Source organism: Juglans microcarpa x Juglans regia, chromosome 2D (genome assembly GCF_004785595.1).
Source record: "Juglans microcarpa x Juglans regia isolate MS1-56 chromosome 2D, Jm3101_v1.0, whole genome shotgun sequence".
Classification (NCBI taxonomy): Eukaryota; Viridiplantae; Streptophyta; class Magnoliopsida; order Fagales; family Juglandaceae; genus Juglans; species Juglans microcarpa x Juglans regia.
In genome coordinates, this window is record NC_054596.1 from 1829651 (window position 1) to 1901739 (window position 72089).

At 34.2% G+C, this 72089-nt stretch overlaps 4 long non-coding RNA genes across 5 annotated transcripts; all 4 read right to left on the bottom strand.

The window, feature by feature from the left end:
• Positions 1-8422: 8422 nt before the first annotated feature.
• LOC121249739 lies at positions 8423-9460 on the bottom strand. 2 transcript variants are annotated; one of them, XR_005937639.1, is made up of 2 exons: positions 9341-9458; positions 8423-8790 (listed from the first exon to the last, which is right to left on the bottom strand). It is a non-coding gene; the product is annotated as an uncharacterized LOC121249739 (long non-coding RNA). The 2 variants fall into 2 exon arrangements; XR_005937640.1 differs by having other exon boundaries at positions 8449-8781; positions 9341-9460.
• Positions 9461-12426: 2966 nt separating this feature from the next.
• LOC121249734 lies at positions 12427-13512 on the bottom strand. Its single transcript, XR_005937634.1, has 2 exons — positions 13291-13512; positions 12427-12784 (listed from the first exon to the last, which is right to left on the bottom strand). It is a non-coding gene; the product is annotated as an uncharacterized LOC121249734 (long non-coding RNA).
• Positions 13513-30841: 17329 nt separating this feature from the next.
• On the bottom strand, positions 30842-39347 carry LOC121249735. The gene is made up of 2 exons (XR_005937635.1): positions 39098-39347; positions 30842-31271 (listed from the first exon to the last, which is right to left on the bottom strand). It is a non-coding gene; the product is annotated as an uncharacterized LOC121249735 (long non-coding RNA).
• An 11718-nt stretch (positions 39348-51065) lies between these two features.
• On the bottom strand, positions 51066-52079 carry LOC121249738. The gene is made up of 2 exons (XR_005937638.1): positions 51931-52079; positions 51066-51407 (listed from the first exon to the last, which is right to left on the bottom strand). It is a non-coding gene; the product is annotated as an uncharacterized LOC121249738 (long non-coding RNA).
• Between the last annotated feature and the right edge of the window lie 20010 nt (positions 52080-72089).

Below are 72089 nucleotides of genomic sequence, written 5' to 3' on the forward strand. Positions count from 1 at the left end.
ATATTTCTCACGAAGACCATGCCAAAAGCATTCTTGGGTAAAACCAGTAAATATTTTAGTAGATCCTCCATTGAAATTTGTACATATAACAACGTATAGCACTATTGAAACCAAAATTTTGCTCGATCTCGCTGAAACCAAAATTTTTAAGTTTATTACTCTTTTAATTTTAAATTAAAGGGGACATTTATAGTGCTACTGATCAGTGATCTTTTAGGTATTACATCTTTTAATTTTCTGAAATCTATATATTAAAAAGTAATCCAAATCAATTGCAAGTTGTATAAACTAATAAATAAAAGTTAATGCTCGACAAAGTAGTTAGAATAGAGTGTGAAAGCGTGAAGCCAATCTCATTCTGTGTCATACACTTTGTCCTTAAATAATATCTTAATGATCAAAAGGAAAACTCATGGCTATTGTTCATATATCGCAAGGGATCACTCATCACACCCCTTTATTCGGATTCCTTCGTCCCTATTGTTACATTGTACGTGTAATAGTACCGGACCCCATGATGGGAGCTTCTTCGTGTCTAATCACGTCTTTGGTTTTATTTTTTATTTTTATTATATATTTTATAGACATCGAGAATTTTTGAGTCCTTGCACCAGTTTTCATGAGAGTAGTCAGTAAATTATTTTATCAAGTTATATTTCATTTCGCACTAATCCATGATCTTGGCCGTCTGGTTCAGGAATTTCATTTCGCTCTTTCTTGGAGACCACTTTGATGATATAAGATATCATTATGGTGCGATTTAGATAGTAAAATGAGATGAAATAATTTTAGATGAAAGTACAAAATATTATTAAAATATTATATTTTGAATTTATTATTATTTTGAGCTTTGAAAAAGTTGAATTGTTTATTATATTTTGTGTGAAAATTTGAAAAAGTTTTAATGATAAAATGAGATAAAGATGAAATACTTTCACCATCCAAATGGAGTCTATAGGCTCTATTTATTATATGTATGTAAATCGACTAATTTTTAGCTATATCAGACACTTGTAGCGTAAGATGTTTGTTCTATCATAGTAATTCACTGTTTTTTCATGGGTAATCATATTTTTATATTCATTCTGTAATAGTTTTCAAAATGAGAAAGTTGGAGAGAGCAGAGGGAAACAACTTAATGGAGAGAGAGAAGCGACGGAAGGGGAAGCAGCCGGGGGAGAGAGAAGAGTCGGAGTTCTTACACCGAACTGTGACGTGGTCACATGACCTGGTTTGCCATGTACAAGGGTGTGTCGTGTGTTGCGGTGAACCGACAACTTTCCAAAAGATTTTTTATTTATTGGATTTTGAAAAATAGAAGAAAAAAAAGTTTTAAAAAAATCTAATATTACTTTTATTTTGAAATTTGAAAATGTAGTATTATTTTTTGTGTTTTGTTTGTGAGTTTGAAAAAATTGTAATGATTAGATAATGTTTAGATGAAAATTTGAAATTAAAAAATATTTTGTATATGAGTGATGTTTGAATATTTTGTGATTTAGTAGTGTTTGAAAGACTAGTATTTTGCAAAAGCCAATATATAAATAGAGAAATTGTCTGGCTAAAAGCTCACACATGATTGCCTCTCATCTTCATGGCAGAAGAAACTTTGAAATATATATTTATACTCGGAAGAATAGAAGAATTTTATAATATTTAAATTAAAGAGGAGTTTGCGTAAATAAAATCATTTGTTTTTTATTTCTCAACAAGAATTATATTAATAAAGCGTTACAAGATATATTATTAATAAAATCATCTGTTATTTAATTCGTTTTCAGTATATAAAGGTTATTTATATTTTTCATGCATGGTAGTATATGATCATATTTCAAAGAGATCGGTAGAGTAAATTAATGGATTTCCATAAGATTAATAAAGATGGAAAACAAGCCGACCAAACCTAGCTAGCTAGCTAAGTCAGTCGGTTTTTCCTTTTATATATATTATATTAATTTTATTGGCACACCTTATACATGATCATATATATCAAAATACATATTTTACATAGATATATTTCCATACTGCAAAGCGATCCAAATAAGCTCCTATTATTAATCCATGATATGAAACCAAACCTGTTTATTCTCAAGCAGGTGTGTCGCTTACACTTGTGCTTGGGCTCCATTCCTCATATGCGTTGGCTATGGTCCTGCATTCAAGTGATCTGGATTTGTGGTTGGCCCTGACGTGTGTGAATAGCATGCAAGTGGGTGCGTGGAATTTTCTTCATTTAATTATATACGCACATGAATCAGAACGGGCCAACATGATTATTGATTGAGTGCATGGTACGTATAATCAAAAAGCAAAAAAGTTACCTTTAATTGGCAGATAAGATGAAACTTTCCATGAGGAAAAAGGGAAAGCAATTAGAAGACCTAGCAATTGACTAGAAATCCCATGTTCAAAAGAAAAATGAAAAGAAAAGACCATAGATCATATGCCATGATGATCAGGTCGTTTAAGTACTATATATGATTCCTCGCTAGCTGTTTAACCCATCAATTACTATTTTTGGTATAGGAAAATTGTAATAATATTAGTTTTTTTCACAGCTTCCACATGATCAGATATATGTCAATCGAATTTAAATAGTAAGGTCTTTAATTTGCTGGCCGGTTTAGTACTCATCAATTACAAATCTCTATTTTTTCTGCTTATAATTAAGTTATATATATTAGTTAGTGATTATGTAGAATGATCAATATTAAAAGTTATTGATGATGGGGTGTTCTTTGTGATTTCGCTCTCCACTTTCCAGCTTTGATAATACGATGGATGAGATCGGCTATTTTTCATCGCAAGGGACGTCACCCGGCCCTTTATTCGGCTTCCGTCGTCCCCATTGCATGACCCCATGGTAGGAGCTTCTTCGTGTCTAATCACGTGTTTGCTTTTTATTTTTTATTTTTATTATATATTTTATAGAGACAGAGAATTATTGGGTCGCTGTACCAAGTTTTGAGAGTAGTAATCAGTAAATTATTTACATCATGTTCTTTTATTGATATATTAAACACATCAATACATGAACGTGTCAACGATGTTGGAGAGTGTTTAAACAAACTTCCTAACCCGTATCAGTAATAAAAGTAATTTTACACTATATAAAATCACATCAATTTATATATTTATTTTTATATAATTATTTGTGATTAAAATATTTTTCTTTTTATTAATATTACGAGCTTCATCTGACACTTACTCTCAGAGCCCAACAGCAAATAATGTAGGCTAGCTGTCAACAAGGTTCATACATGATGATTATTTCCTAGGTACACTACAAGAAAATAGGTCTTTTCCAGCGATTTAAAAATCTTCACAAGAAAAATCGTCGCAAAAGGTTATTATTTGCAGCGATTTCTTAGTCGCCACTCAATTCCATCGCAAAAAGTGGGAAATACTGATGGAGATTTATTGTTTATTTTTTGCGGCGATTTTTTATACCTATTGCGGCGATTTTTTTGGTCATAAAAAAGTATTGTAACTGTAGCGGTATTTTATTTTCGTCGAATTTTAGAATCGCCGCAATATATGCTTTTTGCAGTGAATATTATCGCCGTAAAGGTCTTTATTGCCAATCAATACTATTAGCGGCGAATCAAAATCAATGGAAAATCTATTAAAAATTAAAACCCCCGCGTTTTCCCTTCGTTCCTTTAAATCCCTCCAGCGTCTACTCCTCCTCCCCTCCCGTCTCTCCCCAATCCCCCTTCTCCTCTGATCCCCACTCTTCATGCCAACACGCAGTAGCCATTGCACGCCGCCGTCGACCCACCGTCATCGTCCACCTCCATCGTCGCCGGCAAACCCAGCCAAGTCCCTCCCTCGTGGCTTCTCTCTCTCCCGCAGATCTCCCTCTCTTCTCCCTCAAATTCCTTTCTCCCTCAGAATCCCAGTGCCAACGCGTCCGCAGTCGCCGTACCACCTCCAGCTACCGGCGTAGCTACCCCCCCAACGATCCCCAGCCCCTCCACCGAAGCTCTCTGTCTCTCTCACCGTCGATCTGCTCTCTCCCTCACGGATCTCGCTCAAGCTCCTATACCCACTATGCGCCGCCTTCCTCCAGGGCTTGCGGTGCCCAAAGCTTCTCTCTTTTCCGAAGGTATTGTCCTTTTATTTTTTGATTTTTACCGATAAAAAAAAGTTAAAAATGTATTGTCTTTGTTTGGTTTCTGAAAAATTAAATTTAAAAAATTGGAACTCTAGCAAGATTTTACTTTTGATTTCTCAAGTGGTGTTTGGTAACGAAAATAAAACGATGAAAGACTTGGATTTGGTTTGGATTAAGTGTTGCAGATAACTAAGTTGGGGTTTAAGTAAGTAAATTTAGTTTTGTTGCTGTTGCTGCGAATTAGAGAATTTTGACATATGGAAATAGAAGGTTTTGTTCATATATGCCTTTGGTTTCAGAGAAACTAACAAAGAACTAATTGAACATATCAATTTCGATGAGTTTTTTGCATTTGGGTTTGGACAGGGACATACATTGACTGAAGAGGAAGTTGTCAATGTGCTGGCAGAGGTTTTTCTGCATCCAAACTATACAATTGCTAGTGGAATTTATTACCAATTCTTTTAATCATTGGCTTTTTTTTTCCCTCCTTATTTGTGAATGCTTAACCGTTGGACTGAGATAATTTTTTCCTTCCCCTTTATGGCCATCTTGATGGCTCCTTGAATTTTTTTTTTAGGAATTTTATATTCTATAGGTTGTAATTGTGTACATGATAATGTGGGGTCATGTATTATTTATGCATTTCTGAACTTTATGCATTGTTGGAGGCTGCAGTAGTTGAAAGTTAAATTAGAATCTGATTTCTCTGGTGCTCTAGCTGGGAATAATGACGTAAATGTTTTTTTTCCAAAACATGGTGAGATATATTCCTTGAATATTTTGATGGTCAATCACATGTTGGTTCATAAGTTTGGTTCGACATGTCAATCCAACAGAATTTGATTTTTACCTTAACAGCCATGCTGGAATTCAAGTAAAGCTAGGGTCATCTGGTTGCATTAACTTAAAACACAGCCGATGTTTTGAATTTGTTTTGATGCATATACATAGACTTTTGTTTATCGGAAATGAATTGTTGAGTTTTCATTCTTATTGCATTTGCAGGGAACTAGTAGGCCCACTCATTCCATGTTTTTCCTTTCATATCCTCATCAAGACTCCACACCTTTTTCCACAGCTTAGCAAGTTAATTGCTCAAAACAGGGTTCTTCCAAGATAGGTATCTGTGAGAACTTTCTCAAATTAGATTGTAATCTTTTGTTTTATTCTTTGGCAGTCTATGCATAGAATTATGAATTCAAGACTAATTGATTTCTTGATACTCTTCTTTGGCTTTAATTCATTTCTCTGCAAATGTATCATGCATGCTTGGATATAGATTTTCTATTTGCTGCTGGACTTGACATGATAAATGCTTTGCCATTATCATTTAACAATCCGGGATAAAGATGACACCCATTAATTTATACCAATTATTTTTGGAAGGCATAAAGCATTTGTTTAAAATATATCACTGATTCTTACTTTGAGAATATTTCCCCCTTTTAGCTAGTTTAGTGGGATTATACTGCCACATACAAATGTGTTGACATTGGAGTATGTTCAAGGTTTATATCTAAAAAAATGTGTTTATTTTGCTTCACATTTCTAAGTGTTCTACATTATTAAGCCACCTCATTTATTTTATTTTGGTAGTAAAATAACATTCATTCCTAGATCTATTGGTTTATCTGTGTTTACATGATTAAATACACATTCATTCCTAGATCTATTGGCATTCACAATGCCATTAATCTATAGCAGTATCATTTTTTTATGTGTGCTGTACAAATATTCCGTTTCTTGCATAATCTCTTTGGTGCACATGTCCATCAATTTGCCATGTATGTGTTTAAGGAACATGCATATAATGCATGCATGCAGTTTCATAATTAGGTTTCATGACTTATAAAGTGTTAAACCTTGTTAAAACTTGCAGAAACCTTGTTAAAACTAACCATGCACATGATGATCTCATGACTTATAAAGTGTTAAACTCACCATCATATATGGTTTATTCTTTTCTCAAGCATGACCAAGTGTCATCCTCATGACCATTGTATAAGCTTTTCTAGCACATCGGTCATGGAAGTCATTCATGTACTCATTATATATAGGCTTGGATTTTCTACTTCCTGATTCCTTCTTGTGTTAATTAGCAGATTTTTTATATCATCAAACTGAAACATTTAATTGATTTCAGGCAATACATATAACTAAAGTCCCCGAGATTGTGTTGGGTGCAGGGCCAGGGGCTGTCAATTTTATTTTATATCATGCAGAGGTTGATTTTGTTTTCATCCAAGATAAGAAAGTGACAGAAGTGAGAACTAAAAAAAAAAAAATTGACATTGCTTTGAGCTTTGTGATGAAATTATTTACTAAACCGCATTACCTCATAGTTTAAAAGCAATAGATGGTTCTGATTAGACAAATGAACTTGCTTTTTGTAGCTACTAAATCCTAATATGTGCAATTTTGACCCAGGAAAAAACAAAGAGGATGAGGTAAAAAATATATATATATCTAAAGGAAAAGAAAACTAATTGTTTTCATGATTGTTTGTCATTTTACATATATATATATATATGGGTGTGTCTGTCTAAATTAATGGTTTCTTATGATTTGAAGGATCTTAAAGCAATCGGGGATGATTTGATGGAGCTGAAGCCAACATGTTTTGTTGGAGTGCCTCGAGTTTTTGAAAGAGTGCATGAAGACACTGAATCTAGTCATCTTTCAACGAAAACTTAGTAAATTCATTATTTCGGCTAACCGACCTTGTTGATCGTTCATGCTCATCAATATATATTTTAGGTATTCTACAAGCATTACAAGAACGCAAACCAATTCGGAGAAATATTTTTCTTCTACTCTACAGATAGTATGTTGGTCATCTATATATTCCAGTATGTTCACTTTATGGTGATTGTTTTTCTATCGATTTGTCAATAAATGAGAATCGGGATGGTATTCCTGTGATGCAGCAAGCTTACTTGGACGAATTTAGGATTTAAACAGAAGAATGATGCACCGTTAGCAGATCTATTGGCATTGAGGAAGGTTGTATATTTCTTCTTTTCTCCTACTTGGTGACATTTGTTATTAGTTTCTAGATAATTTGTAAGTTTGGTTTTGTACTTCCCATTTGTGCAATTGCTTTCTTGAGGAAGAACATACAATTTAGATGTGTATAATATTTTTTGCGGATTCTCGAGCATTTTTTTTTATTTTCTGAGAAAACTTTTCTGACGAGTAAAAATCGCCGCAAATAATAATTTTGTCGATTAACCTTCTTTGCGGCGAATTTTCCTCGCCGGGAAAAGTCATTTCCGGCGAGAATTAACTGCTAGAAATGTATAATGGTGACAATAATTCAAAATGGCTGGAAATATATTGAGTCATTTGCAGCGATTTCTGAACCTTTTGCGACGATATGTATCGCTGCAATTGAGTTTTCTCAACAATTAAATGGTAAACGGAAAGGCCATTTCCGTCAATTTTTGAGACAGTTGCAACGGAAAAAAATCATCGCAAATAGTACATTTTTGTGACGATTTTTATCTATCGCTGAAATTGATCAAAAAAGGCACTTTAATTTCGTTGAACATGCAGTGAATTAGAAATCGCTGAAAATGATCAATTGCATCGATTATTATGGGTATTTGCGACGATTTTGAGCGCTGAAAAAGGTCTAATTTCTTGTAGTGCGTACAACCAAAAAATTCATCCGTTTTCTGCAAAATTAAAACGCGAGTATATCATACATATATATATATATATACGTATTAATTGCATTGCCATAGAGAATGAAATAATCCAAAATATCAATAAATTATTAAGAGAAATGATATTTGTAGTAGTAGACTGTACAAACGTCGCCCCATTTAAAAAAAAATGAGTAAATATGGAACTCACATAAAAAAAAATTAATTTTTTAATTAATAGTAGACATCACTCATTTTCAAAATATTTACACGATGTAGTGTACTCTACGACTATATATAACACTACCTAATTGATAAGTTTTTTATTTAATATAATATTGGTGAAGTATGTTTTTTTCGAGAGTACTAATGAGATGGGCCCGTGCACAATTATAATTTTCATCTGAATTCTCAATAGCAGACATTCAGCTTCTTCTTCTTCTTCTTCTTCTTCTTCTTTTTTTTAGCTATTGATAATGTTTATGATCATTTCGTTTTATATCTTAGACTCCTTGCGTTGTTCGACTGAATTCAATGACTCTACTTCACATCATTTCGTTTTATATCTTAGATTCCCTTCACCATATATTTGTATAAATATTTTTTTTTTTACCACTCTCTCTAGGTTCGTATATAATTCCAATTTCCAAGAGAGTAAATTAATTATTGGAATTCCATTAATTAGATAGTAAGAAAACAAGCTGACCCAAGTAATCAAGTCAGCTCTTTTATTATTGGCACACGTACATCATATCAAAATACAAACATGATTTTACACATCTCCACACTGCAGAGTTGGAGTGAGCTCAAAAAGCTTTATTCTTATGATATCAAACCAAACTCTAATATTCAAGTGCCTTTATGGCTCGCACCCGCGGACATTGTATTTAGAACACTTGGGCTTCGGTTTCACTTTCCCTATGCATTTGCTATACGGCGCCGGATTGTTAGGATCATTTCCGCATATTATAGGCTTGTTGGGAATCTTGGGATGCACGGCTTGGCCACCAGAACCTGCATTAACTGATAAATGAATATAACTACATATATAATTAGGCCGGTCTTTATGTTTAATAGCCAATGTAAAATTATTAGTTATCCCTAATAATTGCATCAACACATAAAATTATGATATATTTTCTTGATTTTTGGTGCTAGCTTCTGAATACCGGACCAGGGTACGATCAAAACCCTCTCTTCTAGTTCATGTATGTGTTATAATATATATATATATATATATATGTATGTGTTATAATATATATATATATATATATATAATCTCAACAATGTATTTAACATGATCATGTCATGTAGAGCATGCATATATAAAACACGTGACTTGATGTTCAAACAGTTGGTACACATATAATTGTAAAATTATTTAAAACAACTAGTCACAAATTAGGGATTGTAAGAATCCAAATGAAAACTGTTATTATATAAAAGCAAGATGATAATATTTAAAATTGGGGTCATGAACAACTTCTGATGTAGAATAATATCTTTGCATCTTGCAATAAGTAGACATGACTAAACAATATAGAAGATGATTAAATTGTGTACGTGCTCTTACCACTCTCAGCCAGTTCGCGAGTTGCAATTGCAGGGGACAAGATAAGCAAGGAAGTAAAGAGAATGCAAATAAGAATAATAGCCTTCATTTTGTTGATTGCTGAATAATGGTTTGTGTTGAGAGGCCATTTTCCTCCTACACTCCTATTTATAGAATACATGCAAGTGCATGCATGTGTAATTAGTGTCATGTGAATGTGGCTTTAAATTTCTTCAGTTGATAACACGCGCGTACAGTCAGATCGAGTAGCCCAACATCGAGTAGTGGTATATATCAAAAAGCAAAAAGCAAAAAGGAGTTTGGTAGATAAGATGGAAAATTTATTTTCTATGAATAAAAAGTGAAAGCAAGAAGACCTAGCAATTGACTAGATCAGATGCCAGCCATGTTCGGGATTTAAAAAATAAAAAACGTAAAGAAAAACAAAAGGAAATTAAAAAGATGCCATGATTGTGAGGTGGTATATATAACTATCCATGCTGCTCATTAATTTCTTCACCGATTTTTATGGGTTTTGTTTTAAATCTAATGACATTCTTTTATTTCTTTTAACTAACTATCGACCCAACCCTGCCAAGAAATAACTGGATTATTGACAAGTCATGACGATATTTAAAAAAAAAAAAAAAAAGGTTTTCTGCAGCTTTCAGCTTGCTTTATAGAAAGAATCCACACTTACCTAATTATGGGAGCTTGACCGATCGAGTCCAATCACGGCCAATCAGATTAATTATTAAGGACATGCAGATCAAGGGATGCATGTCGATCGTTGGCTAGCTATCTATCTCTTAGAAAACATTTTAATTAATAACTCTCGACCCAACAGATCGAAAAAATAAATGGATTATTGACAATTCATTACAAAATTAAAAAAAAAAAAATGTTCTCTACAGTTTTCTTGCTTTATAGAAGGAATCCACATGACTTACCTAATTATATAGGATACATCATGAAAAGGAAGAAGAACGTATATGATATTTAGACATTTTCACTAAAACTATAAGTTTAGTTGACCCCAAGTCTTAAAGTAAAGCCGACATGATGACCATGCATTCATGGACATATATATATATATATATGTGTGTGTATGTATATGCTAATTTTCAGATTATGCAAAATTTGAGCTAAAGTTAATCAATGCTGGATGGTGGAGCAGTACGTACATTAAAATTAAAGCAAATTATAAATTAGATCACTATATAGTAGCGAGTTGCGTAGATGAGAATGGTTCCAATGATCATCCATTGAGCCAATTTTAAACAACTATAAAAAAACTGTTTATTTAATTTATTGTCAGTTATTTTCTATTTTTGTCAAAATAAGTTTATTGGTATTGTAAATAACTTGTCATAAATACTCATTATTATTTTTGTAATGAATATACGATCGATACAAATTTATTTGAAAAATTTGGCATGCATTGGAACTACTTCATGATCGAAATCTAAGTTATGATAATATGCACATATATGCTACGTACAGAAGTAGCTAGAAGTGGAAGAGAATCTTAATAAAGAAAACGAAAGTTCATCACAATTCGCAAAAGGTAGAAAACCCGTTATTTGGCAGCTTCTTCGTGTCTAATCATGCTTTGCTTTCCTATTTTTTTAAAATGAAATGCTATGTGTCCTACTGGATTCTCTCGATAGTTAGTTTTGATGGTTTTTTTTTATTTTATTTAATAATTAAAAAAGTATTTTTTTAATGATGCTATAAATTTTTATTTTAAAAAATAATATTTAAAAATATTAAAAAATATATGAGAAAAAAAAAATAGATGAAAAATTAATACACTAGCTAGAGAACCCAGAGCCTACACCCAGCGGTGGCTGTAGAAGGATTCTTTTTAAAGGAATCTCCTACATGATCCGATTACTCTTATTAATTAAATATTTGAGCCAAGCTTGAGATCAGTAGTCTATGGGACTTATTTAACGTAAAAATTTATTTGCAAGCTCATTTATTGGTACATCAAATAAATTACTGATGTAAAAATTTATCGGATTGAGCATACAAACTATTTGTGTTTTAATTTTTTTTTTTATAACATTAATAAATTTCACGATATAAATATTGTGTATTTTTAAGCACCAAATTATAAATGGCAAAACACTTCTAATTTAACGGACAGCATTTGATGAAGCTTTTGACATGTACTAATTATTATATGCAAGATACTTGAATTGCCACACACACACACACATATAGGTAATTAAAATGTACGCGCTGTACGTAAACAATCCCTTTATAAGTATGCGTACGTTTCAAGCATTAACTACGAAATTACCCATACGCATTTACATAACAAATAGCATCATTTTCCAACCAATTGACATGATATTAAATTTTAAAATCTTTTTAATATGACATATTGTTAGCGTAACATATATGCTTGGAGAGTGAAATTTTTAAAAATGGTTCGATTCAGGTCGATTCAAATTGAGTCAGTAAGAAATCGAATCGATTTTTGTAAACTGTTTAAATCGTTCACTGAACCATTTAAATCGAGCGATTTAGATTGATTTTAGCCGATTTCAACTAATCCAAAATTGTCTTTATTTTTAAACTGTCCTGTACAAAAATATGATAGAACTAAATATATATTAATTTTTTATCACTGTATTCAATAATAATTTTAGAGAAATTGAAATATAAGATAGTTCTTTATTTTTCTTTAGTTGAATAAAAATATTAGGAGATGAATGAGTGTTTTGCATTTAATTTGTGGTTGTACATAAAATACCACATATAACATGTGCTTATAACTAATTAATGACCTTTATCTTCTTCTTATATGAGGCAAAAAGTATCGATAATTGACGTTAAATACATAACTGGGCTTCAATCATGATGGTATCCTCTGAACCAAGTATCGATCATGATGGTATCCTCCGAGTCCAGTTATAGCTTTTAATTGCCATACTACACTTGCTCTTCATAATTGATAAATGATTAATATATATATATATATATATATATATATGTATAGCAATATTTCCAAGTAGAAAGAAAGATATATATAGATCTATAACATTAAAAAAAATTATTAAATACTTAATGTATTAGCTCATCTCGATCTTTTTATATATTGGCACAGGACAGGATATCAAGATGCAGCATATTTTACATATATGTTTCCATACTGTAAAGGAAGCTAGCTCGATCGATCCAGCTCCATTACAATATTAATATTTATTCTCAAAGCGTTACATGAGTACTACTTCATGTAACTTTAGTAGTACTATTTATTCATACTTTCACCACACCACATGAATGATTAAGTAGGACTGATCATTCAAGGTCCTTGAGGTGGCTTGCAACGGCGAAAAATGTTTTTTGGTTCACACTTGATGGGCTTTTGTTTTCCTATGCATTTGCTATACGCGGGATTGCCAGGCTTTCCGCATGATGTTATTGCTGGCTTGTCGGTTCTGCCAGTATTTCCTGCATCGATCGAAGATAGCTAGATAAGCTCTTTATATATATTCACTCACTCATTTGCCAGTACGATAATTGCATCATAGGATAAATATCGTACCATGATTATTTTCTAGTACCAAAGTTATTTCTCATGAATAGATAATAATATAATATATGATACCTAACTTATAATTAGTTAATTAAGAGTCTTGAAGACCAATTTTAATTAGCAGAGCAGCGAAGAGATTGTTCTATATATATCCTTTCGTTTTATCTCTGTGATAAAATCTTAACATGAATACTAACGTTAATATATATTATGTACAGAGCAAGTTTACAATATTAATGTAAAATAATTTAAAAATATTCTTATTTTGTATAAGCAGGGGCAGGTGCGTGGATATAATATTATATCTAGCTAAAAACTAGAATCATCTTGATCATGAACCAGATGATTCTAGTATTTATTAATGACTAATTAATGAATGAATGCAAATTAAACCAGATTAGAAATTTGAGGTAGATCTCACCTTCCCGCGGATCAGCCAGCTCGCGAGCCACAATAATTGAAGGGGACGAGAAAAGAAGGGAAGCCAGCAGAATGCAAATGATAACGATATCCTTCATTTTAGGATATATTGTTGGTTGGATTGATGATCTGCATCTGCAAAGACCCTTTCCCTACACTCCTATTTATAGGCCATTCCAAGTGCATCTTGACCTTGACGCGTGCGCATATATAGTAAGCTAAGGCCTAATACACGTTTTCGCCATTTGATAATACACGTAATCAGAACAGGCCAAGTTTGAAGGGTATGGTCAAAGAGAAGTGTATATGATCAATAAAGAGTAATTTTATAAAATTAAATTCATAATTTGACATATCAGGTTACATTTATTTTATAATTTAACATATTATGTCAATTCATGTTAATTTAAAAATTTATTTTTATAAAAATACGTAAATTCATTTGTGACAAAAAACAAAACTCGTAATTATTTCGTGCCTTAGAGATTAATGAATTCCCACTTACCTACCGGGTATGGTGAAAAGAATGAAGATTGTACGTACAGATCTATATATTAATTAAGATTACTAGAAATTGGCCCCAACCGATCTCTTTTTGGAGACCATAATGGTCATGCTTATCTTCTTATATATGTAACATATAAATTAAATAAACAAAGGTTAATGCTGGTGGGCTAGCACATGATCATGAAAATTAAATAAATAAATCACATTTATTTATAGAGAGCCAAATGAACCATGCATCGAGCCTGCCGTCTTTAGTTGGCTTTCGTACGTCATCCTTATCGAATAATTCTATTTTCAAGATTGTATCTCGTATCATCTATATGGTATAATTTTATTTAAAAGAAAAATTATTAAATTTAAATTTTACAAATCAAATTATGTCATGTGATATGTGAATGATATGTGATCACTACAACACAATTGAATTTTTGTGACAATTTTGAATTTGTGATAGTCTTGAAACAGTCACCAAAACTCATTTTCTATGACGGTTGCAAGAAATTGTCACTAAAGGTAGACGAGAAATGGTTATATGTTTGAACTATAATAATGTTTCGTTCGAACGTAACTCAGATGATGTCATTTTGGAATGAGTAGATGTGAATTATATATAAAATGTTGCGTTCGAACAATACACATACGTTTGAACATTAAACCCACTTATGTGCGAACATGTAAATTATTCATTCAAACAATTTAGTTTATGTTCGAATGATAGTCATTAACGTTCGAACGCGAACTGTTTTAAAATTAAAAGTGGAATTTCAAATTAAAAAAAATTGAGAATTGAAACACAAAAACACTAGATATATTAAATGTATTGTTCATTACATAAAGTACAGAAAAATAAATATATTAAAATATAAATACAAAATACGATAAAAGTGCCGCAAAGCTTAGAATGAGTTGCTTGCAAATATATGAAATTCCTCATTCAATGTATTGTCTTTTTCGTTTAGGATATCTAAACGATGGCCAACCTTGGTAACACTCTGTTGTACTAATACGATCTATCGGTCGATGTGCGCAGTAATATCTGAGACCATCGCATCAAGCCAAGCAGGGTGCGCATCTCCTACAGTTGTACCCATCGGCTACTGACTAATACTCCCATTATGGGGAGTAACACCGACACCAAACTGGGTTGGAGGAACAAGATCTGGTGTAGGCCCATGCTTATGCCGAGCACACCCATTTCTTGTACAATGCTTCGACGATATGAGGTCATGTCTAGGGGGTTCATCTGCTCAGTCAACCACTCATTTACTTGGGGTGGCACTCTCCGGTCTAGTAATAGTCAAGTAATGATCATCCCATATGGTAAGTTATCAGTGGAGATGATGTTCGCCTCGACTTGTCAGTGGCAAGCCGATGGGCTCTCCACGTGCTACTCGTATGAGGAACTGTGCACGAGTCCGACTGAAGGTGACTTTATGTGCCACAGAATCCACGTTTATTGTAACTATGAGATACAACATGTGAAAAAAGGGCAGTAGCAACTTCTAGGACAATGTGTTCTTTTTATTCAACGGTGTGCAGTATCTCCAGTAAGGATGGAGAAATCCTCATCGCTGTCATCATCCTAAGGCTGATCAGTACCCTCGCCCTCCGATTGATCTATATCTCTGGCCATAAACTCGACTGGGCCAATAGATGATGATAATGTGCCTACATCTACTGCGTCCTTAGCCTGAGCTTCTACTATAGTCGATATCTCAGATAAGCGACGGTTCTTGAGTAGCTTGACGATGACATCGCGTACAAGCACGGTGTGAGAGTATCTCATCGAGAAGCTCTGCTGAAACCTTGAACTCAACACCGCGTACAGTTACGGTGTAAGAGGATGCATCCTGAGGCATGAAGCACTTCTTCATGTAAAACTCTCGATAAAACTCTCGAACCATGGAGGTGTATATCCTTCCCCTCACTGTGTAGATGTTGGTCCAGCCTCTAGTAACAAAGACATTTCTAAGGCTCGTTTGCTCCCATGTAAGCTCATCGAACTCATTGATAAATACTTTACATTTGGCCATAACAGTTCGACAGCTTATCAAAGAAGTGTTCTGGTCGGTTCTTTCCCTCTCCCATTTCCTAGTTGTCAAAAGATGAGCCATATCCCAAAAATAAAAAATATTAGTATACATGCATATATGAGAAATTAAAATTGTTTCAAAAAAATGTTCGAATATACAATTTAATATTCGAACGTAAAAAGATAACATTCGAATGTATAGATTTTAACGTGTGAATGTTACATTTCAAAAGACCCACTCAACCTTATATTCAAACGAATCATTACCACATGTTTGAACGTGAGAATGCATTTGAATGTAATTGACGAGGCGTTCAAATAAAACTAAGTCTACGTTCGAACGTTATGAGTAAAATATGCCGAAAGGTCTTACATTCGAACATATAATGTAAATACATTCGAATGTGAGGGTGAACTTGAACGTATTTATTAAGACATTTGAACATATTTAAGTCTACGTTCAAACGTTTTGACTAACATAAGCCAAACGGTCTTATATTCAAATGTTGGTTCAAACAATTCGAATGTAAAACAAATGTTCAAACTAAATAATGGATATGTTTGAACGAAGAATTCGAACGGCCATGAAAACATTACATTTGAGCGTTTTATATTACAACGTTCGAACGTCAAAAGTACATTCGAACGTATTATAACATACACTTGAGTACAAAACAACGTTCAAACCTTACATGTGGAACATTCGAATGTTACGATCCAAAAGTGGCTGAGTCGACTCAGCCATTGTTGATTTCCTCAATTACAATATTAATCTTGTAATGGTCATTGTAAAAATGAAGTATACACTGAATGTAAACTAATTACGGTGCCTATTTGGTCATTGGCCACTTGTGGTGACTAGAAAATCAAGAAAAAGTTTTGGCTACCAAATGGATTTTGGTATGAACTGAAACCCCTATACTCAATAAAAAAAACTACAAGAGGGAGAGAGAGGGACGCTAACCTTTTCTGTGACGGTTGTGGTAGTGATTGACGGTTGCGACGACAGTTTCTAGGGCGAATTGCAACAATTCAAGAATTTTGAGGTGGGTTGAAATGGCGCTTCGCGTTCGGATGCTAATCTTATATGCACGTAACGTTCGAAGGTTTTAATATGTACGTTTGAACATTATTTAATTCCCACTACATTCGAATGTTGGTTGTTTGTACATTCAAACGTATACGGAGTGAATTTTTTGTATATATTATATTTATATGTAAATATTATATATTGTATATTTTCTAAAATATAGTAATATAGTAATGTAGTAAATTAATATATATACTATATATATTATTTTAATAATCTATAATATATAATATATTATTTTATAATGACAAAAAAAGATACGTTCAAACGAACAGATTAACCTTCCGAGTGTTAAGTCTTTGACGTTCGAACAATTTCTCATTAACATGCGAATGTGACATTCAAACTTCGCAACACAAACATTCGAACGTGTTTGCATTCAAACTTAAAAATCAAACATGCGAATGAAAAATACCAAATGTTAGATATTTATCGTTCGAATGCTAATCAGTTGGGAAAACTTTAAAATGTTATTCAGTACGTGCGAATATTACTTTTTGTGACAGAATTTGACTGTCACAAAAACGCTTTACATTCTAACTTTATATCTCACATAAGACTTCCAACGGTCACAAAAAAAATTTTTAGTGACCGTTGTACAGTAAACCGTCACAAAATACTTTCTGAGATGTATTTTTTGTGACAGTTGTGATGACGGTCTCAAACCGTTATAAAAAAGTTTTGTAACAGTTTGCTTATTCTTTATGACGGTGTCGTCCATCACAATAGATCAAATCTATTGTAGTGAGTGGTTTATAGAGGATTAATTCACTTTCTATATATGGTGCTGCATCACTCATCGATGGGAGCCACTGAACGTCTAATTTTTTTTTTTTGTAAACATTTTGTAAACTCTTTAAACATTTAAAAAAAATTAAAAACTCAATAAAAAAAAATTCTTAATCATTAAGTAAAAAAAAAAATAGAATCGGTAGATTTTATTGGTAGAAATATCATTTCCCTTCTATATATAAAAGTTATTAATTAAGTAAAATAAATGTGGCTATTTCAAAGACTGTGAGAAAGAAATGGATTGACAACATAAAATATATCATAAAATATATAATATTTGAGTACTTATAAGTCTATGAATTAATAAAGTAATTTAGGTTAATGTCATGATAATTTTTTCTCTCGTTTTGATTAATTAATATAGTTGCTTCTTCTTCTTCTTATTTCTCTTTTCTTTTTTTCCCGAGTAATGTGGTGGGAGTCCGGCCGGATGCCAGCAAGCAAGCAACCCACTTATATATCCTGATCTACACGTTGATTTTCATTTTTCATTTCAAAATTCATTTTTCTAATTTTACTATGCTATATATGTACGTAGTACCATCATATTTCAAGGGGATCACGCCACCGTTGAGTGGTATCAAAAAGCAAAAGCTACCTTTAATATTTGGCAGATATGATGAAGTTTCCTATGAAGAAAAAGGGGAAAGCAATTAGCTAGAAGGATAGCCTTCATGTTGGCCGTGATTGTAGATTAATCGATTGTGCTGATGAGGATATTTTACTCTTACAATCCTATTTATAGTCCATTCATGAGGTCTGGATTTGTGGCGTTGGCCCTGAGGTGTGTGAATGGTAAGTAGTACTACTGGGTGGAATTTTCTTTATTTAATTATACGCACAATCAGAACAGGCCAACATTGAGTGGTATCAAAAAGCAAAAGCTACCTTTAATATTTGGCAGATAAGATGAGGTTTCCTATGAAGAAAACGGGAAAGCAATTAGTTAGAAGATCTAGCAATTGACTAGAGATCATTATTCCCTCTTCAAAAGGAAAATGAAAAGAAAAGAACAGAGATTCCATGATTATCAGGTACCTGTTTAATTAACTCTTCCTAGCTGTTTAATTAACCCATCAATTGACGCTATAACAGACGTAGCGCTTTTACCACAGTGGCAAATAATACTATCGATCTTAGAAAATATCAACAAAAATCTTTATTCTTGAATAAATTGGAGGATCAGGAAAATACACCAATCACAAAATAAGTTTAAGGTAGGTACTTACCACCGATCACAATTCAAGGTAGTAAAGACCTGGCCACCTTGAACTTAACTTCATCTTAATTTATATATATATAACGCATGATTGTTGAGAAAAAAATTAATCCATCAATTACTATTTTTATTATACGAAAATAATAATATTAGTTTTATTTTTAACTAAAGGGGACATTTAATTTTAAATTAAAATTAAAGGGGACATTTATAGCGCTACTCATCAGTGATCTTTTAGGTATTACCTTTTTGACTTTTTTGAAATCTCGATGATATATTAAAAGTAACCCAAATCAAGTTATATAAACTAATAAATAAAAGTTAATGCTCGACAAAGTAGTTAGGATAGAGTGTGAAAGCGTGGAGCCAATCTCATTCTGCGTTCATACACTTTGTCCTAAAATAATATCTTAATGATCAAAAGGAAAACTCATGGCTATTGTTCATATATCGCAAAGGATCACACCCCTTTATTCGGCTTCCCTCATCCCTAATGCGTAATAGTAATACCGGACCCCAAGATGGGAGCTTCTTCGTGTCTAATCACGTGTTTGCTTTTATTTTTTCTTTTTATTATATATTTTATAGACATCGAGAATTATTGAGTCCTTGCACCAGCTTTGAGAGTGGTCAGTAAATTATTTTATCAAGTATTTCATTTCGCACCAATCCATGATGTTGGTCTAGTTCAGGTATTTCATTTCGCTCTTTCTTGGAGGCCATTTCGATGATATAAGATACCATTATGGTGCGATTCGGATAGTAAGATAAAATGAGATAATTTTAGATAAAAATTGAAAGTTGAATAAAATATTGTTTGAATATTATATCTTAATATTATTATTATTCTGAGATTTGAAAAAGTTGAATTGTTTATTATATTTTGTGTAAAATTGAAAATTTTTTAATTATGAGATGAGATGAAGTACTTTCACATCCAAATGAAGCCATATAGTCCCTGTTTATTATATGTATGTAAATTGACTCATTTTATGCTATCAGACACCTATAGCATTAGACGTTCGTTCTATCACAGTACTTCACCATCTTTTTGTGGGCGATCGTATTTTTATGTTCATTCTGTAATAGTTTTCAAAACGGAAAAGTTGGAGAGAGCAGAGGGAAGCAATTGAAAAGATATACAAAAGTGATGGAGGGTGAAGCAACTGTGGGAGAGAGAAGAGGGGGAGTTCTTACACCGAACCGTGACGTGGCCACAAGACCCGGTTTGCCATGTACACGAGTGTGTCGTGTACGTACTGCGGTGAATCAACTTTTAAATAGATTTTTTTTCTTTATTAGATTTTAGAAAATAGAAGAGAAAAAGTTAAAAAAATTAATATTATTTTTATTTTAAAATTTAAAAAAATAGTATTATTTTTTGTGTTTTGTTTATGTGAAAAAATTGTAATGATTAGATAATAATTAGATAAAAATTTAAAATTAAAAAATATTTTATATTGAGTCATATTCCAATATTTTGTGATTTAGTAGTACTTGAAAGACTAGTATTTTGCAAAAAACCCATATATAAATAGAGAAATTGTCTAGCTAAAAGCTCACACATGATTGTTTCTCATCTTCATGGCAGAAGAAACTTTGAAATATATATCTATACACGTAAGAATAGAAGAATTTTATAATATGCAAACTCAAAAGGAGTTTGCGTATATAAAATCATTTGTTATTTATTTCTCAAGCAAGAATTATATTAATAAAGTGTCACAAGATCATATATTAATAAAACATTTGGTATTTAATTCGTTTTCAGTATATAAAGGTTATTCATAGTTTGGAACCGGTCATGCTTATCTTTCCCCAAAAGCAGCCCTCCAATAACCTAATGCCACGTAGGTATTCCATTAAAAGTACAATGAGACCGCACCTAGGAAAAAAATTCCAAAAGTCACACCGATCTGATCTAGACCTAAGATCTCTTCTTCGACCAAAAAGCAGCCCCTTGGTCCCCCCCCGTGTGTCGCAGCCCCGCAATCCATCCTAGCCTGACGGCCACCTCTCGCCCACTACCTTCGTCGGCGAGCTCCTTCTCAACCCTCAGATCTCCCCCTCTCAGCTATAGTCTCACCCGCTTTCCAACATGGGTGGTGACAAGGGCATCAGTTTTGAGGAGATTAAAATGAGTCCATTGATCTGGCACTCTCTCTCTCTCTCTCTCTCTCTATGAATATGTTTAGTTCCCAATAAAACTTCTTTCAGTGGATCCAAAAAATTTTACCTTTTGTTTTCGTTATGATACGTTAAAGGACTAAAACCAACTCGAGCAATCCATGCATGCAGATTATTATTCATTTCACTCTATATTTGTATCTTTTTGGAACTCAAAATATTTTCGAGCAATCCCGATTGTGTGTGTATATTATATATATATATATATATATCTTTTTTTATTTTTTGTTCGATATGTTTTGCTTATTTTTTGGATGACGTAGATCCGAAGAACATGCCCGCACTTTTTTCCTTTCCTTTTTCATGCCCAAAATCATCGGCGTTAGACTGGTGGCGGTGGAACTTTGGATTTCTATCGTGCAGCGGTGCTAAGAAACTGGAAGCATACAGAATTGGTGTATCTCCTTTTGCTTCCCATGTGAATGAGTGTTTTGTAAGTTTGGTGTAATTTATGAGGTGGTAGCATATGTGTAGAAGGCTGTTAAACAAAGAAAATCAGCCCGACCGCTTTGAAGCGGAACTTTTATAGTTTTCCATGGTAATATATGATCATATTTCAAAGAGATCAGTAGAGTAAACTAACGGAATCCCATAAGATTAAAGATGGAAAACAAGCCGACCAAACCTAGCTAAGTCAGTCGGTTTTTCCTTTTATATTATATTAACTTTATTGGCACACCTTATACATCATCATATATTTCCACACTGCAAAGTGATCCAAATAAGCTCCCATTATCAATCCATGATATTAAACCAAACCTGTTTATTCTCAAGCGTACTGCATTCTCCTCATGATCATGCGGGAGAAGCAATATGCCAGCATACAACTTTTGGTTTTCTATTTTAATTTGGCCTGCAACGCTCATAAGGGTTGTGTGGTTTACACGGCTTGTGCTTGGGTAGCTTTCCTATGCATTGGCTATACCCGGGCTCTCCAGACCTTCCGCATGATATTGTCCCTTTATTGGGATCCTTGGATGAATGACCAGAACCTGCGTACGTTAACCGGTTATTTATAACTTATAAATATAATTAACTAGATCTTTATAACTTATAAATATAATTAACTTACAAGCTAGTTCATGCATGCGTTTTAATATTCTTTTATGTTTGTAATTTGTGTTAAATTCATTATAATGATAACAATGTTAATATGATCATGTGTGGGGCATTTACACACACACACACACAGAGATCGGATGCTTAACAAGATTTAAACGTACAATTAAGGATATATATGATATTTAAAACTGGCATGTTTATAACAACTTCTTATGCAGAATGTTAGCTTTGAATTTTGGAGATGTATACTAAAAGTTTTGTACACTCACTAATTATCAGTACTATAATATATACATGGAATGTATTTTGCAGTATATATACTGACATGATTGACAAAAAATATAGAAGCAAAATAGAAATTTGTGCTCTCACCAGTACTACTGTGATCAGCCAATTCGCGAGCTACAATTGAAGGGGGTGAGAAAAGAAAGGAAATCAGGAGAATGCAAATAAGAAGGATAGCCTTCATGTTGGCGATTGCAGATTGAATTGTGCTGATGAGGCCATTTTCCTCCTACACTCCTATATATTTATAGTCCATTAATTCAAGTGATCTGGATTTGTGGTTGGCCCTGACGTACTGTGTGAACAGCATGCAAGTGGGTGCATGGAATTTTCTTCATTTAATTATATACGCACATGAATCACAACGGGCCAACATTATTGAGTACTGGTACGTATCAAAAAGCAAAAAAGTTACCTTTAATTGGCAGATAATTAAGATGAAATAACTTTCCGCGAGGAAAAAGGGAAAGAAATTAGAAGACCTAGCAATTGACTAGAGATGCCATGTTCAAAAGAAAAATGAAAAGAAAAAGACCAGAGATATGCCATGATGATCAGGTCGTTTAAGTACTATATATGATTCCTCGCTGTTTAACCCATCAATTACTATTTTATTATAGTAATTGTTATTATACACAAATTAAAGATTGAGAAATCCAAATAAAAATTGTTATTATATAAAAGCTACAAGAGGATAATATTTAAAATTGTGGTCATCATGAGCAACTTCTGACGTGGAGTACATAATATCTTTTGAATTTTGCAATAAACTGATAACATGTCTAATGAATATATAAGATGTAGTACTGTGCTCTCACCTCTAGTCTCAGCCAGTTCGCGAGCTGTAATTGCAGAGGACAAGATAAGCAAGGAAGCAAAGAGAATGCAAATAAGAATGATAGCCTTCATTTTGTTGATTGCTAAGTAATGGTTTGTGTGGCTAGGCCATTTTCCTCCTGCACTCCTATTTATAGAATATCATTCAAGTGCATGTGTATTAATTAGTGTGTGAATGTGGTTCGAAATTTATTCAGTTGATACATCGAGCAGCCCAACATCGAATAGTGGTATATATCAAAAAGCAAAAAGCAAAAAAGCTAAATTTAGTTTGGTAGATAAGATGGAAAATTTATTTTCTATGAATAAAAAGTGAAGCAAGAAGACCTAGCAATTGACTAGATAGATGCCAGCCACGTTAGGGATTTAAAAAAAAAAACAAAAACAAAAACAAAAACGTAAGGAACAACAAGAAGAAATTAAAAAGATGCCATGATCGTGAGGTGGTACAACTGTCCATGCTGACTCATTAATTTTTCACCCATTTTTATGGGTTTTGTTTTAAATCTAATGACGTTCTTTTATTCTTTTTAACTGTTACTTGATTATTTTTCAATAAGGAAAGAGTCGAAACTAGCGCTAGTAATATTTGTTTAAAAAGAAATCACAGATGTCAATGAACATTGGAAGGTCGTCTTTATGATGGTTTTGTGATCTCGACCATAGTTCCTTTATTTCTAATTAAGTTATAAGATCGATCGCATAAATTAAACAATAATTTTCTATGGAGTTTACATATATCTTTGTAGGGCTCCAACCTCTTCGTTTTAAAATACTTCTTTCACTTGATATAAAAGATCTTGATCACTAAACAATTATGATTATAGTTGTAGTACTGGACGACAAGTAATATTAACCCAAGTCAGTATAGTATTTATAAATTAGCTAGTAATAATGGGTAAGTGATGCATTCATGGACATGAAGGCCATACATACATATATATATATATATATATATATATATGTATTCTAATTTTCAGATTATGCAAAATTTGAGCTAAAGTTAATCAATGCTAGATGGGTGGACTACATGAAAATTAAAGCAAATTATAAATTAGTTCAGTAGTAGCGAGCTACATATATAGAGAATGGTTCCGATCATCCATTGATAGATGGTTTGGGTAGTAAGAATATCTGAAAAGTGTTGAGAATGTTTGTGAATAGTAGTGAAAAAGTAATGAAAAAGTAATAATAAAATATTAAATAATAGTAAAAAGTATGTGAAAAGAATGAATAGTAAAAAAATAGGTAAAAAGTAATAATAAAATAAAGAATAGTAGTGAGATTATCTCAAGTACTCTCACTATCCAAACACACCCTGAGTCACGCCGATTTTAAATCACAATAAAAAAATTATTTATTTAATTTATTACCAGTTATTTTTTATTAAAATATTTATTTTTTAAATAAATCTATTTTTATTATAAATAACTTGTCACAGATTCTCATTATTCTTTTTATAATAAACATTCGATTGATACAAATTTATTTGAAAAAATTTGGCATGCATTGGAACTACTTCATCATCGAAATCTTTATCAGTATGCACATGCTATGTACAGAAGTAGCTAGAAGTGGAAGAGAATCTTAGAGTGTGTTTGGATGTTGAAGTGAGTTGAGTTGAGATGATAAAATATTGTTAGAATATTATTTTTTAATATTATTATTATTTTAAGATTTGAAAAAGTTGAATTGTTTATTATATTTTATATTAAAATTTAAAAAAATTATAATAATGAGTTGAGATGAATTGAGAGTAGTTAAAGGACAAACGAAGCTCTAATAATAAAACCGAAAGTTCATCCCAATTCGCAAGCGGTCGACATCCCGTTATTTGGCAGCTTCTTCCTGTCTAATCATGCGTTTGCTTTCCTATTTTTTTAAAGAGATGCTGTGTCTCGCTGGGTTCCGATGGTAGATCTCATAATTTTTTTTATTTAATAATTAAGAAAATATTTTTTTAATGTTATTGTAAATTTTTATTTTAAAAATAATATATTTAAGTGTGTTAAAAAATACATGAGAAAAAAAATAAAAAATAAATAGATAAAATATACTAACGAAAAAACCTAGTAGGAACCTACAGCTATTTTTTTAAAAGGCTACATTTATTCTTGTTTATTTTTACAATTATTCTCATTTCATCTTATCATTATAATTTTTTTAAATTCTCATATAAAATGAAATAAATAATTTAATTTTTTTAAATTTTAAAATAAAAATAATATTAAAAAAATATTTTATAATAATATTTTATTCAATTTTTAATTTTTATATCAACTCATCTAATCTAATTTAAGAAAACAAAGGAGACTTCACATTAAACCGAAAGAAAGAAAAAGTGAATACTAGCTTGGTAAGAAAACAAGCTGACCAAAACTATTATATCATATATATCAAGTTGATACACATCATATATATCAAGATGCATATTAATTTACATATTTATATTTACACACTGCAAAGGAAGCTCGAGCTCCATTACAATATTAATGGTATCAAACCAAATCCTATTTCTCACGGCAATATTACATGTAACTTTAGTAGTATTTATGCATACTTTCACCACGCCATAATAAGTACTAGTACTGATTCAAATTCCTTGAGGTGGCTTGCAACGGCTATATACTGCCATGATTATTTTCCAGTACTAAAGTTTCTGAATATATGGCAATGTAAAATAATTTAAAAATATTCTTATTTTTAATAAGCAAGGGGAAGTGGACTCATGTACTATATGATCATAAATGATATTTATATTCATGAAATGTGTAAGTGTCGTATATTTTTTTTGAAAAAAATAAATAAATATAAAATACATGTAAAAAAATTATTTTTTTAATAATAAATTAATTTTTTTAATGAGTATATAATATTTATACACTTTATAATTATATATAATATTACTGCATTGTAACTTCCAAAGAGTGGACTTGTGCTTGACTAATTTGCTGCTTGTAAATGGTACCAAGGCGGTGGCATGAGATCTTTTCATCATTTCATATATAATGAAAAATTATAATAAATTACTCCTCCTCATCCAACGTTCCATCTTTTATAAAATAAATTATAAATATAAAATATAAAAATAAATAATAACTGACGCATAAAATTAATCGTATATAATACACGTAATCAGAACAAGCCAAGTTGGCTATTGTTCATCGCAGGGACGTCATGCCCTTTATTCGGCTTCCGTCGTCCCTATCGCGTCATCCCGGACCCATGATCGGAGCTCCTTCCTATCTAATCACGTGTTTGCTTTTTATTTTCTATTTTTATAATATATTTTATGAGTGTGGCTATTCTGCGATCTTATTTTTACTGTTAGATGTACCGTTTAATATTTTTTTATATATATTTTTAATATATTTAAATAGTTTTAAAAAATAAAAAAAATATATTAATATATTTAAAATTATTTCTTTAATTATTAAATAATTTTTTTTTTTTTTAACCAGCAGTCCAATGTAATAACCAAAATTAGAAGGTAAAATAACTTTTTCCCATATTTTATAGATATGTAGTCACTAAATTATTTATAGATATTTTATAGATAGGTAAAATTTCTAAATATATCTAATACGTAATGAGTTTATTTGAGATCAATAAATTATGATATATTTTTCTTGATTTTTAGAGCTAGCTTCTGAATACCGGACCAGGGAATCAAATATATATACATATTTTTTAGATAAATGAGGGCGGCATCTCTGAAACTTTATTGATAAACCTCACTTTTTGGTGGAGGGAAAACCAAGATAATAACATCCTATCTAACCAGTTTGTAACTTGAATCTCATCACTCAAAACTATCACTTCTAGTTCATGTATGTGTTATAATATAAATATATATATATATATATAATCTTTGTGGTAAATTCATGATAAACAATGTTAATATGATGATGTCTGCATGTAGAACATGCATATATAAAACACATGACATCATGATGTTTAAACAACTGGTACACATGATGTACTAAAATTATTTAAACAACTAGTCACAAATTAAGGATTGGGAAAATCCAAAAGAAAATTGTTATTATATAAAAGCAAGAGGATAATATTTAAAACTAGGGTCATGATCAACAACTTCATGTAGAATAATATTTTTGAATCTTGTAATAAACAAACATGACTAATGATTATAGAAGATGACTAAATTGAGTACGTGCTCTCACCACTCTCAGTCACCTCGCGAGCTGCAATTGCAATGGACAAATAATTAAAAACGAATTAAAGAGAATGCAAATAATTAAAAGCGAAATAAAGAAAATACAAATAAGAATGATATCATGACCCTGTTTATACTGAGACCATTTTTGGCTTAGATCCTGCACTCCTGTTTATAGAATACCATTCAAGTGCATGTATGATGAGTATATACGTGGTTGGAAGTTTTTTCAGTTGATATTGATAAAACGCATACGTACTTACAGACGTCACATCGAGCACTAGCAGGCCAACGTCGAGTAGTGGTATCAAAAAGCAAAAAGGCTACCTTTAGTTTGGTAGATAAGATGGACATTTTATTTTCTATGAATAAAAATTGAAAGCAAGAAGACCTAACAATTGACTATATCAAATGCCAACCATGTTTGGGATTTTTAAAAAATGTAGGGAAAAGCAAGGAGAAAAAAGATGCCATGATCATCATGAGGTGGTACTGCCCATGCTTACATACCCATTTTAATTTCTTCATGATGGTTTTTATGGATTTTGTTTTAAATCTATGACAAGAAACTAGTAATATAAGTTTAAAAATAAATCACAGATGTAAATGAACATTGAGAGGCCGTCTTCATGATGGTTTTGTGATCATGATGATTTATTACATGATATTATTATCCGTTGTACGTAGCTCTCCACCATAATACTATACATCAATTTTTAATTAAGTTAGATCGATCGCATAAATTAAACAACAATTTTCCATGGAATTTACATATACATATCTTTGTAGGGGCTCCAACCTTTTCGTTTTAACTTTTGAAATACTCCTTTTACTTGATATATATAAAAATCTTCATCACTAAACAATGATTATTATAGTGGTAGAATAAATCACAGATGTAAATGAACATTGAGAGGCCGTCTTCATGATGGTTTTGTGATCATGATGATTTATTACATGATATTATTATCCGTTGTACGTAGCTCTCGACCATAATACTATACATCAATTTTTAATTAAGTTAGATCGATCGCATAAATTAAACAACAATTTTCCATGGAATTTACATATACATATCTTTGTAGGGGCTCCAACCTTTTCGTTTTAACTTTTGAAATACTCCTTTTACTTGATATATATAAAAATCTTCATCACTAAACAATGATTATTATAGTGGTAGAATAAATCACAGATGTAAATGAACATTGAGAGGCCGTCTTCATGATGGTTTTGTGATCATGATGATTTATTACATGATATTATTATCCGTTGTACGTAGCTCTCCACCATAATACTATACATCAATTTTTAATTAAGTTAGATCGATCGCATAAATTAAACAACAATTTTCCATGGAATTTACATATACATATCTTTGTAGGGGCTCCAACCTTTTCGTTTTAACTTTTGAAATACTCCTTTTACTTGATATATATAAAAATCTTCATCACTAAACAATGATTATTATAGTGGTAGTGGACGACAAGTAATAAACCAAGTCAGTACAGTATTTATAAATTAGTAATAAAGGGCAAATGCTTAACAAAGTAGTTAGAATAGAGTGTGAAACCCACACCGGAGACAATCTCATTGATCCTGTATCATATATACACATTTTCCTAAATCGAGTCTCAATGATATTCAAATGGAAAGGTCTTGGCTATTGCGTAATACTGCATACATATATATATATATATATATATATGAGCTTGACCGATCGAGTCCAATCACGGCCAATCAGATTAATTAAGGACATGCGGATCAAGAGATGCATGGTCGATCGTTGGCTTGCTATCTATCTCTTAAAAAACATTTAATTAATAACTCTAGACCCAACAGATCGAAGAAATAAATGGATTATTGACAATTCATTGCGAAATTAAAAAAAAAAATGTTCTCTACAGTTTTCTTGCTTTATATATAGAAGGAATCCACATGACTTTCCTTATGGGATACATTGAAAAGAAAGAAGATCAACTTATATGATATCTAGATATTATCATTAAAACTATAAGTTTAGTTGACCCCAAGTACTCTTAAATTGTAAAGTCGACATGATCATGCAGAAGTAGGCCATATATATGCTTCTGTCATCCCGTTGCGTAATGCTTGATGATGATCGGATCTTCTAATTGGTGTCTAATCATGTCTTTGCTTAATTTTCTATCTTTTTAAAATATTCCCGTCAATTACTCTTATTGAGTTATTGTGCCAATCTTGAGAGTAGTCATCAGGCATTCATTTGACCAAAAAACCTATTTGCAATCTCGTTTATTCGTGTGAAAGTTTATCGCATCGATTATTAGAAAAAGTATTTCTGTTTCTTTTTTTTTATAACTTTAATAAATTTCACAATTATAAGCTGTGTATTTCACTCATGTTGTAAGCTGTGTATTTCACTAATGCTTTAAGCTGTGTATTGAGAACGAAACCCTCGAGCCTGCCTTTAGGTTCCGTTTGGATAGTACTAAGGTGGTCTAATATATTTTGTGAATAATAATAAAAAAATAATGATAAAATATTAAATAATAGTGAGTAGTAATAAAAAATAGATAGTAATGATAAAATAATATATAGCAGTAGTGTTCTGAGCTTAGTTGGCCAGCTTTCGTCATCCCTTGCGTAATACAGCGCATATGCATATTGAAGTATTTCACATGTTTGCTTTATCTTTCTTTTCTTTTCCTTTTTAATAAAAAAAATGCATATTTATATATATATATAAGACATATATATATATATATAGGTTAAAATATAACATTAGTGCAAAATTTAAAGAATTATATATGTAAACAATACTTTTAATATATACGTTTCAATTTGAAAAAATATCTATACACGTTTCAAGCATTAACTACGAAATTGCGCATTCGCATTTACGTATATACGATAACAAATAGCATTATCCTCCACACCATAATAAGAGCTAGTGCTTTACTTTAAAGATTTAAGTTTTAATTTGTTTTAATATAACATATTAATAACATAGATGAAGAGATAAATTTTGGAGGTTCCGTCCTCCTTTTATTCAAAAAAAAAAAAAAACATGGATGAAGAGTGTCTTCCGCACCAATTTATAAACAAATAAATTTTCTTATGCTTCGATCACGATATCCTCTGAACCAAATATCATATGGGTTTGAGGGCTTTACTACTACTAATACTACATCGTTGTGCCGAGGAGATTATATGATATATCCAAATCCAATTTTAGCTTTTATTTGCCATGCTACACTTGCTCTTCATAATTGATAAATGATTAATATATATATATATATATATCTACGTATTGCAATATTTCCCAGTAGAAAGAAAGATATATATAGATCTATAACATTAAAAAAATTATTAAATACTAGATGTATTAGGATCACCACAAGCTGACCGAAACTATGTCGGTCAGCTCGATCTTTTTATTGGCACACGACAGCATATTAAGATGCAGCATACTTTACATATATGTTTCCATACTGCAAACTGCAAAGGAAGCTAGCTCGATCGATCCAGCTCCATTAAAATATTAATATTTATTCTCAAAGCATTACATGAGCACTACTTCACGTAACTTTAGTAGTGCTATTTATTCATACTTTCACCACACCACAATAATTAAGTAGTACTACTGATTCAAGGTCCTTGAGGTGGCTTGCAATTACGCGTATATTTGCTACTTTTTGGATCACACTTGATGAGCCGCTTTGGGTTTCGTATGCAAGAACTATATTGAGGATTGCCAGGCCTTCCGCATGATGGTATTGCTGGCTTGTTGGGATTCTTGCTTGCGGGAGGAATTCCTGCATCGATTGAAAATAACTAGCTAGATTAGAGTTGGTTAGATAGAGAATAGCAAATGTTTCTTTTTTTTTTTTTTTTTTTTTTACGAATACTATTGACGATACTACCCCTTGAGCTCTGCTAGGGTTACCAGTAATAAATGCGTATAGCTAGGGGCCAGGCGAGCTCCTCGGCTCTACCTGCCCGCCGTTCTTTCGCGGACATGGTGGCAAATGCTCCACAACCGATACCGGTAGTCGAGATACCATTGAGACCCCCGAAATTTTTGGATGGAGAAATTTATATTAGTTTTTCCAAGGATGAAATTACGAAGTCGGCTGAACCGTTCATATTTTCTCTAGTATTAAAATTCTTGAGGAACTGTCCATCCCTGGATGACATTCGGTCTTGTATTCGAAGAAGATGGAGGCTTGTAGATCAGCCTGTAGTTTCGTCGATGGCGGCGCCCAGGTCGGTGTTTGTAAGGTTTGCAAATGAAGGGGATTTTAAGATGGCAATATCTAGAGTCTTGTGAAATGAAGGGAGTCCCGTATCGTGCATTCCATTGGTTGACGGACTACACGGAAGAAACAGAGTCCCCAGTGGTTCCTGTATGGATTTTGCTCCCTGGCTTGCCTCCGAATATGTTTCATGAATCGTTTCTGGAAAATATAATCTTACCTATAGGAAACTATGTAAGAAGTGATAACTGTACTAGATGTGCTACTCGCACGGATGCGGCTCGTGTCTGCGTGGAAATGAACGCAAATATGGATTCTATTGAATCGATTTGGATTGGGGTGCCTCATCAAAAGGGCAGTCGATTGCAGAAGATTATTTATAAAAATCTGCCAGCGTATTGCAGTCTCTGTAAAACGCAGGGGCATAACATATAGAAATGTCGAAAAGCTGGTGCCAGGATGGAACGAACACAAATCTGGAGGGGAAGAAGGCTAGGAGTAGAAGGATTTACAAGGAAAAGGAACTGGCTGAAGAAGAACCGGGACAAATTCCTTTGGTGATGGGTTCGGAAATGGAAAAAGGGAAGGAGCTGATCTCCTCCGTTCAGGTTGAAAACAGGCTGTTAACAGAGGAACTAGAGGAGAGGGAGCTTCAGACTCAAAAACTGATGCTAGAAACAAGGGAGGGGAGCACATTTGCAGCAAGGTTTGAAACACAGCCCGATAGTGATATCCCAATATCTCAGCTGGAAACGGATAGGCAGCTACAAGTCACAGAGGAGATCCACCTGGTCGAGGATTGTGAGGCTCTAGTTCAGGACATGGTGACTGAGAAGTCGATCAAAAATAGTGATGAAGCAGAGGGAGGTATGAGGGAGGTGGTTATGGTGGAAAAGATGGTAGGAATTTTTGAATCCTTAGATGAGGCGAAAATTTTGCAAGAGAAAGAGATAGCAAAAGAACCAGAAGATGAAAATAATTTCGTTTCTTTAGATGAGGCCAGATGGTTAGAAGAGATAGTGGTGCAAGTCGAGAATGATGAAGCTGATGGTGATGAGGGGAAGGTAATTGAAGATGAAGGGGAGGCTCTGGGCTCGTTATCAGAAGGAGAGAAAGTGGAGAATGTATTGCATAGAAGCAAAGACAAAGATTTTTATTCTGATCCAGAGAGGAATGAGCAGCAGAGAAAAAGTGAAAGAATTAGAAGTTCTAAACGGGTTCCTAGCAGACCTGTTCATTTTAATCTATAATGCGTAGTGTGATTTATTGGAATATACGAGGTTTGAACACCTCGAAGCAGAGGCTGGGTAAGATGCTGAGGAAATTTAAACCGAAAGTTGTGGTTTTGGCAGAGCATTTTCAAACGGAAGAAGTAATGAGGAAGTTGGTGCGGGATTTTCATTTTGCGGATGGAATTTCAAACAGTGCGGAAGGAGGTAAATTATGGTTGGTATGGACCCAGGGAATTGCCTGTCAAGTGATTGCAAAATCTAACCAACATATCACATTAGTAATTAAGGAAAACAATAGGAGGCTGAGGCTCTCAGTGGTGTACGCCAAGTGTTTGAGACAAGAGAGAAGGCAGATGTGGCAAGAAATATGTGACATCCCAAGCCCTGCATTTGATTGGGTGGTGGCGGGAGATTTTAACATAATACGGTCAGATGCGGAAAGAAGAGGGGGATGTCCCAGGTCAGCTGCGGCAATGGAAGAGTTTAATCATTTCATTAATCTTGGTGGGTTGCAGGAGATGACGTTCATGGGGGGCCCTTTTTCTTGGTGTAATGGGCATGCCAGTTTAACGAGAAGCTGGGCGAGGTTAGACAGAATCTTGATGAATAATTCATGCGCTACCAACTACCCATCCGCATGCATGGAATACCTCTCACGCCCATCATCTGATCATGCACCAATGGCAATGTGGCTTGATAAACCGTCGACACGATACGGCCCATCGCCATTCAAATTCCAGGAAATGTGGACGAGACATGAGGATTTCTTTAATTGTGTCAAAACAGTATGGGAGGAAGAAGCAATGGGGACTAGGCTGTGGAAGTTGGCATGCAAATTAAAAAAGCTGAGGGTGGCGCTCAAACAATGGAATGTAAATGTCTTTGGTTGGACACATACACATATCGACCAGTTGGAAAAGGAGATAGTCGAGTTGGACTCCAGACTTCAAGTGGAGGGATCTGAGGAGGTTGACTTGGCTTTGTTGGCAGCTAAACTGGAGCTAGCGGAGTGGACACGTAGAGAGGAAGTGAGACTGTCACAGATTGCTAAGCAACGGTGGATTGAGGTAGGGGATGTTAATGCTCATTTTTTTCGTAGTCTGAAAAACAAAAGTAGTAAATGGATCCGAGATATGACTCTAGAGGATGGACATCGAATTTATGCTCCAGAAGCAGTACATGAAGAAGTGGTGAATTATTTTTCTGCTTTCATGGGAGCTAGAAATTGTGGGCCTTGTCCAGATTTGTCACCATGGATAAAAAAAGAAATTTCAGAGCAGGAAAATAGTAGTCTGTGTGCGCTCCCTTCAATCCAAGATATCAAGGAGACAGTATTTTCTATTCCGGTAGATAGCTCGCCTGGTCCGGATGGTTTTACATCGGGTTTTTATAAAAGTTGTTGGTGGTTAATAGAAGGGGATGTGGTAGAAGCAGTGTGGGATTTTTTCAGAAGGAGTGAATTACCTAGGTTCTACTCCTCATCCTATCTAGTTCTGATTCCGAAGGTTCCCAACCCTACAAGTTTTGAGAAGTTCAGGCCAATTAGCCTTTGTTATGTAATTTATAAAGTATGCTCAAAATTGCTAGTGAGAAGATTAGTGCCGATACTGTCCAAAAAAATCTCTCAAGAACAAGGCGCCTTTATTCCCGGTAGAAGTATTCTGGAAAATGTTAGCCTAACACAGGAATTGATTCAAAGCTTGAATAAAAAAGTCAGAGGAGGTAATGTAATGATTAAGGTGGATTTCGCAAAAGCATATGATAGCATTAACTGGGAGTTCCTTTTACAGGTGTTGGATGCTTTCAGTTTTTCATCTCAGTTTCGGGAACTAGTAAAACAATGTGTAACGAAAGTATGGTTTTCTGTGGTGATGAATGGAACGGTAAAGGGATATTATAAGGGGGGAAGGGGGTTGCGGCAAGGAGACCCCTTATCCCCAATTTTGTTCATTCTAATGGAAGAAACTCTTTCAAGACTCTTAAAAGAAAAATTTCAAAATGGGATGATTGGAAGATTCTCATATCCAAGGGGGGCGCCGTTGATATCCCACCTTCTATATGCAGATGACATGGTTATTTTTGCTAATGGGGCGAAAAAAGGAGTTAAAACAATTATGGATTGTCTGAAAAAATATGGAGCTTGGTCGGGGCAGGCAATGAATAACCATAAATCGGCGATTTACTTCTCGAAGCATATTACAATGGCAAGAAGGCGTTCCAGCTTAAGAACTACGGGGTTTGTGCAAGGTACGTTTCCCTTTAAATATTTAGGAGTCCCAATTGTTTCTGGCAGATTACTGAATAGACATTTGGAGGAGTTGTTGGGAAAATGAAGAGTTTGATTGAAGGGTGGAAGGCTCGAATGTTATCAAAAGGGGCGAGACTAATTTTGCTTAGGCATGTACTCTCAAGTTTTCCAGTCCATCTGCTGTCTGTGATTCCTATACCCAAGGTAACTATTGTGTCATTGCATCGTGCGTTTAGTGCATTCTTATGGGGTATGGAAAATAGGAAGGAAAAAAAAAATGAGTAGCTTGGGGAAAAATATGCAAAACATTGGAGGAGGGAGGAGTGGGGCTGAGATGTTTAAGCGAAGTTCAAAAAGCTTTAAACATGAAGTTTACGTTGAAAGTTCTCGCGGATAAGTCATTATGGGCTTCCTTTTTTCGAGCTAAATATATTAAAGAAAGTCATATCTCCTTGGTAAATCCAATGAGGGGTTTGGGGTTTTGGCAAATGGTGATGAGAAGTATTCCGGAGGTATTACAACACTCTAGATGGCGTGTTATGGATGGGGATGTGTCCTTGTGGTGGGATAAGTGGTCCGTGTTAGAGCCATTGAGAGTACCAGGTACTAATATATCTATGCCGAGGTTATCCATAAAAGATTGTAAGTTGGATTTGGGGTGGAATGAGGAATTACTAACAAATTTACTGGGAAGGGAAAAGGCCTTGGAAGTACTGATGCAGTTGGGAAATTGTAGACAAGGCCCAGATAAACTGATCTGGATGGGAAATCCAAATGGAAAATTTTCGGTGAAAAATGCCTGGGAAAAGACGAGAAAAAGGGCACCAGCGCTTCCATGCTTTAATTGGATCTGGAACTCGTGTCTCCCGAAAAACATTTCTATGACCATGTGGCAAGCTACCCATGAGGGTCTTCCAGTAGATGACAATCTGAGAAAAGTGGAGGTTCCAATTGTATCAAAATGTGTTTGCTGTGAATCTGGAGCCTATGAAGACATGGATCATGTTCTGTCAAGAGGATCATTGGCGCAGTATGTATGGAGAAAGGTCTCGAATCAGTTGGGCATGGGTTTTGTTCATTCTATTTCATGGAAACAGAGAGTTGGATGGTGGTTTAACAGAGCAAAAAAATCCTCTGCTCGGGGGATGCTGCTTGGTTTAATTCCTTCAATTGTCACTTGGCAGATTTGGTTATGGAGATGTAAAAAAAAGATGGAAGGGGTGGCTAGTCCGAAAGAGACTCTTTGGAGACAAATAATCTACTGGATTTCTTGGGTTGGTTTAAAACTCAAAGCAGCAGAAAAATTGAATAAAGTAGATGATGCAGTTTTGATGGATCTCGGGGTCCTCATTAAACACAAGACAAGGAAAGAAGTAAGGCTGGTTGGATGGAAGAAACCGAAAGATGGCTGGTACAAGCTAAACACGGACGGATGCAGCTTGGGAAATCCGGGAAGATCTGGTGTAGGAGTCAAACGGGATGATAAAGGGGATCTCAGGCTAGCATATGCAGAGGAAATTCCTGAAGGAACAAACAATAATGCTGAATTAATTTCTTTACTTCATGGGCTTCGGCATTGCAGAGATATGGGATTACAATTTGTTGAAGTGGAAATGGACTCAAACATTTTAGTCAATTGGCTGAGGAAAAGTATTTGTGGTATTTGGTACCTAGAAGATTTTTGGGAGGAGATAATGCAATTGTTAAGTTCAATAAAGTACACAGTGCAGCACATTTATAGAGAAGGGAATGCATTGGCTGATAGCCTGGCTAAGTTGGGTGCCGCTGGTAGCTCTTCTCGTTGGAGAAACTCGGTGGATCTGCCAACAGTTAAAAGGGATTTATCGTGTAGAAAAGGCGGGCTTACCGGCCTTAAGAATTTGATAGTTTATTGTGGTTTGTATGTGGGGTTAAGGAATTTTCATTGTAGTATGTTTTGGTTTGTTTGGTTGTTAAGGTCTTCCTCCGCCACAAGTGAGGTTTTTTAATATATAAAAAAAATGTTTCTTTAAAAAATAAAAAAAAATAAAAAACTAGCTAGATTAGCTCTTTATATATATTTTAAAAAGCAGTAGTTCTATCCCATACAACACCTAGAGGGGAGTGAATAGGTGCAGTTCAAATTTTCTAATCTAATAAAATTTAATGACAAGAAGCAATCAAAAAATGACACAAATCATATAAATAATCAACACAGAGATTTGGTCACGAAGTGGAAACTCATTTGAAGAACGTCTTCAAATTCTAAAACCACTCCTGGTGTAAGCCACCATCTAAAATCTACTATAGAAAAAGTTTGTTACAACCAATATAGAGACACTCACAAAACCTTTGTAGTTCCTAGACTTGGCTTGCAACATCACGAGTGACCCACTCGATCTCTACACGCATATAGTGTCGGAACTCCGACCTTTCTATAGCATCCCATAAGAACCTCTTGATCTCTACATCAACAGCAGCTCCGGAAACCTTCCGGCCAAACAAAACGTCCACTTCAATGGACTTTGAATAAGATTTGATCTTGAGTGTGGTGTGGTGGAGATGTGTTTATCCAAGAGAGATTCAACAATGAGGAAAAGTTTCTCTCTATGGCTTTTGAAGCAACTAGGATTTTTGCTCTATTTCTCCCACCAAAGAACAGAAATAAGTTGTTCTATTTATAGCCCCAACAAATCATGGCGCTCAAAACCCTGAATTTTAAGTTGTTTTGAACATTGGCTCGAGCAACATGTCGAGCGCAAGTCGAGCGCACGTTGTCTTGAATATTGGGTCGAGCGAAGTGTCGAGCGCAAGTCGAGCGAACCTCTCTGGAAGAGTTCTGCTCGAGCGCTGGGTCGAGTGCACATCAAGCAAACCTCTCTGGATGGGTTCCGCTCGAGCGTTGGGTCGAGCGCACATCGAGCGAACCTCTCTAGATGAATTTTACTCGAGCGCTGGGTCGAGGGCACATCGAGCGAACCTCTCTGGATGGGTTCCGCTCGAGCGCTACGTCGAGGGCACATCGAGCGAACCTCTCTGGAAGAATTCTACTCGAGCGCCACGTTGAGCGCACATCAAGCGAACCTCTCTGTATGGTTCCGCTTGAGCGTTGAGTCGAGCATACATCGAGCGAACCTCTCTGGAAGGTCCCGCTCGAGCGCCAGTTGAGCCATGTTGAGCACACTTCAATCTTTTTCATATTACACCGCTTCAACACTTGTTACAACTCAATTTTATATAGGTTTTCACAAGAATATGCCAATAAATTAAATTTTCCCTCAACAATATTCACTCACTCATTTGCCACGATAATTGCATCATAGGATAAATATCGTACTATGATTATTTTTCTGGCCTGTTATGTGTCTTCTCACTGTATATATACGTACCATGATTATTTTCTAGTACTCAAGTTTCTCATGAATATATAATAATATAATATATTATACCTAATAATTAGTTAATTAAGAGTCCTGAAGACACAACCAATTTTAGCAGTGCAGCGAAGAGGTTGTTCTATATATATCCTTTCGTTTTATATCTGTGATAAAATCTTAAAATGATCAATACTAACGTTAATATATATTATGTGCAGAGTAAGTTTACAATATTGTAAAATAATTTAAAAATATTCTTATTTTGTATAAGCAGGGGCAGGTGCGTGGATATAATATTAAATCTAGCTAAAAACTAGAATCATCATGATGATATTGAACAAGTACTACTACAACTTGTTATGTAAAATTGACTAATGAAAGCAAATTAAACCAGACTCATTATAAGAAAATTACTTATTTGCGACCAGTTAATTCTAGTGAAATGATTATTTATATTAAAATTGATTACGAATAATCTTTTAATCGTAATATATTAGTCATAAAAATTCTTTTTTCTTGTAATGATTAGAAATTTGAGGTAGATCTCACCATCCCGATCAGCCAGCTCGCGAGCCACAATAATTGAAGGGGACGAGAAAAGAAGGGAAGCCAGCAGAATGCAACTGACAACGATAGCCTTCATTTTAGGATTGTTGGTTGGATTGATGATCTGTATGTGCAAATACCCTTTCCCTACACTCCTATTTATAGGCCATTCCAAGTGCATCTTGACCTTGACGCGTACGTGCGCATAGTAAGCTAAGGCCTAAGGGAGTGGGATGCTTTCGTCATTTGATAATACGCGTAATCAGAACAGGCCAAGTTTGGAGGGTATGGTCAAAGAGAAGTACTGTATATGATCAATAAAGAGTAATTTTATAAAATTAAATTCATAATTTAACTTGTGATAGGTTACATCTATTTTATAATAAATTTAATTTTATAACTAATTAACATATTATATCATGTCATACTAATTTATAAATTTATTTTTATAAAAACAATTGTGACTTAAGCATTACTAAACAAAACTGTAAAAGTCACCTTTATTTTTTGTCAATGTGTTCACGTTCTAAACGAGGCATGCATATTAATTACTCATCTAATTTTAAGCTAACCCCCAAGTAGATACGTTTAGACCCACAACCCGACCAAATCGTGCTTGATTTGGGCCCGATCTGACCCGACCCGACATGCATGTTAACATAGAAGAATCCGACCCGACTCTAGTCGGGTCAACCTGTTTGATATCGACCAATCTCCAGAATGTCTTTTGAAACCTCGTGGGTTTCTTCTCCAATTGTTGTAAATTCTCTCAAAGCCTCCAAATCGCAACTTCAAGAAACCCTCTCAATCAATCTCCTCTTCCTCTTCTCTTCATATCTCTCTCAATCGCAAGGATGAGCTCCAGGCCTCCTCACCCGAAGCGTCCCTGCACTCCCTCAGAATCACCTCAGGTGACCTTCTCTACTTCACCTTCAACCCCGCCGGCTTCTCCTCTTCTCCAATCCAAACCTAGGCCCGAGATTCCGTACAAAAATCTCAAGCCTATACATGGGTTTCTTCTCCAATTGCTGTAAATTCTCTCAAAGCCTCCAAATCGTTCTCTGCACAGCCTACTCCGAACTACTAGGGTTTTGAAAGAGAGGGTGAGAAGGAACTTAGACACGGAATCACCATGAGGGCCAAGGTAAGATTTGATTGTAGGGCCAAGGAACTACTAGGGTTTCCAAATCGTTTTTTAATTTTCCTAATCTCGTACTGGGGTTTGCTCTTTGGTTTCACAGTGGAAGAAGAAGCGCGTGAGGAGGTTGAAGGGGAAGCACCGAAAGATGAGGTAGAGATCCAAGTAGTTCTTTGTCAATAAATCGACGTTGTTTTTTGTCTAATCGGTTTTTGATTAGAGAGTCATAGTGTTTGGATTTAATATCTGAAAGGTTGGAGTTTTGTGCTGTTGAATGAGTTTTTCCCTTTCGCTCTCCCTCGGATCTGTCCGAGTATACAGCCTCCGACCTCGTGAGCTTGGCTTACTGTCAACCCTATCGCGTAGCCGCAGTGCAGGCAAGGCACGGACTTCGCCAGCGACAATGACTTAGGTGATAACAAAGAGAAAACGGGAGTAATGGCAGTATGGTTTGAGATTTGGGGATGGATGGCATAAGGTCTGTGATTGTCGGATCGAAACCGACAGTTAGCGGGTTTGACCAGCAAGTTCGTTCAACCCGCTTTTTATCGGACGGATCGGGTCAGAGCCTTTTCTGCACAGCCCTAGATACGTTCTTTCAGTTATCTTTTGTACATTTTTTTAATCACCCCAACCTAAAAAACAAAGGATTCGTCACGTGAATTCATTGCGAAAAAAAAAACCTTGTAATTATTTCGTGTCTTATAGATTAATGAGTACAGTGAAAAGAATGAAGATTGTACGTATAGATCTATATATTAATTAAGATTACTAGAAATTGGCCCCATTAACCGATCTATTTTTGGAGACCATAATGGTCATGCTTATCTTGTTATATATGTAACATATAAATTAAATAAACAAAGGTTAATGCTGGTGGTTGAACGCAAAGTGTATATCAACAAGTTCAACGAGCTGACATGGGAGGACAAAAGTCTGAAGTTCATCTTTATTTTCAGATGTTGGACCAACATCTGTGCACTAAGGAGGAGGATATACCCCTCCATGGTCTGTGAGTTTTACATGAAGATGTCGTTAGGGCTATACAAGAATCGGAAAATCGACCTGGACCAACTCAGATTGGCTGCCAGAGCTCAGAACCGGCAAAAACTAGTAGGGAACCGGTCGGCCGATGATGGTAGTTTAACAAAATCGGCATCGGCCAGTTCGGTCCTGGTTTGAACAAGAAAAAAACCTTTGAACTGGCCGATAGGTTATATATATATTTTTATATATATGAAACGACGTCGTTTCACTTAAGTGAGTGAACTCTCTCACGCACAATCATCACCACCCACCTCTACGAATCTCTCATCTCTCACGCCGCGCAACCTCTCACTCAAACAATTCATGACATCCATCTCGCCCTCTCCTCGCCGTCCTTAGACCTCCATGACTCTGTCACTCATCTCGTCGCCCATGGAAAAATTTGGGAGTTCAAGCTTCAGGTAACGGTTTTGTTACATCGTGATAGATAGTATTGTGTTCAAACTTTTGTTTTGTGGATTGTGTTTGGAGAATGGTGATGGAAAAATTGAGATGGATTTCTAGTTTTTGTCGTGTCGTGATGCAGTTTGGTGATGGGAAAACCAATCCTTAACAGCTGAATTGACACGGTACCGACCGTTGAACTTCGGCAGGTTCACTTTCTCCCTGTTGACCGATTTTGGTCGAGAATAATGTATATTCCAGGTATCAGTGCAGTTTCAATTTTGGACCCAAATCGCACCGATACCTTCGGTTTTCAACCCTAGTTATCGTCTATGACGCCCCGACTCTCACGTATGGAAATACGGGAATCATGATGTTGGGATGATGACCATACTGGTCACACATCCCAAAGATAAGTGCTCAAGTGTGTGCAACATGCAAAAGTGCACAACAAAAGTTACAGCGGTTAATTAAAAGTTAGTCATCTAAGTACCACAAATTTAAATACAAAGTTACCAAAATAAAAATAGTACAAAAATGAGTTATACAATTATCCCAAAATATAATATAAATGGCAAAATATATAACAAGTGGGAAAATAAATCTTGATACACGAGAGCAACCCCAAATCACTCCTTCAGTGGAGCCAAAGCTTAAGGTTTGTCGTTCTCATCTGTATCAAAATCTACAATACGGTATCGCAGGTAAGTAATAATCCAAACAACCCACGAGATAAAAATGCATTAATGCAACTAAGAAACATGTGTACACGACAAAACACAAATGTGACCCCAAAACCTTATTTTCTCCGAAAATTATTATTTTCCAACGTACGCCAAAAATCTCATTTGACCTAAAACATGCCATAATAAAATCTGCTATTTTCCCAAAAAACGACCCAACATAATTATTTATCAGACACTGTAGGCGAGAATCACAGGTGGAACTCTACCACCATCCCTGCTTACTACCATTTCTACCGTATGCACCGTAAGTTGGAATCACAGGCGGGACTAGACCATCATCCCTGTTTACCACCATCTCTACCGCATGCACCATAGGCGGGAATCACAAGCGAGACTAGACCACCATCCCTGTTTACCACCATCTCTACCGCGTGCACAATAGGCAGGAATCACAGGTGGGATTATACCACCATCCCTACTTATCACAGTCCCTACAGTTCCTTTTCACACAAGAGGTACCTATCAGAGCATTGTAGATGGGAATCACAGGCGGGATTCTACCACCATTCCTGCTTACCACCATCCCTACTGCATGCACCATAGGCGAGAATCACAGGCAGGACTATACTACCATCCCTGTTTACCACCATCCCTACCACCTGTACCATAGGCGGAAATCATAAGCGAGACTATACCACCATCCCTACTTACCACCATCCCTACAGTCTCTTTTCATTTCTCTCAAACCGATCAATCTAATCATTTCAAATATACTCAAAATTATTTTTCACATGAAAACTCAATATTTCAAATATACACATGAACATGTATGCAATTATGTGAAAATCTAATTTTCATTTACAGACATGAACATGCATGTAAATGCATTGTATATGACACAACACAAATATTCAATAGCCAACAAAACCCAACATAATCCAATCACATAACAATTCATTTCTCCAATCAAACCAACCATCTTACTCCTCAGATTCAGTTCGGCATAACCAACCAGTTCACGGTAAAAATGAGTTAGTGAAAAAAATATAATGAAGTCTCAAATGTTCTGTAGAAAATACTTATAGTACTATAATATAATTTTTGAAAGACCACGGAGGTGCTAGAAGTGGCGAACAACAATGTAACAGTGAAAAATGTACAAAGGCCATGGGTCTCAAAAACCCAACTTTTGAATGGGGACAAACGAAGACTTGAGATTACTAGGGAATGACTTAGGGATGCTGGTGAAGCTAATGGTGGGGGTGGTGGTTGGCCGTGGGTGGCGGTTGAAGTCCAAAAAGTTCAAATCGAAAATGGGGATGGATGGGCTTCATCGATGGCGGATTGAGACTGAGGATGAGTGGGTTAGGTAGCTGGGCGGTCGTCGATGATATGGTGAAAATATGGTGGCCGATGGTGGCGCGACGACGGCGCTGGAGCATAAAGGTCGCACAGCTTGAAGCCATGTGAGGAGGCTCACAGCGGTGCGAGAGGGGCTGAAAACAGAGGGGATGGTGGCCAGCAGGTGGGGAAGAGGTTGGGAGGGGCAGTGACAGTAATGGGCAATGTACGGCGACGCTAGGGTGAACGAAACAAACAAATACGGGGTATTACATTGTCCATGCCTTATGATGCAGCTACTCGCATCGTAATTGTACGCGATGTTCAGTTCGAGGTATCGGCGGATGTCATCGCCGAGCTACTCGAGATCCATCACATATCTGAGGCATCGACTACAGTGGATGCTCAGGCTGAGGACGCACCAGATGTATGCACATCTGCATCATTTACTAGCTCAGTTGAGTCTATGGCCAAAGATTTAGACTGGATGAAAGGCGAGGGAACTGATTAGCCTCATGATGACGATCGCGATGAGGATTTCTTCATTCTTACTGGAAGATACTGCACACCGTTTGATAAGAAGAACACATTCTCCTAGACATTGTTGCTACTATTTTTCTGCATGTTACATCTCATAATTGTAACAAACATGAATCTTATGACACATAAGGCCACCTTCAATCGGACTCACGCATAGTTTCTCATATGAGTGGCACGTGGAGAGTCCATCGACATGCCACATCGGATATTTGAGAGGATTCGTTACGAGGCGAGTATCATCTCCATTGACAATCTCTCATATAGGGTGATCATTACTCGGCTATTACTGGAGTGGAGAGTGGCACACCAAGCGGAGGAGTGGTTGATTGAGCTGATGAACCCCCTATACATGACCTCATATCGTCGGAGCATTGGACAAGGAAAGTGGCGTGCTCGGCATGAGCCTGGTCCTACACCAGATTTTGTTGCACCGACCCAGTCTGGAGCAGGTGTTGCTCTCCATAGTAGGAGTGCTAGTCAGCAGTTGATGGGTACATATGCAGGGGATGCACGCCTTACTTGGTTCGATGCAATGGACTCAGATATTACCATGCACATTGACCGACAGATCGCCTCAATACAGCAGAGTGTCACCGAAGTTGGCTATCGTATAGATATCCTAAACGAAAGGGTTAACACATTGACTGAAGAATTTCATACATTTGTAAACAACTCGTTCTAAGCTTTGCTACACTTTTATCGTATTTTGTATTTATATTTTAATATTTTTTTATACTTTATGTAATGAACAATATCATTTAATAGATCTAATGTTTTTGTATTTCAATTATCAATCTTTTTTAATTTGAAATTTCATATTTAATTTTAAAACAGTTCACGTTTAAGCATTAATAACAATCGTTCGAACATAAACTAAATTGTTTGAACGTCAGTGACGATCGTTCGAACATAAACTAAATTGTTCAAGCTGAAAGATAAAACATTTGAATGAATAGTCTACACATTCTAACGGTGGAACGAATAACTTACACGTTTGCACGTAAGTGTGCTTAATGTTCGAACTTACATTAACCATTCGAACGTAATATTTTATACGTTCGCATGTACTCATTTAAAAATGACATCGTTTGAGTTACGTTCAAACGAAATACTATTATAGTTCAAACATATAACCATTTCTCATCCACATTTAGTGACAGTTTCCATAAATTGTCACAAAAAAAGTATTTTGCTGATGGTTTTTGGTGACGGTTTCAGAACTATCACAAATTCAAAACTATCACAAAACTCAATTGTATTGTAGTGGAAGCTTGTCCAAGTCTATTCACGTGTGGGTTTTTTTTTTTTAATAAAAAAGCATATAAGAAATGATATTATAATATCACATCATTGATTTTTAAAATTTCAGTTTTACACTTATCTCTCGAATTAAATTATGTCACGTGTATGGTGTATAGTGTAGAAGCTTTTCAAAACACACACACATATATATAAATATTACACATATATAGGTTAAATTTTACTCGTAACCAATCCCTTTAGTACGTCTATACGTTTCAAGCATTAACTATGAATCTACCCATATGCATTTGCATAATAAATAGCATGATCATTTTCCACACCATTGACATATATAAAAAGAACCAGTTTACAAAGATAAGTTTAAAGATTTAAACATTAAGATTTTTTTAATATGACATGTTAGTAATATATTTGAAGAGCAAGTTTCAAAAAAATGATTTGCTTCAGGTAGATTAAATTGGTTCGATTTCTAAATCGGTAAGAAACCGAACCAGTTTTAGTAAACTTTTTGAATCGTTCGTTGAATTGCTTCAATCTACTGGTTTAGGCCGATATATATCGATTCTAGCCGATTTTAGACCGATTTGAACTAATTTAGATGTCTTTATTTTTAAATTGTCTAACAACTGTGTTTTTGTTTTAACTTCTTGTACAAAAATATGATATAACTAAACATATATTAAACTTTTTCATCATTTTATTCAATAAGATTCACTAAAAAATTAAAGGATAAGATATGTAGTTTTTTATTTTCTTTATCTGAACAAAAAGATTAAGAAATGAATGAGTATTTTGTATTAAAGTCATAGTTGTACATAAAATACTACATTTACCATGTGCTTATAACTTAATAGTATTTATCTTCTTCATATATATGAGGGAGAAAATGTTGATAATTGAGGTTAAAAACATAAATGACATGTTTATTGAAACTATTTAGATTCATAGAATTTAACTTAATAGAATGTTAAATTCTTTTTAACATTCTTTATCATTAAGAAAAAAATTAAAAATATATATATAATTTTACTAATAATTATTTTTTTAATTATTAAATAAAATTAAAAATTAAAAAAATAAAATAAAATAATAATAATAAATAGATAGTAAAAATAATAACCTTATCATTATTCATATAAAAAGTAAAAAGCAAAAAAGTTAGCTTTAGGTAGATAAGATGGAAATCGGAAATTTTATATGAATAAAAAATGAAAGCTAGAAGACCTAACCATTGACTAGATCAGAAGCCATGCATGTTCGTTATTAAAAAACAAAAGTAGGGAAAACGATAAGAAAAAAGATGTCCTGATCGCGAGGTGGTACAACTGTCCATTATGTGACTCTTTTTCTTCATCTATTTTTATTGGTTTTGTCTTTGAAAAAAGAAAGAATCTAATGTTAATGGAAAATGTTGGGCTACTGAGAAGTGGTCTACAGACATTTTCCCGAATGCCATTTTTTTCTGATTAAATAAGTAATATTTTTATGATATTATGAGTTTTTTTTAAATATTTAAAGATATAAAAATATATATAAAAAAATTGTTTATTAATCTGTGATTATTATTTTTTATCAAAATAATTATTTTCTGTCAAAATAAATATCTTTTTATTACAAATAATTATTTTTATTACAAATAATTTATCATAAATATTTATTTTTATTATAATAAACATACAAGTTTTCCTAAAATAAAATCTCAATGATCAAATGGAAAATGGAAAATTTGTGGTTAACATACACTACATTATGGAAGCTTGAGTCCAATCACGATCTGCAGAGTAGTGAGGAGGTCATGGGGCAGGAATGCATGTGCATGGTTGGCTTTATTAAAGAAGCAACTTAATTGGTAGGATGTATCATTCTGAAAAGACTGAAAAACATATATATATATATATATATATATATATATATATCTAGATATTATCACTAAAACCGAGGCTTATAGAATAGAGAATGGACGTTCCACTAAGCCACGAGATCAAATGCCTTTGGAAATTTTGGAGATCGGATCTTCTTCCTGTCTAATCATGTGTTGCTTTTTTTCTTTTTAATATTTTATAGATATAGAGAATTATTGACTCCTTCGTGTCTCAGTCTTGAGAGTACTATTCAAAAAATTATCGGACCAAAAAATATATTTATAAGTGTGTTTATAATGAGTACATTAAATATATCATTGATGTGAATAAAGAAAGAAAATAATAACTAAACGGTAAGAGTAGTGCTACATCCCGAGGATCTCCCGAGAATGCAAAAAGAGTTTTTTTTTTTTTTTAATTTTTATTTTCATTCCTTTTTTTGAATATACTTAAATATTTTTACAAATAAAATTCACAAAATTATTAAAAAATATTTCTTTAATCACTATATAAAAAAATAAAAAATAAAAAACATTGTCGGGAGAAATGCACATGACTCATTACCGGTATCCCAAGTATTTCTCAAATGGTAAACCAAATCAAGTTGTATAAATTAATTTAAGAAAAAAAGATTATTGCTTGACAAAGTAGTTAAAATAGGGTGTGAAAGCGTGGAGGCAATCTCATTCTCATGTGTCATTCACCTTATCCTAAAATATAATATCTGATCAAATGGAAAACTCATGGCATTGGCTATTGTTTCAAGTACCGCATGTGTAATTAGTGTCATGTGAGTGTGTTTAAATTTCTTCAGTTGATAACACGCACGTACAATCAGATCGAGCAGCCCAACGTCGAGTAGTGGTATATATCAAAAAGCAAAAAGCAAAAAGCAAAAAGGAGTTTGGTAGATAAGATGGAAAATTTATTTTCTATGAATAAAAAGTGAAAACAAGAAGACCTAGCAATTAGCTAGATTAGATGCTAGCCATGTTAGAATTTTTTTTTTTTTAAAAAAAAAATTAGGGAAAAACAAGAAGAAATTAAAAAGATGCCATCTTCGTGAGGTGGTATAACTATCCACACTGACTCATTAATTTCTTCACCGATTTTTCTGGGTTTTGTTTTAAAAATAATGACGTTCTTTTATTTCTTTTAATTAACTATCGACCCAACCCGGCCAAGAAATAAATGGATTATTGACAAGTCATTACGATTTTTTTTTTTTCTTAAAACAAAAAAAGTTCTCTGCAGTTTTGAACTTGCTTTATAGAAGGAATCCACACTTACCTAATTATGGGAGCTTGACTGATTGAGTCCAATCACCAATCAAATTAATTAAGGACATGCGGATCAAGGGATGCATGTCGATCGTTGGCTAGCTATCTATCTCTCAGAAAACATTTTAATTAATAACTCTCGACCCAACAGATCGAAGAAATAAATGGATTCTTGACAATTCGTTACGAAATTTTAAAAAAAAAAATGTTCTCTACAGTTTTCTTGTTTTATAGAAGGAATCCACATGACTTACCTAATTATATAGGATAAATCATTAAAAGAAAGAAGAACGTATATGATATCTAGATATTTTCACTAAAACTATAAGTTTAGTTGACCCCAAGTCTTAAAGTAAAGCCGACATGATGACCATGCATTCATGGACATGAAGGCCATATATATATATATATATATGCTAATTTTCAGATTATGCAAAATTTGAACTAAAGTTAATCAATGCTGGATGGTGGAGTAGTACGTACATGAAAATTAAAGCAAATTATAAATTAATTAGATCAGTATATGGTAGCGAGTTGCATAGAGACTGGTTCCTAATTATAATTTGCTTTGTGACCATGAAATGTGTATATGTGTGTGTATATATGTATATCTGTTATGTATATCTATATAATATTTGAGATGATCACGCAAACTGATCTCAAGGGGACTCATGCATCGAGCTTACAAGATATAGTAAATTCCTTGACAAAACAAAGGATATTGCAACATCAAATACATGAATTGATTTCTATCTGTTGAGAGGATATTATACGTGTATAGTATTGCGTACTAATTAATACTTCATGATCGAAGCTTGCCCGAGTTTATTCACGAGTTTGCTAATTTATTTTTTTATTTATCAAATTATATATGCTACGTGGATGTATATTGTGGTGTATAATTCTTAGAATATAGTTTTTCAAAGCATAATATAAATATTACACATATATAGGTAATTAAAATATACACGCGGTACGTAAACCATCCCTTTATAAGTATGCGTACGTTTCAATCATTAACTACGAAATTACCCACACGCATTTACATAACAAATAGCATCATTTTCCACCCAATTGACATGATATATAATCAGAACTAGTTTAAAGAATTAAATTTTAAATTTTTTTTAATATGGCATATTGTTAGCATAATATATATGTTTGAAGAGGAAAACTTTTAAAAAATGGTTGGATTCAGGCCGGTTCAAATTGAGTCAGTAAAAAATCGAATCGATTTTAGCAAACTGTTTAAATCGTTCATAGAATCATTTCAACCGACCAATTCAGATCGATTTTAGTCGATTTTAGACCAATTTTAACCGATTCAAAATTGTCTTTATTTTTAAATTGTCTTGTACAAAAATATGATAGAACTAAACATATATTAGTTTTTTCATCATTGTATTCAATAAGAATCATAGAGAAATTGAAAGATAAAATATGCAATTCTTTATTTTCGTTAGTTGAACAAAAATATTAGGAGATGAATGAGTGTTTTGTATTAAATTTATGGTTGTACATAAAATATTACATTTCTCATGTGCTTATAATTAATTAATAGTCTTTATCTTCATCATATATGAGGCAAAAAGTGTCGATAATTGAGGTTTAATACATAACTGGGCTTCGACTATCATGATGATATCCTCTGAACCAAATATCATAACTGGGCTTAGCTAGAATATTATTTGGGTTTGATCTCTTTACTACTACTAATACTACATCGTTGTGCCGAGGAGATCATGGGATATATCTGATTACAGTTTTAGCTTTTAATTGCCATATTACACTTGCTCTTCATAATTGATAAATGATTAATAAATGGAACTACAGTCTGTGGAGTTGGAAATGGATTCAAAGATCTTAGTAAATTAGTTGCGAGAATGTAAGTGTGATATTTGGTATTTGGAAGATTTTTAGAAGGAGATAATTTTAATATTACGCTTGATAAGATACATAGTTTAGCATACTTTTATAGAAGGGAACGTGATGGCTGATGGCTTGGCAAAGTTGGGTGCCGAGGGAATTTCTTGTCTTTGGATGCAATCGATTGAGTTATCAACTCCTTTAAAAGGAATATTTCCTGTAGATAAGGTGGGTTTGCCGGCTATACGAGTTTGATAGGAATTGTATAATTGAGGTATTTTGGTTGGTTTGTTGGTTAAAGTCTTTTTACGAGTTGGCTATATTAGTTGTTAAAGTATTCTTCCGTCACAAGTGAGGGTCTTAATATATGTGGAGGATGTCACTCTTGGACAGGTGACCCCACCTCTATTTTTTTTTTTAAATATCTATATATTGCAATATTTCAATTAGAAAGAAAGATATATATAGATCTATAACATTAAAAAAAATTATTAAATACTTGATGTATTAGGATCACAACAAGCTGATCACCGAAACTATGTCGGTCAGCTCGATCTTTTTATATATTGGCACACGACAGGATATGATCAAGATGCAGCATATTTTACATATATGTTTCCATACTGCAAAGGAAGCTCGATCGATCGATCCAGCTCCATTACAATATTAATCATGAGTACTACTTGTAACTTTAGTACTATTTATTCATACTTTCACCACACCAGTACTACAATAATTAAGTAGTACTACTGATTCAAGGTCCTTGAGGTGGCTGGCAACGGCGAAATGCGCTATTTTTATTACATTTGATGGGCCGCTTTGGGTTTCGTATGCAAGAACTGTATTGAGGATTGCCGGGCTTTCCGCATGATGTTATTGCTGGCTTGTCGGTTCTGCCAGTATTTCCTGCATCGATCGAAGATAACTAGATAAGCTCTTTATATATATTCACTCACTCATTTGCCAGTACGATAATTGCATCATAGGATAAATATCGTACCATGATTATTTCCTAGTACTAAAGTTATTTCTCATGAATATATAATAATATAATATATGATACCTAGCTAATAATTAGTTAATTAAGAGTCTTGAAGACCAATTTTAATTAGCAGAGCAGCGAAGAGATTGCTCTCTCTCTCTCTCTCTCTATATATATATATATATCCATTCGTTTTATATCTGTAATAAAATCTTAACATGAATACTAACGTTAATATATATTATGTGCAGAGAAAGTTTACAATATTGTAAAATAATTTAAAAATATTCTTATTTTGTATAAGCAGGGGCAGGTGTGGGGATATAATATTATATCTAGCTAAAAACTAGAATCATCTTGATGATGAACCAGATGATTCTAGTATTAATTAATGACTAATTAATGCATGCAAATTAAACCAGATTAGAAATTTGAGGTAGATCTCACCATCCAGATCAGCCAGCTCGCGAGCCACAATAATTGAAGGGGACGAGAAAAGAAGGAAAGCCAGCAGAATGCAAATGACAACGATAGCCTTCATTTTAGGATTGTTGGTTGGATTGATGATCTGCATGTGCAGAGACCCTTTCCTTACACTCCTATTTATAGGCCATTCCAAGTGTATCTTGACCTTGACGCGTACGTGCGCATAATAAGCTAAGGCCTAAGGGAGTGGGATGTTTTCATCATTTGATAATACACGCACTATAAGAAACAAGGTCTTTTTCGACACTAAAATTTACGGCAAATAACTCTTAAAATCAAATGATGCTTTGCAGCAATTTATGCTACGCCGCACTTTCATCGTAATTGCTGACTCACTTGTAACTTCAGGCAGTGAAATCTAAAAATTGTCAAGAAAATTGTTTATTTGTAGTAATTTTTTTCATTGCTAATATTATAAAATACGCCGCAAATATCATTGGGATTTCAGCGTTATAGCACTGCAAAAAAGTATTTGCAGCTTTTTATCGTCGCGAATACACAAAAAATCGCCGTAAATAGCTTCTTATTATTTCTAGTGTGTTAAAAAATCGCCACAATTAATATTCGCGGCAATTAAACCCACCGCAATAGATTTTTACCAACGTTTTGAAGTCTGTCGAGAATGGTTCAATGGTCTTAATACTTTTTTACAGCGAAAAATGTTTGCTGCAATATATAATTTTCAGCCATTTTTTATCGTCTCAAAAAGTACTTTCGGCATATTTAGTTTTTTGCGTCCAACTATATTCGCCACAAAAAATAATTCTATTTTTTAAAGCTTGTTCTCGACAAACTGAAAATCATCGCAATTGGCGAATTTGAGCCTACTACCAAACTAGTATACAAAATGCACCATTTTTTTAGGGTACCTATTTTCTGCTCCAACTCATTTATAATATTACCAAATAGTACTTTAATCCAATACTTGTAACCATAATAGCATATATATAAATTTAAGTTTCCATCCAATACATTAGTATATCAGCCCTTTTAAGGTTACTATACACTGGCATATGATGCATTAATGGAAGGTAATTAAGTACTACAAATGAGAGCAGCTAATGTCTCTTACAAGCTTTAAAGTACAGAAACATCCACAATACAAATATACCAGTTAAAACAAATATGAAAACAAATGATAGGTGGAGTTCATCCGCAACTTTGCACATCGATCGTTGATTTGCAATGACCTGGTGATTGAGCAGCAAAGATCCAGTTGTCTGGAACAGGGTTATCAAGTATATATACACTGCCTTTTACATTCACTGCACAAAAGAAATATCCAAGTCAGAAATCTCCGAAGAAACTATTTTTCTTAACATAAGTTGCACACAAACAATAGTAGAAATTTTCTGTATCTATATTATTTAAAAACTTTTTTTACATTCTAAGCCAAAAGAGGAAAAGAAATCATGTGTATGAGCCATGATGAATTCTAGCTAGCTAGCTAATAGTAATTATCTTTTGCTCATTTTTTTAATCACCCCAACCGAAAAAACAAATGCATTCCTCACGTGAATTCATTGTAACAAAGAAAAAACCTTGTAGTTATTTTGTATCTAGATCTCGTTTGTTTTTACAGATGAGATGAGTTGAGATTAAAGTTAAAAATTAAATAAAATATTATTAAAATAAAAGGTGTAATTACTTGATAACATACACGTACAATCAGATCGAGCAGCCCAACATCGAGTGGTGGTATATATCAAAAAGGTAGTGATAGGGTTAATACCCTCTTACTACTTATAGTGTATTTGAAATTTTTTATTTTTTTATCATTTTCTTTTAAATATTTTTTTAACATTCTTTATCATTAAAAAAAATTAAAAAATATATAATTTTAATAATAATTACTTTTTTAACCATTATGCAAAAGTTACCTTTAATTGAAAGATAAAAAAAATTAAACTTTTTACGAAGGATCGCCATTATTAATGCGTAATACCCCATGATCGGATCTTCTTCCTGTCTAAATCATGTGATGCTTTTTTTCATTTTAATATTTTATAGATATATAGAATTATTGAGTCCTTCAGGTATCGATCAGTCTTGAGAGTACCATTCAAACAATTATTGGACCAAAAAATATATTTATAAGTGTGTTTATAATTAGTACATTAAATATATCATTGATATGAATAAAAAAAGAAAATAGTAACTAAATGGTAAGAGAAGTGATACATCCCGAGGATCTGATCCCGAGAAGGTAAAAAAAGTTTTTCTATTTTTTCTGATTTATTTTCATTATTTTTTTGTTATAGTTAAATATTTTTAAAAATAAAATTCATAACATTATTAAAAAAAATACTTATTTAATCATTAAATAAAAAAATTAAAAAAAAAAAAAACTATCGGGAGCAATGCTCAAGACCATACCAGCATTTTTTAAATGGTAAACCAAATCAAGTTGTATAAATTAATTTTTAAAAAAAAAAGTACTTATTGCTTGACAAAGTAGTTAAAATAGTGTGTGAAAGCGTGGAAGCAATTTCATTCTCATGTGTCATTCACCTTATCCTAAAATATAATATCTTAATGATCAAATGGAAAACTCATGTCATTGGCTATTGTTCATCGCATGGGACGTCACTCCCTTTATTCGGCTTCCGTCGTCTCTATTGCGTCATTCCGTTGTCTCTAATCACGTGTTTGCTTTTATTTTCTATTTTATAGATATCGGAAATTATAGAAATGATTTTTACAAATTTTAAATAGATAAATCTTAAGCAAATTTTTGTAAAAAAGTATATCTCATTTAAAAAAAATTATTAAAAAAATTAATTTTTATTAATTTTTTATTAATAAAACTCACTTTTTTACAAAAAAAATATTACACAAAACTTATCTATTAAAGAGTTGTATCAGTATTTGAGAGTAGTTAGTAAATTATTTTTTCAAGAAAATTTATTTTCATGTTCCTTTATCGATAACATAGCTTTGAATGTCAGGCTATGCGAGACTCAAGGCTCAAGCAATAGAGTGGGCCTTGGACCAGATTCCTAATAATTATGAAATGGGTTTGCGGAGGAGGAAATGGGATTCGAGTCCAATTTTGTTTTTATAATATTATGGGCTCTCAAAGCCCAACTGAAAATAACGTAGGCTGTCATCAAGTTCATACATGATTATTTCTTAAATTCTTACGTACAAGTACCAAAAAAATTCGTCCGCAAAATTATAAGGTGATTAAATCATACATATGTGCGTATTGCATTGTCATAGAGAAAGAACGATCCAAAACATCAAGAAATTATTATAACTGTCTGAATAGATAAGTTTTAATTTAATATAATTAGAATTTTCATCTGAATTCTCAATAGTAAACACTCACTTTTTTTTTTTTTTTTTCCCAATGACTTGGAACCTTCTCTCATAGATTTCATTCGATTAATTAGATAGAAAGAAAATAAGCTGACCCAAGTAATTAAGTCAGCTCTTTTATTAATTATAATTAATTCGCACACATACATCATATCAAAATACAGTGATATGATTTTACATATGATCTCCACATGACTGCAGATCAGCTAGATCGAGCTCATGAAAAAGTTCCATATATATGTTCTACTTTTATTCTCAACGTACGACCGTGCGTACATATATATGTTCTTGTCATGAGAATTAAGCACCGTGACAAGTAATTAAGTACTTATTCAATTTCCTTTCGGTGCCAGCTCGCCGCGCTTGTATGGACGCCTATGTTTCAGTTTCCCCATGCATTCGCTATACCCGGGATCGTCACGCTTTCCACATGATATTATAGCCCTCTTGGGATCCTCGGTTCGGCCACCATAATTACCTGCATTAACTGATAAATGAATATAACTAAACAATTAGGTCTGTCTTTATATTTAATAGCCAATGTATTTAACATGATGATCTTGTCTGCACGTAGAACATGCATATATAAAACACATGACATGATGTTTAAACAATTGGTACACATGATGTACTGATATTATTTAAACAATTAGTCACAAATCAAGAATTGTGCTGAGACCATTTTCCTCCTACACTCCCATTTATAGAATACCATTCAAGTGCATGTATGATTAGTATGTGGTTGGAAGTTTTTCAGTAGATATTGATAATACGCATACGTACTTACAGACGTCATCAGATCGAGCACTAGTATGCCAACATCCGGTAGTGGTATCAAAAAGCAAAAAGGCTACCTTTAGTTTGGTCGGTAAGATGGAAAATTTATTGTCTATGAATAATAATTGAAAGCAAGAATACCTAGCAATTGACTATATCGGGTGCCAGCCATGTTCGGGATTTTTAAAACATGTAGGGAAAAACAAAAGAAAAAAGATGTCATGATCATCATGAGGTGGTACTGCCCATGCTTACGTACTCATTTTAATTTCTTCACGATCGGTTTTTATGGATTTTGTTTTAAATCAAATGACTCAAACTAGTAATATTAGTTTAAAAATAAATCACAGATGTACCACTACAACAAATACTGAAGTTTCTCAGGGAGGAAGTTCATGGAAAAAGGCCAGTTTTTCATGGGAAATATCTTTTACACACCGAATCTGTCTGTGAGAGTCTCGTGGCATATACTTCGCCGCAAAAAGTCTTACTATCCACGATAACTCTAACTCGTGGATAATACCAATGTTTCACCACGGCACGTTCCGTGTGAAAAAACTTCTATTTTCGTTGCAAAAGGGAAATCAAGTTCTATGAAACTCGTGGTAAACGGAGCAAGTAATCGGTGGGTATAACTATTATCCACCATTACCGTTTGTGAGAAATAAGGATGTGTTAAATGCATTACCCATGAAGTCTGATGGTGGGAAAAACTTACTTGCCATGACGGAATGCTGTGGGAAATACTTTTGCATTAAAGATGAAATACTTTTCCCCACCATAACTAACTTATAGAAAATGTAAAATTTCCATGAGGGAAGTATGTAGGAAATGCGTTTTACATCAATATAGTTTAGTCCATAAATCCCACAACAGCAGTTGTGGCAAATAAGTTATTCCCCATGGAGGTCTCCTGTCGCAATATCATTTTGGCAAATATGCATGGTATCAGCTTTTTGCCACGATTGCTAGCTCCTAGGAAAAGTGGCTTGTTTTCTCCACTAACCTGCTTGGACCGTAGACAATAATTAAAATTGTCTACATTTTTCCTCAAATTTTGAAATTAAGGAGTGAATATAAAATGATAGCCATATAAAATAAGGCAAAATTACTCCAAAATACACTGACAGTCATATAAAATGATTGTCACTATTCATATATATAAGTTAATTCAACATTTGAAACTGTTCATTTAAAGAAATGGAAATACATCAATGTTCACTGTGTGGGAAGGATAAGAGAGGGTCGTTAGCTTGATTGTTACAACTATTGTATAGCCCATAAAACAACTATAGTACTTCTCTACATATATCCATTTGATTAACTTTGCTCCAGATTAAATCTCCCCATATCTCCATTGCACTCATCCGCATGAGAGAACTCATTTTGATCTGGCTAGGTGATGAGCACTAGTTGTACCAATGCAGCCTCTATATCCTACTTGATTCCCGTATGCTAAATGAAAAAAACCTGTCCAGCAGATAGCATCTAGTGTTATCATCACATCAAACTCTTGCCTAAACCAAAAAAGCATTACACTACAAAGAATTAGTTCCTCATGACAGCGATCTGAGTAAGAAATCCTCACATACCATCTCCCTTAATATACTTGGGCATTTACAATATTGAACCCACGGACAAACCTTATTAAATCCCATAGCAAGCTGGCAAATGTATATATACTTGCAGCAATATATAAATTGATCTAGTACATGAGCTATAAAAATAATAAGTATGCCATATAAGATTTCCCTAGCTAGTATACAATAACACTAGAACCAAATATATCATCAATAGCTGGGTACTATTTTCACCTCTTTCATTATTAGTATACAATAACATTGTCTTCCTCATTAGACAATACCATATATATATATATATATATATATATATATATATATAATCTGATCTCTCTCTCAGTATGCTGGATATAGTTGACAAAAACATCCAGAAATGGCTTTGTATAGTCCAAAAAAATAAATGCTTGATCATACTCAAAATACCATTGCAAAAAGGATTCAAGTATGTTTATCATACAATGGTTCTAGGGATAGCCCATTTCCAACTTGAGGTTTGGTTTTCAACCTCAAATTCGATCCTCAAATCATTGATTCCCACATTTCAAAACAAAGAGGCTGACTTAAACCTAGATAAAATCATGTGGTCATTATAGAATGATCGAACTGTATTTATGAGTGCTAAACAAGATATAAAAACATTCAGAACCACTGTTGTATGAACACCATTTGTCGGGAATTTGTTGACCACATATTTAGCTAATATATGAACAATATACTATATATTATCACCATCATCAATCCAGTATGAAATATGACATAAAACTACTTCCTGCATGAACAATGAATATGCATGACAACCTCAACAGATATAATTTCCTGCAACCACATCCCATTCGAATTGAGGTTACATTATTACATACTACCAGTATATAATGCAGCAAGGTCATCATGAAGGTCATCTCCGTTTTGCTGTACATGTGAAAGACCAGAGTTGCTTCTTGCACAATCCTCATTTTAAATATTGAAAGCAAACTGATCTTAAGTTCTGACGTTACAGTTTTTCTCCTTTCTTGTTTCAATTGCCTATATATAACTCGAAAATAATTACTGATGTAAATATGACATACCATACACACTATGTTAATTTTAAGGAACCACGTCAAGTACTTTCACTACAAAAACTGACTCTTATCTTTCACCAACATCAGAACCACCTATTAATTCCAACAACTTATTCTTTCAATACACCAGTCAATACCAAAAACGGGATCTATTTTAAACAAACATTGATCTATCCCATGTTCCATATGCTAACATCATGCACTATGATTACAAGTACTAATAAACAAGAACAAATAAATTAAGCATATACCATCAGTATTGGATCTGGAGCTCCTATCCATTTATATTTTTCACTTCTCTTTGTGAACTGGATCTCATGTTCAACTGTGATGGAACAGTTGTCATATACTAACAAAACTATGAACTGTTGGAACCATTCCTTCTATGCAGCTACCTACATGCATGCAGCAATATCCCTAGATAAAAAATAAAACTTGATCAATTTCAACTGTTCCCACTCAAGTAAAGAATATACAGAGCCTTACAAACCATAATTATCATTGTATATGAGAAGATACTCATTGATATTGCTGGTGAAAACCATTACCTGAGGCATTCCATCACCAAATATTTGTCTTAACCTACTACAATGAAGAAACCAGCTTATGATGCCCAACGCAAAAGCCCACTTATATAACCACCTCCCACCCTTTATATCAAAACACCCCAACCTGCCCACAATACACATCTTAACCATTGACATTTAACACAGCCATTTCCATAAGGGGAACCAAAAAAAAAAAAAAAAAAAAATCCCCAACACTCATAAAATCTGAACCATATTAGAGATGCCTAAGCATCTCCTGGAATCTCTTGTTGAGACTCCCTATTTGACTCCAACTGTGAATTTATTATGTTTAGCAGTTTGTCATGCTCAGAAAACTGTTTGCGTAGATTAGCCATATCACCCAAAAGTGACTCTAGTTAAGTCTTGTAAATGTCTGCAAAAGTCTTGTTTCGTACATTCTCCTCGGCCAATCGTTTAAATGCTTTGTTGTTTTACATAAAATGGGAGGGCTCAGGAATGACTGAGTGGCCCTGCCCTTGTGCATAGCCAGATTTATACCCTAAGACCTCTTTGAAAATATCAATAGCAGCATCAGCATCCTGAGCCTCTTCAATTTCTTTCTCATTCAACCTCTCCACATCAGATTCTGAAATTTCATAAAAAAAATATTGTTGCATGCTGGTCAGCCATGCATTAAAGAAAGGCCTTTTTAGAATGAGAAATTTTATCAGCTAACTCACATAATTGTGTTCACTCACTGCATTAATGAATTTCCTCTTCTACTTAGACCAGTGTGTTTCTTTGTAAAATGCAATCATATTCGGTGCCTCCTCACCCTTCATTTACAATTTATGTTACTTAAGGTTTAAAAATATTGTATGGACAGAAAATACAGAACACTCACTTTAAACACTACATATCTTACCCTCTCTTCCATAATCCTGACAAATGATTTCCTTCCACCAGTATGTTTGACCTTTTGTTTTTTCTATTATTTGTGTTTCTATGAGACTGCTCCTAAAAGAATTCCAAAGCTTTATTGTCATACACTTAAACACTGGTGCTCAATGCCTCAACAAAACTAAATATATATTGATGACAACTATAAGAGCAATAATAAAACAATACTCAGTTTTCTCAACATGGATATAACACTATTCATACTTACCTTGAATGTCCTGTTGGCCCACCTATCACTTAGCCACTCCCAAACATGTGGCTCCATCGACTCTCTCTGACCAGCTAGTGCCTCCTCATGCAATACATATTTAAGGTAGTGCTTGTGTAGTTCATAATGGTAGTATTGTACTTATCAGCGAGTGCGTTTACAACAGCCTCCCAATGATTATCTTTTGACCAATCCAAGACAAAATCACCCTACAAAGCATTGTACAATTTCACATACATGTGTCCACTAAAAAAATCACATGCATAATCATAAATAATAATTATATATTAAACCCATACTCTAACACGATTGATGAGCTCGTGCTTCTCCTTATCGTCTACTACACTCCAACTAGCATGCCGCATTTCAGTATGTATTCTTATAATCCAGCTCACTCGACTATTGAATATAGTGGCATTTTCACATGATGGACCCATTTGCCCATCCTTTATATTTAAAGGGATCTTACCAAACTTTCTCAACCTTTTAAATGATGTACCCTTCACAGGCTCTCGACCTCATTTTTTAATGGGTGGAACTGTATTAATGACATTAATAAACTTATTAAATACATAGAATCATGGCTAAGGATTATAAACAGCAAAACTAGTAATCATACATGTGGTGAACATCATAACCTTTACCTGCCAAGCATGTGATGTTATCCCCTCATTGCCGTCATGTTGTACATCGTGATTGGACTCTTCTACACCCACCTCTGGTATTGCTTTAGTTGAGGCATCAACTATGAGATCCTCCTCATCTCTTAGGTTCCTTGTCGGAGGCACCAATTCTGGAACTTTGTCAATAGGGGTCGATGCGATTAGCGGACGTCTGTGTCGAAGACACTGGCCTCTTTTTAATTTAATCACCATTGTTGTATCTCCTATAATTACAACACAACAATCAACATGGAATATCTAACATACACAAATATGACTAGTCATCAACACTATACCAAGTTGTGTTAGCCTTTTCATAATTACTATCTACATAATTCCCCAGCAACATCATTGTGTAAGTTAACATCACTGTGTAAATGTTACTGAAAATACACATGGCTTCCTCAGCTTACAAAACACTTTGCTATTGCACATAAAGTCAGCTTTTCACAAAAACATCAACATTTTTACAAATTTTAGGGCCGTAACACACCTCATGTCATCTCTTCTGAATAATTGGTAATTCCATGCTATCTTAGCCTGCCATATAGCATAAATATACCTACTATTCACTAGTCACCAATTAATACCCACTTATCACATGCAAATCCAATGAACACTCTTACTTCAACTTATGTTCAACCCAGAGACGACATTGTACAATCACAATATCATTAACATTCTGGCCTCTTCCCCTTTGGAAGTGAATGTAGAAAAAATTAAGGAAGTTATCACATTCTGTTCTCTTGTTAAAACAAATGACTTCAGCTTTTTTAAAAGATGTGAAAACATAAATATCTGATCTAAAGCCCTCTACTCTGACAAAAAAACATAAATTAAAAATGAGATGTTTGCAACACACCATCCAGCGGGTAGGATGCTGCTCCCTAGGTTCAAATACACTTAGCAACATCACCCAAGTACATAGAAGGTACTTCTATGTTAACAACGGTAATTTAAACAAATATTTTCTACTATTTTCTTCTAATTAATCCTTATATTAAAACCCCAGTACAATTTTCATACCTCAATATCTATCAAAGTTCCTGCCATATATGAAAGATTAGTCTTTAGAGTCAATATTCAGAAATTTAGCAAACTATATGCCTTTGGAAAATTCCCAGGTTTTTGCCATTGTTATATCACACAGAAAAACCATGAAAAAAAGTGTCTTTGCTTCGTGAAGGCAAGAATATGATTGTAGGGTTACAAAAAATGTACATTTTCTTGTCTTTGTTGGTTAGTTCTCTAGCCAAATTGGTGAAAAAAGTGTGGTGGAACTTGAGTATTATTAGAAACTATGGTGTGCGTACTTGGAGTTTGGTCTACAGATTCAGAACCCACTTCTAAGTCTCTTTACGTAATCATTCATCCTACTGGAATCTAGAGCACCTTGTCTGGACTGGCCTTTGGAACCCACAAAATACTGATGTACAACTTCTGTCACTTCAGAGATCATAGATTGGCGCCAGTTCACCCACTCTCCAAGCTTTAAAATCTCGCTTCTTCCAAATATTACTTTCCCGTGTATGCCTCAGCATGCATATGGTGATATTTCACATTTTCTGTGATGCATATGGGGCATCAGAGGTCCTGTTAAGGGCAGGGCCAACTGTGAATTCATGTATATTAACATATTATCACAACAATCTCTTTAATTTGATCAATACATTAATGAAGACAGCTGGCGTTATTTGGTACACATGTTAAGTATATGATAGAAAGCAACATTCAATTAAAAAAGATATCAACATTTCTATAACATGCACCTTCATATAAATCTTGATTTCTTTGCTCAACATGTATGTTTGTATCCAAACTGTGGGGAAGTATAGGAAAATGAATAACATAAAGTGGGACCCAATTTCATAAAGATTTGGCTAGATTGTTTTGGACACTGGATTTTAATTCTAATTTGTTAAAATTAAAAGTATTATCAACGTTAAACTATGCGACATGTAAAAATCATTAAGGGGAAGCTTTTTACTCATTCCGTGTGACGCCCTAACTCCCACGTACAAAAAAATACGGGAATCGTGACGTCGGGATGATGACAACACGAGTCACGCATCCCAACAATAGTGCCAAGTGTGTGCAACATGTAAAAGTGTACAGTAAAAATCGCAACGGATAATATAAATAAGTCAACTAAGTACCAGAATTTTAAATACAAATATTTATAACAAATTATCCTTAAAAAGTTATACAGTCATCTCAAATATATTACAAAGGTAATACATAAAAAATTGATAAAGTGAATCTCGAGAAACAGGAGTAATCCCAGATCACTCCGCCAACAAAACCAAGTTTAAGGCTCGTCATCCACATCTGCATCAAAAGCTGAGATACCATAAAATGGTACCACAGGTAAGTATAAACCAAACAACTCTCGGGATAAAAACATATTGATGCAACCAACATGCATTCATATGACAAAATACACTTAGCCATAAAATACCATTTTTCCGAGAAAAATTATTATTTTCAACATACGCCAAAATCTCATTTTGGCCCAAAAATATAGTCCGTCATTTTTTCAGAAAATGATTCACATAAAACAAACCATTTATCGGACACTGTAGGCTGGAATCGCAGGCAGGACTCTACCACCGTCCCTGCTTACCACCATCCCTACCGCGTGTACCGTAGGCGGGAATTACAGGCGGGACACAACCACATCCCTAAAGCGTGCACCGTAGGCGGGAATCATAGGCGGGACTCTACCACCATCCCTGCTTACCACCATCCCTACAGTTCCTTTCCACACAATGAATATTTATCACACACAATGAATACTTATCAGAGCACTGTAGGAGAGAATCACAGGCAGGACTATATCACCATCCCTTCTTACCACCATCCCTACTGCGTGCACCGTAGGCGGGAATCACAGGCAAGACACAACCACCATCCCTGCTTACCACCATCCCTATCGCGTGCACCGTATGCGGGAATCGCAGGCAGGACTCTACCACCATCCCTGCTTACCACTATCCCTACAGTCTCTTTTCATTTTTCTTAAACCAGTCAATCCAGTCGTTTCAAACACACTCAGAATCATTTCACATGAAAATCCAATTTTCGAACAAACACATGAAAACCCAGTTTTCAATAAACACATGAACATGAATGTATGTACACGAAAACTCAGTTTCATTTACAAACATGATCATGCGTGCAATATGCCATGTACATGAACAACGCCATAACAATAACCAACAATGCAAACCAAACACACAACAACTTCGTACACAACTTATCCGACCCTCGAACTCCTCGAACTCAGTCCGGCATAACCAACCAACTCACAGATAAAATGAGTTAGTGCAAAAATATATTTAAATTACGAAAGTTCTTTGAAAAAATACTTACTGTGCTATATTATAATTTCCGAAGGATCACGAAGCTGCAAGAAGTGGCGGCTCAGCAACAAAATAGTGTAAAATACATTGTGGCCGTGGGTCTTAAAAACTCACTTTTGAACGGGGACAAACCCACTTTTGGGCGTGGGGGCTATCGGCGGCGATGGAGGAGCTGGAAACGGAGGGAGGTGGTCGCCGACCAGTGGGGAAGACGATGGGCTGGGCGATGTCGGCCACGACGACGCGACGGCAGTGGGCTGGGTGGCAAAGACGCGGACGCGGGGAGAGAGAGAGGAGAGCTTCCGCGGGAGAGAATGAGAGAAAAGAAAAGAAAGAAAAGAAAAAAAGAAAAATGAGGAAAAAGAAAAGTGGAGGCAAAGAAATGAGGTCCAATCCTCACATCTTGGGTCACAAAAATGATCCAACGGAAAAGATTTTAAAACCGCAAGTCAATTAAAATAATTTAAACGTAATGATACAATGAAAATAAAATAATTAAATCCAACAATCAATTAATTTAAAAGAAGAACAATTTAAATGCATAACAATAATGAATATTAAGGAAACATCTCAAATTAATTTTTTCATAATTTAAAGATCATAAAATAAAACATTTAAAAATATCTGATAAATTTAAAACAAGAGAATAAATTTTTGAATTAATAAAAATAATCATTCAATAAAAATATACTAAAATACGGGGTGTTACATTCTCTTCCCTTTAAATAAAATTTCATCCTCGAAATTTGTAAGGTCATGCATCACGCTAAAACAGGATACAGGATATACCAGAACACGCTTGAGACAACATACCATCACCAACGCCCAAAAGCGTAAGTAATGCTCTCTCAAGTCGACTCCCATAGGCAATTCCATCATACTCGCATTAGACTTCCAATGGCATCTCACGTCCAGTATTCCTAGGGTGGCTATGTTATCCAAAATCTCATTTCCTCAATAACCTTAATACAGCATCCAATAAATTCCAATGATTAATAGCTCTATACAATAATATGTGCTAACCTCAATCGACTCCTATACTATAACTTCTAAACCTACATAGAATTCTACATTTGGTAACCTAATGGCCACTTCCAAAGTTAACCATCAATAACAAATTTTGCACAACCAAATGATTAATCTCTATCTACAAGCATCATCTAAAAAAATTCAAGTCACCACTAATTCCTCAAGATTAGCACAAAATCTGAACTCCTAACTATAACCACAAATTTTACGCTTCTGCTGCGCACTCTGATAATTCGCCACATGCATAAAATTTATGTCCTCATAAAAAGACACCATCGAGTACAAGGTGGCTTCATACCTACTAACCAAAAAAATCTTACCACCTTTTGGTAGAAAATACTCTTTTCCAAAACCAGGAGTTATCACTCATATTTCTCAATTAACTCTCGTTGCCTTGATCAAAATCAATATTCCGCAAAATACATTCATGATCATTGACAGGAAACCAATATCAATCAACCTCAACATCTCAAATTGTAAACAAGTAATATTACCCCAAAATACGCTCATCTCATCTAAGATAAGGAGCATACCTTAAAAGGCTCGATTCCAACTCGGCCAACCGATAAAACCTCCTATAAATCTCTACCCGACAACCTAAACCCAAAAGCTCGTCACCTACATTCAGAATAACATCTAATCTAGCGGTGACTGAACTCATTACGAACCATCATTGATTTCACCAAAACATTATCAAAACCTTCTTGGTAACTCGCCCGCCTACTTCTACTCCTATAAGCTAGTATTAGTACGACTAGTTCCTTCAATAGCACATCACTATTAAACCTCAAGGCAAGCCATATTGTACAAATCATCAATCCACCAAAAGCCAATGCAAATCACTCAAGGATCCTAATGCTTGATTAACTCACATACTTGATCATATTATCCATCGCTAATGCCTAAGCTTCAACTTCCAAGATCCTATCATACACCTTACATGACGACCCATCAATCTCTCTTCAAGTTAAATAACAATGTCTTTAATTCAACCAACTGGACGCTCAATCTCCAAAGGAAAGTATAGCCTCAAAATTTAAATTCCTAAGCAACCTCAAGTCACAATTAATTCCTATAGATAATCACAATAATTATTGTCAACCATCACTCCATTGAGTAATCCGCTTTGACTACACACTCCGATTGACTCAAATCAATAAAACATCATTTTCTGAACTAGATCAACATCTTTAATCATCAAAAAATACACGAACCAGATCATTACCTTCCATCTCCAAGGAAGTTCTCTCCTGAAAAATTCTCATATTAGTAACTTAACTCCGATCAATCCCATTATAATTCAGCCATTCAACTCGGAAATTCTAAAACCTTAAACCAGATAAGAATCATTTCCCAAAATCTTCAAGATCGATGACCTTAAATCTAAAACATTTCACCTTGTAAAGCTTGAAAATTCAAAAGTCCCAAATGTTATCAAACAACTTATCAACGTCGGCAAGATCGAAAACTTCTAATTTAAGTAATCCCTCAAATGTTTGTTGAACCTACCACCTTAAATCCCATAAACTTATTTCCTAAAAATTATAGGACCTCAAACCTTAGATGAACTTCTCATAAATCTAACCTTGAAGTTTGTTGAACTTACAACCTCCTACTCTATAAACTCACTACATAATTTCTATGGAGGCTACGATCTCAATTAACCTAAGCGATTTAAAACTATTTCCCTCCTCAGTTGCGACTTGAGTTCCTACTCCATAGAGTTCACCCAGACCATGCCGTTCCCTTCAAGTCTCGATATTAAAAACAAACCAATCACCAAGAGTTCTGGTCTACTACACTAAATGTTCAAACCTAACAATAACATTCTCGATCGCATCATATACCTGACATAGCGTAACCCTTAACCTCACTTTCAACTCAAGCAAATTAAAATACAACTGTAGCAAAATAAATTAAAATACGACAATACAACATAAAATAAAATAGAATAAAACTAACAATAAAATATCATAAGACAAAATGAAGAAAACAATGAAGCAGTACACAATAAAATAATTAAAAAATAAATAAAATAACCTGCCATAAAATAAAATAAATAATATAAAATAAATAAACAAGTAGTATACAATAAAATAAATAAAACCAATAAAAACGACATGCTTTAAATTAAATAATTTAACTTACAACTTTAAAAATAAAAATTTCTGATTCTTCACCTAAGGGACATGTGGGTTTACCCAGAGCCGAACTGCTCTAATACCACCTGTGATGCCCCAACTCCTACGTATAAAAAAATACGAGAATCGTGACGTCGGGATGATGATAACAAGGGTCACGCATCCCAACGATAGTGCCAAGTGTGTGCAACATGCAAAAGTGCACAGTAAAAATCGCAGCGGATAATATAAATAAGTCAACTAAGTACCAGAATTTTAAATACAAATATTTATAACAAATTATCCTTAAAAAGTTATACAGTCATCCCAAATATATTACAAAGGCAATAAATAAATAATTGATAAAGCGAATCTCGAGAAACAGGAGTAATCCCAGATCACTCCGCCAACGGAGCCAAGGTTAAGGCTCGTCATCCACATCTGCATCAAAAGCTGCGATACCATAAAATGGTACCAGAGGTAAGTATAAACCAAAAAACTCTCGGGATAAAAACATATTAATGCAACCAATATGCATTCATATGACAAAATACACTTAGCCATAAAATACCATTTTTTTCAGAAAAATTATTATTTCCAACACACGCCAAAATCTCATTTTGGCCCAAAAATATAGTCCGTCATTTTCCCAGAAAATAATTCACACAAAACAAACCATTTATCGGACACTGTAGGCGGGAATCACAGGCAGGACTATACCACCATCCCTGCTTACCACCATCCCTACCGCGTGCACCGTAAGAGGGAATCACAGGCAGGACACAACCACCATCCCTGCTTACCACCATCCCTATCGCGTGCATCGTAGGCGGGAATCGCAGGCGGGACTCTACCACCATCCCTGCTTACCACCATCCCTACAGTCTCTTTTCCTTTTTATCAAACCAGTCAATCCAGTCGTTTCAAACACACTCAGAATCATTTCACATGAAAATCTATTTTTCAAACAAACACATGAAAACTTAGTTTTCAATAAACACATGAATATGAATGTATGTACACGAAAACTCAGTTTCATTTACAAACATGATCATGCGTGCAATATGCCATGTACATGAACAAAGCCATAACAATAACCAACAATGCAAACCAAACACACAACTCTGTCCACAATCTATCCGACTCCCGAACTCCTCGGACTCAGTTCGGCATAACCAACCAGTTCACAGATAGAATGAGTTAGTGCAAAAATATATTTAAATCACGAAAGTTCTTTGAGAAAATACTTACAGTACTATATTATAATTTCTGAAGGATCATGAAGCTGCAAAAAGTGGCGGCTCAACAACAAAACAGTGTAAAATACACTGTGGCCGTGGGTCTCAAAAACCCACTTTTGAACGGGGACAAACCAAGACCCGAAATTGATAGGGTAGGACTTAGAGAGGTCGGTGAAGCTAGTGATGGTGGTGGTTTGCTGTGGGTGGCGGCACAAATGGTGGTTTTAGGCCAAAAATGTTGAAATCGGAGATGGAGATAAATAGGCTTCACTGGTGACGGATCGGAGCTGGGGTTGGGTCCATTGGGTTGCTAGGAGGTCGAGGATGAAGTGGTGAAGAGATGGTGGCCGGTGGTGGCGCGACGGCGGCGCGCTAGCACAAGAGGTGTCGCGACTTGGTGTTGGGCATGGGGGCTATCGGCGGCGATGGAGGAGCTGGAAACGGAGGGAGGTGGTCGCTGGCCAGTGGGGAAGACGATGGGTTGGGCGGTGTCGGCCACGGAGGTGGGCTGGGTGAGGAAGACGCGGACGCGGGGAGAGAGAGAGAGAGCTTTCGCGGGAGAGAAGGAGAGAAAATAAAAGAAAGAAAAGAAAAAAAGAAAAATGAGGAAAAAGAAAAGTGGAGGGAAAGAAATGAGGTCCAATCCTCACATCTTGGATCACAAAAATGATCCAACGGAAAAGATTTTAAAACCGCACGTCAATTAAAATAATTTAAATGTAATGATACAATGAAAATAAAATAATTAAATCCAACAATCAATTAATTTAAAAGAAGAACAATTTAAATGCATAACAATAATGAATATTAAGGAAACATCTCAAATTAATTTTTTCACAATTTAAAGATCATAAAATAAAACATCTAAAAATATCCGATAAATTTAAAACAAGAGAATAAATTTTTGAATTAATAAAAATAATCATTCAATAAAAATACATTAAAATACGAGGTGTTACATTCCGTACATTAGCTTTTTAATCGTTTACAGTTACAAGAAAATAAGTTTGATGATATCTTAGTATGTAAAGTATAAAACGTTAGTATTGTATACTAAATAAAATTTACTAGATTTTTATTAAATTCATAAGCACAAGTAGAAATTAGTCTGCCAAAAACAGTTATAATTTTTTCTCAATTTAGATTATATAAATAGTCCTTTCATCTGGCAAAAAGATTACTGGGGCAAAAAGATTACCACCCAAAACATATATGGATTCGAGGGGTTCTTCCAATTTTGATTACCATAGTTTAGTATAGTTCATCTCACATGGGAAATACTCGATATGATTGGATCATTACTATTTGACTTGATGAAAGTGACTTTAATAGAAACTTCCTGCATGTTGTGGCAGTTCTAAAAAATAGAGTCAAACTTTTTGTTAGAGTGCAATCAGGAATCAAATTGCCCCATTGTTACAATTCGTGTAACAGTGTCGAGATTGATTAAATGGATGGTGCCGGATGTGAGATACGTACAACTCAATGTAGATGATAGATCTTCTGGTAATCTCGGGATGCCGGGGGTGGATACCTTTTCATGCATGTACTAGAATGACTCCAAGTGGTCTGTAGTAACATGTCAAGTATTACTTGCAAAAAAGTAACCTCAAAAAATAACTTATTGCATTCGGCTTTTGATATCAACGTAGTAATTTTATTTTAGTTGAGAAGAAAGGTATACCGTTTGCTCCATGTGTGAGAATCATTACTTAAAGCTAGGTTTTAGAAATTAGGAGATCACTTGAAATAAGGTATGTATTTTTAGGCTAAAATTGGCCTTCTATATATCAGGGGTTCTTGAGAACTTTTACCAACCAAAAGTTGTCAACATCGACATGATTATTAAAATTTGTTTAATTTAATTAATCAGACTATGTAAAGTAATCAAAGAAACTCCATGAGATAAGGTTTAGTGGACGTCACTAGCTTTTTCATGAAGTGTCCTTTAATATTGATAACTAGAACAAAGCGAAATAGAGACCCTTCTGTAATCTTTTAGGGGTCTGCAATATCAAAACATCTAAGTGCATGGATATATGGCTTTGGCATTGGTTTTTGGATAGGAAAAATAGGGCTTATATAAAAAGTTCAGTGATTCTATCTTGCTTATACATTTGATGTGTTTAGATTGTACCGGTTTTATATTAAAGGTTATTCATTGCTGTCTAAGAAACATTCTTCGGGACTGTAGGTGTAAACTGTTCTCAAGCATTCAGGAATGGCCTCTATTTGGGTATCTCATTGCAACTTCAGTTATGTTATAAAATATAATTGTAATTTGATTGGTCCATTAAATATAGCAAGGTATCTACAAATGGACCACATTGAGCAGTCCATACAAGTAGTTTATGACTTCCATAACAACTTGAAAGCACCAGCAACATTACAAAATTTAGTCTATATTTTTAAATTGTGATTTCAATAATATTGTGCTTGGGTCTAAAATATACATGGTTGAATCAGACCCATCAATTTTCTTTTCTTCTATATGGGTTGGTGTGGATTTCTAGGCTGTCCATCATGTCCATCAAATTCTTACATTAATCCAATGTACACAATTCTCAATATATAAGGCTTTACTCTAAATAATTATTTGTCACATCTAGTTCAAAGAAATAGAATATTTCCTACAAATATTCACCATTCTGATACATAGAAACAATTGTTTGGTCTAGAGGACAGTTGCTTAACAGGAATTACAAATCCACACCATTGCAAACATTAACAGTTGTAAGGTCAATTTCAAATTGTCCTTACTACCATTTTTCAGACCCAATGTCTGCACAGTTATGAAACCAGAGTATAAATGAATAGATACCACATGTATGGCACATGGTTTGAGGAAGCATTTAAAATACACATGAAGTGTCTAAACTTACCACTTAAAATACAATGGGTATCTCGATGATGGTGTATTGAATTGTAAGTATAGGTCTGCGTGCCATCCAAGTGCAAACAGAGGCGGCCAATGAGTATGTCACTCATGAATAGAGGGGAATTACTATACTGATGGCCATATATCAACAAAGTCAACAAACCTTACGAATTCTCATATATATACTCCAAACTTTAATCTTTAACTTGAAAAATAAAGAGTGAAACTGAAGTTTAAACTTTCCATACACAATTGGTACTTTGTGAGAATTGATGTCAGTCATGTAATCCCATTTTTATTGCTGCATTGGGCAATAATGATGACCTAAACATTTCTGTAAGTAAGGGAGCTGCAGCCACTCAATGGGAATATAGAATTGGTGTTCTCCATTTATATAATATTAAAGCAAAGA